Here is a 70,173-nt window from a genome sequence, read left to right as displayed (position 1 = left end):
TCCGCTGCCCCCACCACCACTTACTGGATGGAAGGATGGATGGATGGATGGATGGATGGATGATGGATGGATGGAGATGGATGGTGGATGGTTGGATGGATGATAGATGAATGGATGTTGGATGAATGGATAGAGGATAGATGAATGGATGTTGGATGAATGGATAGAGGATACATGGGTGGAGGGTGGATAAAGGATGGATGGATGATGGATATGTGGATAGATGAGCATGTCAAGGATCACACATCTAACACTCAGAGCTGGTTCAAACCACCCCCCTCAAGATTGCATCAAACTGTCCTTGCCTGACCAGCAGACCTTCACCTCACAGGGGGACAGATCTCACATAGGATGAAGCCCTACTGCTCTGGGGACTTGACCTGCCTTTTTTGTTGCCCCTCACAGCCACTCCCCTGTGAGATGATCTCTTGGTCTCAGTCTACAGTCAGGGATATGGTGGCTCCAAGAGGCTGCGTCACCGCCTAGGGGGTGGCCAAACTACCCAGCCTGCCTGGCCCAGAGCAGTGAATGTGAGGAGGGCGCCCCTGGTGGGGGCTGCGCGCATGGGGCTGTGCTGAGGGTTGAGTGAAAGGTACCGGTCACCTCAGCCAGAATAAGCTCCTGATGCTAACAGGAGACCTTAACACCACTAATCATAACAGCACCATCCGCCGTGCTGGGCCGGGCGCTGACGCTGGGCAGAGCTCCGCGCCAGCCCTCCCCCTCACCCCATCTAACCCCCGCCACAGCTCTGCAGCTGCCACTGCTCGTCCCCACGTTATGGAGGAGGAGACTGAGGCTCACAGGGTGCAGCGAGCTGCCCAAGTTCCCCCCACAGAGCCAGGTGGACCCCCGGGGCTCACTCCAGGGCTCATGGCCTCCTCCGTGTCTCCCGAGCTCGGGTAGCTTCTCTGAGCCTCCCAAGCGTTGGCCGCCCACACCCTCCACTGCACGATATTGATTTTGATTCAATCAGTCCCTTTAAATTGACTTGAAATGGCCTCCCTTTTCCAATTTGCCTCACCCTAAGCAGTAACAGCCATGACATCAAGGGTTTAATGCATTAATTGCTTGTGAGATTTTTTTTTCCTGATACCCGTTAATACAAATATATGACTGGTAAAATATAAAATACTCATGTTTGTCCACGCACACCCGTAGTCACCCCTGAGACCCTCACTCCCCGGGAGACTCCGGGGCTGCTGATGGAGAGGCCATGGGGAGGGGGAGGAGAGGAAGCAGCATCTGGATCCAGGCGGGTGGACCTGGCCTGGCCTCTCCCAGCCCAGCCCGGCCCAGGACAGTGGAGTTTCATTCTTCTGGGGAAGCCCCACCCTCATCTGCCGCCCAGGGCTGGGCCCTGGCAAGGGAACACTGTGGTGGCTGCAGGCCCCACTGACCACAGTCCCACCCACCGTCTGTGGGGAAAGGAGCAAGACTGTGATGGCCCCAACGGGATGCCTGTGGGCATGCTCCCCACATCTGCTCCCCACCAGTCCTGGCTCCTGGAGGAAGTCCCAGGCTTGGGACAGAATTCCTGGCTCTGCGCCATCCACAGGAGAGAGGCTGGGAGGGACTGCTGTCTGTGGGCCGAGGGCTCCTGCCAGGAATGAAAGCAGAAAACTGCAAGGGAAAACCTGATACCTAGAAGAGGGGAAAATCCTCCCCCAGTGGGGCCACATGCCCAAATAGCGGCTGTGCCAACGGTGGGGGGATTTGGAGGGCGGCAGGCAGAGAGGCCTCTGAGTGGGAGTGGGCCCAGAGTCTGTTCCAGCCCGCACTGTAGCAAGTTTGTGGCCAAGCTAGACAGGGTCCAGAGGCCAAACCAGTGGGCTGGGACCCCAACCTGAAACCCCAAAGAGCACCTGGGGCAACAAATGGGTTTCCTCCTGGAGGAAGGAAGATTCAGGAACCATGGGGGTCAGACAGGCTTGAATCAAGTCCCAGAGCCTCTACTTGCTTCTGCAAGTAATTTTCTGCTCTCTGAGCCTCCCTTTACCCAACCTGTACAGTGGGCATAGTCCTACCTCCCAAAGTGGTTGTGGGGAATAAATGAGGTTAGCACTCTGAGGACAAGGCTTAGCTCATAGTAAGCATGGATATATGCTAGCTACTTATAGATTTATATTTATAAATTACTATTTATAGTTATACATAAACTATAATAATATGTATTCACTTATATTTTATACTTATTATTTGTATGGTTATATTATTTATATTATTTATTACCACTGAAAGGCTATGGGAACAAGATACGTTCTGTGTGGCCTGGATGCTTTCATTCTTTCCCACATTCATTAATACTCATGTCTATCAAGGCCCCAGGAAGCCCAGTTGAGCTCATTCTGGAAGTTCATTCATAACTCACACCCCTTCTGGCGGGTACCTTAGAAAGGACGGAGATGACGTCGCTGTTAGGATGCTGGGGTCCCACGTGCAGTCCCCGTGGACAATGTGCCTCTGCGTGCCCAAGGTTCAGGGAGGGAAAGACTTGCCATCACATGGGGCCTGAGTGAGGAGCCTCACACCCAGGTCTGGGCACAGCAAGCGGCCACCCTCTAGACTGTCCCCCTGCAGACCCCACACACCCCGTCACTGAGTAGGGCAGCCGCTCACACCTCACACAGGGTGGGGACAGACAGAAAAGAGCCACTTCAGGCCCTGGAACCTGAGAGGAAGATGGGAGGGGACACATCCTGACCTGTTAGCAGGTTTTCGATGAGGGAGGAAAGGATCGTTCTTGATGTGGAGGAGATGCGGCTCCTGGACCCAAACGCCGATGACGATGCCTCTTGAGCTCTCGAGCAACCTCGCCCTGGGCTCGGCACTTACACCCGGTCTTGTTTCCACCTCCACGCCCCAGCGAGGTAGAAATTGCTCCCCCTGTTTCCTGGGTGAGCAAACTGAGACCCAGAAGAGCAGTCACGTGTCTGAAGTCACACAGCACAAGGACTCACCCCAGCTTTTGGATTGCGGAGGTGACTTAGAGCCCCCGACCCTAGCACCTCTACTTCGGGATCTCTAATACCCACCCCTCAAGCTGCAGTTATTTTGAGATTGAAGACACTTATATCCTGATTTAGGGACAGAAGACTTGACCATTGCCCACAGGAACAAGAGAGGGTGGGAGAACAGGAAGATGCCTCCTGGGGGTGTTCCTACTCAGTCCCAACCCTTCCCTATCATCCAGGTCTGAGCTGCCACCCCTAGTCCAGCAAAGCCCCTGGACTGGCCCTGGGAGACCAGAGGTGGCTCCCGCCCAGGCCCTTTGCCGGGCATCTCGGAGCGAGTGATTCAAGTGGGAGGTAACAACCATCTCAGAGGAGACCCACATCCCCGGTCTCCCCTGGAGAGTGGTCGCTGCCTTTCTTGGGAGCCTCTGTGTGCAGGAGGGAGGGGGTGGTTTACAGGGATTAGGTTAGGTGCTACTGAGTGTGACCAGTGACGGAACTAGCCCAGCTCACAGTAAGGGCTGCTGAACCCCATCCCCCTGAAACCACCAGCCTGGCCACCCCATTCCTGGGCCGATGGTGCCATCCTGTGGCCAGATTCCGCCATAGCAACCCCAGGGGATTTCCACTCTTCCACAATCGTTTACTAACTCCAAGGTCCAAGGCAGTCCTTGAGATTTTCTTGACCAGAGTCAGGGGGAAATGGAAACTGGGTCACCCAGGTGGTAACAAAAGGTGAGTGGGAATATTAGAAAATTAGTTTTCCAACAGGTCTGAGCAAAAACCAGACTGTACAGCACCTAGAATGTTCAACCACTTAGACTTTTATCTTGGAGCTAATAGGGAGCCAGAGAAGGTTCTTGAGTGGGGTTGTTACCTGATCATTGTGCACCATAGGACCATTACTCCAGTGTCAGTGTGCAGTAGACTAAAGAACAAAGCAGGAAAGCCAGTTAACCTGCTATGGTCCCAACCTGTGGAGAAAGGACTAAAACCCCCTTTCATCCTCGTGAGTCTGAACCTCAGAGATGAAGTTTTGGAAAAAGCCCTGACTTTGAAGCCAGAGATTCCAGGGTTCAAATCCCAGCCCTGCCACTTATGGGCTGGGTGACACTTTACATCTGGCAGCTTTGGTTTCTCCGTTTGTGAAGCAAATCTACTAAAAGGATCGCTGAGAAGTTTGAATTAGAAATTAGGTGTAGATGACCAAGCACCTAGTGGATGATCAAAAAAAGGTAACTCAGTCGGTGACCTAAATCTGATTCCGACCCCAAATACACAAAGGTTGCCAAGCCCCCAGTGAGCAGAGCTGTCCCCTCCCTAGGTCAACATACCCGGATTATGGCCAATCCCCCTCCCCCAGCGCAGCAGCTCAGAGGGGAGGGGGTCCACACTCAGGTAGCAGGAAGTCTCTGAGCAGCTCCTGCCTCTTCTTGTATTAACTGCATTTGCATCTGGAACAGATGGGGTGTTGGGACCCCCCCTCCCTGACATTTTTCACAGTGCATTGGTTCTGGAGAAAATCATGTAATTAAAACAGGAGAAATGCAAAACAATCCCCTGAGCCGACTTTGCCATCTTCCGTCCCTTGTAAATCCATTAATGAACTGTAATTACAAAGACAAACCCCTTATTGAAACCTGGTAACCAATTCACCGTGGGGGCCAGGAGACTCCCATTGTCCTCCAAGACCAGAGGAAAGAAAGAGAAAAAAATCCTAATTAGTTTACTCCTGTTTATCTCTACAAAAATCAGAAAAAACAAAAATATCCGTTACAAGGGAACTTGCCTTCTGCCAATAGACTGCAGCTGCCCTGGGGAGATGCTGCTTTTCCTTCTCTCTGGGACTCGTTTATAACCCTCTGTTAATGAAACTGAAAGCAGAGAGAGACGTGGGAATGACGTGGAGAGGGTGGGCCGCGTGAGGACCTGGAGTCGCTGTGGGCAGAACTGAGATGAGTTAGCGGCAGGAGTTGGGGTTTGAAAGACCCTGAGATGCCATCCCTTGCCTCCCTTGGAGCCTGACAGCGTTGTCCTTTAAGAGCGAGTTCCCCACCCCCATGCCAGGAAAAATGATGGTGTCCCGGGGAACTGTCCCAGCAGGGTTTCCACGCCCTCCCTGCCCCTACCTGTGGAGGATAGGGGTCGGTTCTGCCCACCCTGCACCCAGGCCTGGCATCTAACAGCCCTTCCTTCTCCTTGAAGAATCACTGCTCAGTATTCTCAGTCCTGGGTGGTCTCGTGCAGCTGACTCCACCCACCATCCAGGGCAGAGCCCGCAAGCCCGGCCAGTTACAGCCTTGCATCACCGTGGCCACCGTGATCGGTCAAGGGTGAGCACAGGACCCATCAGAGCTCACGGGACTGAATTCAGGGAACGTTCCTACACTTGGAGGTGGCAGGGTATCAGTCTGAAGTGTGGGACCTTCTGGAGGAAAGGGCCTGCCTGGGCCTGAGGGCATGGTGGTGGAGACCAGAGTCAAGAGTAAAGAGAGACGGAGGCCTGAAGGCATCGCTGAGCCCAGCCCCCTCCCCCAGCACCTTCAGTCCCAGGACCCCCTCAACTCCCTTCTTAGGCTTAAGCTGGTTGCTGTGGCGTTTCTGTCACTTGCAACCAGAAGCCTTAACTCCCCTGGTTCTGACCCTCGGTGTCTGTGGGCCAGTCTTCGGGGGACTGACCTCCCTGCTTCTCCCACCAGCTGTCCCACACTCTCTCTCCCGCCATGGAAGTCCTCAGGCAGGAACACTGGGCACAGGAAGCAGCCCTCCCCCTGCAAAACGGCTGCGTCCTGAGCACACACCCCTCCGCGTGTTGCTTTCATGCAAAGTCCTGAGGCCCAGCCCCAGAGGCCTCAGACCCCCAGCCCAGCGGGGCCTCGGGTCCAGCAGTTCTAAGTCTCTGAGCTGGGCCCTGCCGCAGCCTTCGCCCCGCGGGCCCCTCCCTCCCACTGGGCTCTGATCGTTCTCCACGTGCAGCACCTTCTCCAGCCCCAGCCGGCCTGGTGGGACACTTACACCCTGCCTGGCTCCCACCAGCCCCCTCCTTTGGGGTCCAATTTGGCCCCCTCTGCCCACCGAGATCCCGCCCCAGGCTCCTCCAGGGCCAGGTCCACCACCTGCCATACTGTGAGCCTGCTGACTGCCCAGGCAGGTAACAGGGGGGACAGAGACCACTGGGATCTTCTAAGCGCCTACTGTGTGCCCTGGGCTTGACATTAATATCACAGGCAGCAGAGCTAAGTACAGCCTGTTCCTAAGCAAGGCCTCAGCACTGGCTAAACCGAGGAGTCGGTTCCTCCACCGACTCGGACAAGTCCCATCACAGCGAAGACACATGACACTAATGCTGCCTCCTGGGGTCACTGGAAGTATTCGTCGGGACCTTCAGTGCCTCCAATGCTGGTAACTCCTTCTGTGATCAGACTCCTTTCCCAGGTACTAAGGATGTACTGACTCGCTGTGTACATGCTGGTCTGTTTATTTTGAAACCTTGAAGGAATGTACCCTGATTTGTTTAATGTTCTTTGTTCTGGCAAGACATACAGCTATGCCGAAAATCATGCTTCTCCGGAGCAGTTCCTCAGTTAGCTGAGAGACTGTCTCCCGGGCTATAGACCTCAGTTTGGCTCAAAAAAATCTCTTTTCTACTCCTATGACAGATGGTTTATTGATTATTTCGTCAACACCCTAATTCCTCTGTCTGCTGTCACAGCCGGAGTCTCGGTGTACCTCTCTGTCTAATGTCTCTCTGCTCCACCAGACTGTCAGCACCATGACCAGCAGACATTTTCCATTTTGTCCCTAGTGCCTGGTGTATGCTTTGGCCTTTTGCGATGCTTAATAAATGTGGAAAGATGGAGGAAAGGGAGGAAAGAAGATAAGGAGAGAGGAAAGGAGGAGGGAAGGATGGAGGAATAGACCAGAACTGTCCTTACAGCCCTGACTCTCAGCTCCCTTCCCTCCCCCCTAGCCATATGCCCCTTTTCAGCTCTCCCTCCCTTCCCACACACTCCACTTTCCAGATTTTCCCTGCAGGGCTTCCCCCACCACAAGTTTAGCCCTCTTGCTACTTGCAAATCCACCTCTTCCGCCTCCTCCAGGGAGCCCTTTGGGGCTGACCACACCCTTGCCACGCCCCCTGACTGTCCAGGCACCTCAGCATGATCACTGCCAGAAGGGCACTGTTTCCTGCTGAGGAAGCTGAGGTCAGAGGGTGAAAGAGTTTGTTCAAGGCAAGGGGGCCACGGGGAACTCACACCAGGGCTGTGTGACTCCAAAGACAGGGCTGCTCCCCCCCTCTGCTATCACCTCTCCGTGGACCTTTCCTGGAAACTCGAGGTCTGATGCTTGGTCCCTGCCAGGCCAGACAGTTGCTGCTGGGTCAAACAATCCCGTCTGACTTCATCAGAGAAGCGTCAACAGCTTCTGGTCTTTGAGGACACACCGTGTGCTTCTTGGGAGATTTCTCTCCATTGACTTCTTGTTTTTGGCCATCTCTCCAGCTAACAGATGAAGAACTAAGGCCCACAGGGAGGTGGGATGACCTGTCCAGGTTCACACAGAAATAAGTGAAGCTGGAATGTCAGCCCATGAACACACGGACCTCTGTCTATTTTGTTCTCCCCTCTATTGCCCAGAAGGACTGTGTGGTATGAACATTTGCAGCATGACTGAGTGGTGGAGCCGGCTGCTGTCCCTGGAAGCCTGCAGACTCATATACCCTCCTCGCCTTGCCTCCTGAGCCCTGGCGATCAGGCTGGCACCACCCGAAGCAGAGAGAAGGCTGTCTAGTATTGGCCTCCTGGTGGGGCTGGGGGTGGGCACCTATTAACATGTCACAGGAGCAGAAGGCTTGCAGAGAGCCATGGTGCACACTCTGGGGTGGCATCCCAGCAGGTAACAGGTGCCCCAGGTGGCACAGCCACTGGAGGCCAGGTGGCCACAGCATCTCGAAGGACACCAGTACCAGATGGGAGCCAGAGAAGTGTGTAGGAATCTGACAGGTTTGGGTGTACCCCTGCGGCCAGGAAACCACCCTGCAGTGGGCACCAGTGATGCTAGCTCCACTTTGGATGTAAAATGTGGGTGGGTGATGTGCTGAGTGCTTTCCATTCATTACTCACTCACACCCTGCAACCCTCTGTGGGGCGGGGCTGGTAGTTCTCCTCCAAGGATGTAGCCTGGGGGATGCAGGTGGAAAGGCAAGCTCTCAGGCAGCTGAGGAGCTAGAAGTCAGGGTGGTCTGAAAGCTGAGAACCAGGACACAAAGGTCCCCACGTAGGTGGGAGGACACAGACATGAGAGGACAGCCAAGTCAGGGCTTTTGCCTTCCCTGAAATAGAAACTGACTGGACCGTGTTTAACTTTGCTGCAGTTTCCTGGGTGTCTCATGTGTGGCCAGGCAGGGAGTGTGGCCAGGCCCAAGCAGGCAGACCAGTGAATGACCCCATGTGGTAGATTAAAAACGGCCACGAATTCCTTGTCACTCTCCCTCCATGCAGAGGTGAAGTTTATCTCCTCATTGCTTGAATTTGAGCAGGCTGATAACCGCTTTGACAAACAAAATGTGCTGAAAGTCATGCAGTGCCAATTTGGGGTCTCAGACCCAAGAATCTTCTGGAAGCCCTGAGCTGCCATGTAAATAGTCCACTTCCTCCTGCTGGAGAGTGCATGTGGAGAAAGTAAGGCTCTGGTACTCCTTGGGTAAAGAGAGTGAGAGCGAAAAGCAAAGAGAGACAGAGACCCAAATAAATAAAATGCAAAAAAAAATAAAAAGAAAGAAAGAAAAGGAATATATGTACATATATGGAGACTGAAACATTATGCTGTGCACCAGAAATTGCAGCAACAGTGTAAATGGATGTAAATAAATAAAAAGCCAAAGACAGAGACCTCACCTGGCAGCTGTCTTTACCGAGGCTGCAGTCACGTGAGCGAGTGGTGCCAGATGTTTCAGCCTGACTGAGACCCAAACCACGGCAGCCCCAGCCAGTACCACATGGAGCAGAAGAAACACCCAACTGAGCCCAGTAAACCACAGAATCACACAAGAAGAGGTGGCTGTTTTAAGCCACTAAGTTTTGGGGTGATTTGTTACGCAGCAGTAGATAACTGAAACAGACTAGAAAGCCATCAGCAACCTAGCAAATGCTGCTTTTCTCTTTCCTGAGGACAGAAGCCCCCATCTCAGCCTTCCAGCACAGCCGGAATAAGAGAGAGACCACACAACTCTAGCACCTGCAGCCAGGTAACGAAGGTCTCCGTGTCCAAATTCCCAGAAGAGAGAGGCTGATTGGCCCAGCTTGGGTCACATGACCCCACTAACCAATCAGCTGAGTCCAGGAGGCAGGGTGACCCTGCACCAACAGGTATGTACTGCCACGCCGCCCCCGTGTGCTGGGGGAGGGGAGTGGGGATAATCTTAGAAGACAGGAAGTGTGGGCTGAGCCATGGCCACAGGGGCAGTGACAAGGAGCCTCCAGGGACAGCAGAAATAAATCCTTGCCCAGGGCCATAACAGACAAAGGACTCGGCAAAAGGTGTGTGTGGTGATGGCGGGGTCCCAGGTGGTAGTGTGACGTTCACATTACTCTTATGAGGTTGAGCTGTTGTACTGATGTGGCTCCGGTGCTGCTGGTGGTGTTATTTACCTCCTTGAACTGCCTCTAAGGGAGATCTTTCAGGATGATCTGAGCTTCTTATAAAAGCCTTTTACATGCCTTCAAGTGTGAATTGAGTACTAATGCTAAAAATGCCCCATTAAACAAGAATGGGTTCAGAAAATCACCCAAGCTCCCCTTCTGGGAGGTGAGGGATTGAGACTCCAGAGGGGCCCAGAACAGGGTCCGGGGGTCATGGAGGCCAAAGACTTTCCTTGTGCTGTTCCCAAGGCGGGGGCTGCAGCTGTCTGTGTTGGGGGCTGAGGCTCCCTACACAGAAGGAAGCAACAGAGAGGACTCCAAGGGGGTGTGGGGACGGGCAGGGGAAGGAGGGCCAGCCCAGGCTCAGGCCAGGACCCTGAGTCTCACAGGCGCATGCACACACACACACACACTCACCCCAGGGGCTTCTGGTACAAACTAAACTCTTTCTCTCTTCCTCCAGCTGGGATGAGGGTGAAAGAGCGCTCTGCTCAACTGAGGTCCCTTAAAGGACAGGACTGTGTCTGTCCCATTGGCCACCATCTCCCCACTGCCTGACGCAGGGCGCATCCTCTGTTTGTTGTCTGCATGGATGGATGGATGGATGGATGGATGAGGGGATGGTTCTATCTGGTGTCTTCGCCCTTCTTCTCTGAAGCCTTTTTCTTTTGATGTCTTGCCGTCTTAGATTCAAGCCTTGTCTCTCCAACAAGTTCTCTCATCACTCAAATGCTCGGCTTTCCCATCTGTAAAATGGGGATGACTCAAGACTGTTCTGGGTAAGGTCACTGGGAGGATGAAATGAGGCGGCGTCAGTGAATTTGTCATTGAAAAAGCAGGACAAATGGGAGCCGGTTTGGAAGTCGTGGCTGTCACCCCTGTTACCACCACTGTGGCTGTCCTGCAATCGGTCCCTTCACCTGCCACCCCCACCAATCCATCTTCCTGCTCCCTAAATAATCACGCTGCCTCTGGCCTCTTTTAGTGCTTAAGTTAAATCACATTTAATTGTTTTTCAAAAGGGAACAGAGAAACAAGAAAAGTGATTCACAGCACTCGCAGTCAAGAAAGGGTGGACTAAAAAAATAGGAATATATTAAGCTTTTGATTAAAAAAAAAGCAAACGCCATCCCTCTCACTCTCACCCCCGTGTTCTCCCTCATGCACAAGCGTCCCTGCTCCCAGACACACGCCTGCCCTCAGGCACACACACACATGCTCCCAAACACACACACACTCCCAGCACACGCACTCAAACACACACTCCCCCCAGGCTCGCAGGACGGTGGGTGAGGGAGAGGCCTGGTGCCATCCCAGGCCCCCACCTCCCAACCCACCATTGCTGAAATGGCAAAGCTAGACTAAACTCGGGCTCTCGGGGACACAGGCAGGACTCTGTAACCTGCGCTTGGGGCGAGGAGATGGAGAGGCCGTGGGGGACAGGTGGCCTTAGACAATTCTGTTCTCCAGGATGGCCAGCCGCTTACTCACAGCTTCCAGTGGACCAGGAGTTAAGGAGAGGGGCAGGTTGACCAGAGCAGAGCAGTGATGGGGGTGGCACCTGCAGTTGGGACTCCCCCAAGACTTTCTCTCACTCCCCTCTATAGCGTGTGTTCACCCCAACATCAAAATTTATCCATCCACAGCCCTCACAATGGTGACCTCCAAAAATAAGCAGGCAGTCACAGCGAGCCCAGAAAGCCCAGCCCCACCCAGTTGCAGGTTCAAGCCTGCTGGGTCCCCCACCTGGTCCCGCCTGAGCCAGGGTAGCTGTTTGGGACCCAGCCCCATTTGAGTGGAGACTGGTGGGGTTCATGTCACCGAGAGCCTGGGAAATGGGGAACCCATGGGCGCCATGTCCTGAGTACATCCGGGACTCTGTGTGTATCCCGTGTCTAGGTCTTGGCTTCTGCCTCAGTTTCTCTGTTTACGCCCGAGGAGCCTCTTCTTTAGCAGGGGCAGTACCAAAGCTGGTGCCAGCCTGCCGGGCCAGGCTCCAGCCTGTCTTCAGCAGGAGGCAGGCAAAGAGGAACCCACCCCAACCCCACCAGCCAGGGGCGCACGGCTCTGTCCTCTCCCCACAGTGCCCTCCCCCAGCCCATCCTCCTGCCCCTCCCCCCACCCCGCAGCGTCCTCTGGGAAAGGATATGCTTCCTGGTCAGGGCCTGCAGCAGCCCCTCCACTTTGGTCTGGAATTTCACGAGGGACTCGCAGGCACACGGGTCTTCCTCTGGGGTGGACAGAAGTGGGAGAAGAGAAAGGTGATGGTGAGTGGTTGCCTGGGAGGTGGGAGAGGCTGGGTAGTCACTGCCGAGGGCCAGGACTAGGGAGTCTTGGGGAAGGATGGGGCCTGGGAGATGTAAGAAGGCAGAGAGACACATAGAGTTTTTGAGACAGAGCTCCCAGGAGTGATGGAGGGGGCAACCCCTGAACGTCTTCCTGCCTCAAAGCCCTGACAAAGAACACCAACAGCAGCATCCCCACGCTGACCACCTACCACGTGCAGGACACTGTTCCCGGGGGCCTCTGTGTCATCTTGGTGACTCCTCACCCCGACTCTTTGGGTTTTAAGTCATTAACCCCACTTTACAAATGAAGACCTCGAGAAGTAACAGAACCTGCCCATGGTTCACAGCTAGTTAGTGTCAGAGCAAACATGCAAACTCTGGAATTCATGCTCTTTATCACTGGGGACCAGTAATGAGGTCACCAGCGAGGATCAGGGGAGGTAGCAAGTTTCAAATCCTGGCTCCTCCCATTATTAAGTTATTCCATCTCTTTGGTCTTGGTTTTCCTGTCTGTAAAATGGGGATAATAACATTCCTACCAAATAGGACTGAATGATTTAATATTTGGAGAGCTCTGAGAACAGTGCTGCTTGTGTAAGAGCATCCAATATATGCTCGCTGGTCATGAAAGTCGGACCGGCCAGCCCTCCTCCGGGTTCTGCCCACTCTTGGTGCCGCCCCAGCTCCTGTTTTCCCCACCCACATCCAGTTCCAGGATGGCTCCCCACACGCACACACCCAACCCAGAGCCCCACCTGCCCTCCCATCAACACCCTTTCTGGCCTCACTCACCCACACAGATCTTCTTCTGCAACTTCTTGCCAATCTGGTTGATGGTCTTGAAGTCAGCTGTATAGAAATAGTGCTCGGCCACGGGTTCCGAGGCGATTTCCCTCAGCTCGTCCTCCACGGCATTGCCCACACCCACGGCAAACATCTTAAAGCCTGCCAAGAGGAACAAGCTGAGTAACGGTAGCCATGGAGACAGGCTGCCAGGCTGAGCCTCCTGGAGAACACCCAGGCAATCCACACCAGACACCTCCTGGTGGCAGATGCTAGAATTGCAGGCACAATGACTGGGGGGAAAAGACATCAAGGAAATCAACGTTTACTGAGGTTCTACTGTATGTCAGACCTGTCCTAACCCCCTGCACCGGGAACTTTGTGATCTCATGTAACCCACATAACCATCCCTCTGGTGGTTATTATTATCCTCATTTAATAGGTGATAAAACTGAGACTCAGGCTTGTCCCAAAGTGGGGCTGCCTGCCAACAGTTGCTGTGTTCTTGGGAACATTTAACTGGAAAAGTTCCAAGCCTCACCTACCAAAGGGCCATCAGAACAAGCCACTTACTTTTCTGGGGCCTCAGTGTTCTCATCAATACAAGAAAGAGTTGGACAAACCAACCACTCCTCATTCACACTGAACCTGGGCTTAGGGCACTAATCAGGACAGACACTAAGATAAACTATAGTTGAGCTGTTCTACGTGTACCCCTGGCCATCGGTGGTGTTCAGGGTCCAGGCAGTACCTACCGAGATCCTTGGCTTTCTTGGCAGCATCATTAATGTAGTCCTGGCTCCGGCCGTCAGTGAAGACGATGCCCACCTTCTGGGCACCAGGCCTGGCCCCGCTGGACACGGTGAAGGAATTGTCGATGAGGTACTTGAGGGCAGCCCCAGTCATGGTGCCCTTCTCCATGTAGGACATGTTCCGCACCGCTGCCTTGATGTCCTTCTTGGTGTGGAAGCGGCCCAGCGGGAACTCCTGGCGCACGGAGCTCGAGTACTGCACCAGCCCCACCTGGGCCAGCTTGTCCGACACGTCCAGCGTGTCCACGATCTGGTTGATGAACTTCTTCACCAGCTCAAAGTTCTCCGGCCGCACACTCTTGGATCCATCAATGAGGAAGACCAGGTCCGTAGCGGAACTGCCACCGCCACTGCCACCGCTGCAGACTGGGGAGGGCGGGGAGGCGGGGAGACAACGTGGAAGGACGTGATCACCCATCCCAGCCGCTGGCTAGGTACCCACCTCACCCAAGATCTGTACGGAGGATCATCCCCAAAACTCCCTCCATGAAGCCCCGTTTTACAGCATTGAAATCTGAAGCTCTAAAAGCTGCTCAGTCACACAGCTCAGAGGTAGTGGCACCAAGTTTTGAACTCAGGATTACGTCACTCCTTCCACCATACTAAACCCACCACCCTCTGGGACAAAAAGAGGAACAGTAGTCAGGAGAGAACTTTGTGCAGACACCAAACTCTAGAAAGCCTCTATCTATCGCCATTGCAGATTGGTCCAGAGGCAAAGTGCAGGGAGGCTCCCGTGGGCTTCCTGGGTCCTGGCCAAGGCCCTGCCCCCTTCCCCACCCTCCCTGAGCTGGACTGTTTCTAACCCACTGACCATTGCAGGTCTTGCCATCACTGTTCAGGGTGAAGCCCTCGCGGCAGGCGCAGGTGTAGGAGCCTGGGGAGCTGAGACACACCTGCTCGCAGTCGTGGTCCCCCGTGGCACACAGGTCTGACACCACTGTGGGGACAAGGGGAGACTCAGAATCTCACGGTCACAGGATCTCGGGCATCTCAGCCAGGATGGCCCCTCCCATGTTCAGGGCAACTGAGGCCCCCAACAGGGTGGGGTCCAGGCCCCAGACGCTCAGCCTAGGGCCAGAATCACTGCAGCAGGGCTCACACCCCTGGAGAAGTTGCTGATAATAAACTAAAACTTCCTGCTAAAGGGGTCTAGGCCACGGGGGCGGGACCTTTCATCCCCTGTCCTCACTGCTGTATTCCAAGTGTCCAGAGCGGTGCATGAAGCAGTGAACACAGCACAGGGAAGGCGCTCAGCAGGTATTTGTAAAATACCACTGGGCATTATTTCCTTGAATCCTCACAATTAGATTCATGCTCTTCTTAGACCCATTTTATAAATGCGGAAAGGTCCGTACCCTGACCCTGCCCCTGTTCTTCTGGAGACTCTGCAACTTCTGACTAGTCCCGTCCCAAAGACCTCCCACAGGCCCACCTCTTATTTGTAAAAGGCTCTGAACTTTCTCCTGCTCAATGCCCAGGCCTCTCGGACCCTCCCACACCGCTTAAGGCTCTGGCACCCCAGCTCCTCACCCTCCCTCCACATCCAAATAGCATAGGCTTTTTTAGGCCCTCCCCTTACTGGTTTCCTTCCTACCAGGACATTACCACAAAAAGGGCCCTAGGTGTCGCCTCTCCCCGACTCCCTTAACTCCGGGCTGGGACTCGCCCGCAGATCAGGCCGCGCCGAACCCTGGCCCCGCCCCGGGCGCTGGTTCTACCTCAATCTGGCCAAGGCTCCACCTCCAACCTTGCCGCAAACACACTTAGGCCCTGCCACCAGCCGTGGCCCCGCCCCCGGTGTTGGCTCCATCTCAGTCCCCACCCTGTATAGGCCACAGCCCCGCCCAGGCCCTGCCCCGCTGACACTCTAAGCCCCGCCCCCAGCTCTGCCAAGCCCCGTCCCTGCCCTGGCCCCTCCCAGACGCCGGAGGGTACCCACTGTCCTCCACCCGCCTTCCGCCATCGCCACCCCCAGCCTGATCCATCCCCCGCCCCGCGCACAGCAGAAGGCCTCCTGGAACTTCTTGGACAGCTTCTCGATGACGCTGTAGCTCTCCACGTAGTCGATGTGCTCGTCCTGAGGCTCGCTGGCGATCTGCTGCAGCGTGGCCTTGTCCACGCGGCCCACGCCGATGGCGAACAGCTCGATGCCGCTGGCCCGGGCCCGCGCAGACACGTCCCGCACGCTGTCCTGGGGCCTCCCGTCCGTCACGACGATGACCACCTGCGACACGCGGGGCTCATGTGAGGCCGGGGCCTCCCACCCCGCACTGGGTGGTGGGGGGCGCTTGGCCCTCCAGTAAGACCCCGGGACGGTTGGCAGAGGAGGAGTTTGCCCCGGAGAGACGGAGTGGCTTGTCCCAGTCATACGGCTACCTGGTGTCAGGTGTATCTCCCCGCCAGGGTTTCGCCCCAGGGAGTAGAACCTGGGTAGCAGAAGAGGAGACAGAGCTCCTCTGACTGAGAGAGAGACGTGGCTGACTAGGGCCTCTGGATTTCTCCTCCCTCGGGCAGGCTGTTCTGTGACCATCTGAGGACAGGGCCTTGTCTCCCGCATCTGACTGGGACCCTTGACGGCAGGGCGAAACCTGTGCGCCCAGCACCATGCAGTTCTACCCTTTGACCACCGGAGGGAGGCAGAGGCTAAGGAATGGCACTTCCTCCCACGAGGCAGGTGGTTCCCGCACAGCCACCCAAGGAGTGAAGAAAGATGTCACGTTTCCTCCCTCCATTCTTCCCTCCATACTACCTGCCCTTTTCTAAAAGCAAAACACTTCCCTTCCCACAAGGCTCCTGTGCTTTATACCCTGGATGGGGGGACAGGAGGGGATCCTGGCGTTGAGCCTGGCCCTCACCATCCTCTATCTGAGCCTGCCCTGAAGTCAGGTCCTCGCAGCTCTGCTGGAGCCTGGAACTCCATCCAGCCCCCGCTGGCTGCTTTTCTGCTTCTGACCTGGGTCTGCTTCTGATTCCTGCTCCCCACGCCTGGCCTGGGTGCCTGACTCCCTGTCTCGGTTACCTGTAGTATAGTGGTTAAGGCAGGTCTGGGCTGGAAATACGGCTCCAAGAGTCGCAGCTCACCTTCCTGAGCCTCCCTTCCTTCATCTGGAGAAAGGGGTTGTGGCGAGGTCCGCGTGAGATGATGCATGGTAAGAAGCCCGGAAGGGGCAGCTATTATTTTTGTATCATTACTCTTGCCCCCTTAGGAGTGATCTTGCACAATCTCATGCCCTCCAGAGGCCTAGGCCCCTGGCACTGAAAACAGAGCCATGACTATTCACTGCCATGAGCTGCCATATTCCTGTGGTCCCCACTGTTCCTCTTCCATCCCTCCTTGGGACTTTCCATCCACCTTGCAGGAGCCTCCCACAGGTGAATGCCAGGCTGGACACCTAACGTCTGGTGCCAGCTCCCTCAGACCCTCTGTCTCACCAGCTGGAGGAACTCCCCTCATTTGCCCAGCCCAGGCCACTGGCCCGATCAGGAGTGAAATGGTTAACTCTGGAGATACCACAATTACAGATGTCACCACCATCCCTTCACTACCTCTCCATTAGGCTCACTGGGGACCACCACATCCTTTTATCACGACCAACCTCAGATCAGACCTTGTCAATGTTCCCCATCAAATGGGCCCTGCAGGCTGCCTGATACATCATTTCTTTGAGGGCTGTGATGGCTGAGATCATGTGCTATTATTGTCTGTGAGTCCTTCCATCACTTGTTAGTTGGGCAAGTTGCTTCAATACCTTATGCTTCAGTTTTCTCTTCTGTAAAATGGGAATCCCACCTCTGTGCAGGATCATATCATTCAACACTCAAGTGTCAGGCATGCACTGCCTGCCAAAGAGTTGGGTGTGGAGGGGGATAGGAAAGAGTACTGCCCTAGGCTGCGGGCCTGGGCAGGGAAATGGGAACTGCTCAGGCTGTGATGCAGAGGGGCAGGAGCTCGTGTGAGGACTGCTGACCAGGACAGGGAGAGGGCACCTGAGCAGGCTCCAGGCCCTGGGCTGAATCCTGAAAAATTACCATGGGGGTACAAGACCTGTGGAAACGCTCAGCACTCTGCCTGGAGGCCTCCCAGACTGTGCAACTTGGGGAGCATATCTTGGTTCTCCTGAGTCCTCGCCCTCCAAGGGTTATTAAATAAAGACATCACTAATGCCTACGTGGGCATTATGAGGTGCTAGGTGCTGTTCTGAGCCCTCTATGCCCGTGAACTCATTTGATCCTCGTAACAGACCTTGAGAAGGTGTAGTTACTCCCATTTTGTGGGTGGGGAAATTGAGGCACGTGAGATGAAGTTAACTGCCCAGGGTGGTACAGCTGGTGTGGTGAAGCAGGGGCCTTGACCCCAGACAAGCTGGTGGCAGTGTCCACACCCTTAACCATCACATAAGCATCTGGACTGTCTCTGCCTTAGGGGAGCTCAGGATGGCTGGGGAGCCAAGGTCAACTCAACTGAAAGAATCAAGGGCTACCCAGAGACCTTAGGCTCCTGGGTCAGAGGGTGGGGGACCATGAGTTCGAGTCCCAGCTCGGCCAGTCACCTTAGTTAGGTTGCTCCCCAACTATCAAATGGCCGCCTGGGAGGGGTGTCGTAAGAATTAACATGCAAGCAGGCAGAGCTCTTAGCCCACAATGGGAGCCTACAAATAGCGGATCCCAGCAGGGCGGGGCCCTACCTTGCTGATGTCAGGGGACCTGGGGCGACCGCCTTCAGCTTCGCTTAAGGCCTTGGTGATGGCGAACTGGATGGCCAGACCCGTCATGGTGCCAGTGGACAGCGGCTGGATGTGGCGTACGGCCTGCAGCAGCGCGGCCTTGGAGCTGTGGGCCCGCAGAGGGAACTCCTGCTTCACGGAGCTGGCGTAGTTGACCACGCCCACGCGGGTGGCATTGGGCCCCACATCCAGCGACTCGATGACCTGGGACAGGAACACCTTCACCTTCTCAAACTCCACAGGCCGCACGCTGCGTGAGCTGTCGACAACAAGCACCAGATCCGTGGGCCGGGTCCGGCAGAGGTGCCCTGGGAGGGGGCGGTGGGGGGGTGAAGGCAAAGAATAGAGGGCAAAGGTCAGGAGACTGGATGAAGGCAAGGGAGCAAAGCACCCAGGGCCACGCAGGTCTCGCCCCGAGGCCTCAGGCAGGGTAGGCGGGAAGTGAGCCAGGCTGGCTGGTCCTATTGTCAGTGCGGAAGATGCTTGGCCAAGCAACTTGCCAGAGGCCCCCCGGCTCAACCCCATGGGAAAGACAGAGGCTTGAATGGTGCCTTCACCTCTCTGAGCCTCAGTTTCCCATCTGTACAATGAGCAGATGATCACTTTTTTACTGGATCCTTTGAGGACAAGCAAAAGTGCTTTCAGGGTGTTAGCACAGAGCTGGGCACATGGGGTGTCAGGGCAGCAAAGGAGATGACATAGCCTCACTTCTCAGGTTTCAGCCCAGAGGGGCTGCCATAAATGAGGGGCAGCTCCTTCCCCTCGCTGAGCAGGAGGGCACTGAGTGTGGGCCCGAGGGCAGGCACAGCCTTGAAGGTCAATGCCGCACCCATCAACATGGCCTCTTTCATCTGAGCATCAAAGCGAATCACCAGAGTGAACCCAGCTGGCCCGGCAGAGCCTGCCAGCTGGTGTCCAAGAGCAGGAAAAAGGGCGGGGGTTCCTGGTGGCCACCTTGGCAGCCTGATTAAGTGGGCACCCTAGACACACCCGCAAGGAGAGATGTCTTTCCAGACAGCCGGGGAGCCAGCACCAAGTGCTGGGCAGTGCCTGGAGCTGGAGGGAGGCAAAGAGGGGTCTGAATCCCAGCTCAGCCACTCAACGGCCCTGGGCAGGTCATTGAATCTTTGAAGCTTCCCTGTTCTTTCTGGTCGGGAGAATAGGCTTAATGCTTGATGTTATCACTAACCCGGACCTGCAGCTGGGGGGAGGCTCAGTACAGAGGCCCACCCTCTCCGCCCAACACTGAGTCGCTCCCAAGTGGGGATGCAGAAGGAATCAGGAGAGGCAAGGTGTGCGAGACTGCCCCAGCCCCCAGCCACAATGCCCTAGGCCCTGGCATCAGAGTTCCTCAGGGGACCTCAGAAACCAGCCTGCAACTGGTTCCCTGTCCCCACTAGCTGAGGTTACAAATGGGTAAACTGAGGCCCAGAGAGGGCAAGGGAAGTGGCCACACCATAGAGCAGTGGATTAGGAGTCAAGAGGCTCTAAGACTTTCTCATTCTGTGGTCTTAGACAGGTCCTCCCCTCTGCAACCTCAGTTTCCCCATCTGTACAGGAGGACTTGGGCATTCTAGGCTGAAACTCTACGGGTGGTACAGCTTGTAGGGAGCCCAATCCGGGACGTGCTGGGAGGGCTAGCCAAAGAGGGGGATGTCATCTTGTCTCCCCCCTCCCAGATCTGCACTCATCAGAGAGCTGTGAGCTGAGCCCTGGGCCTGGTACTGCTCCAGACATCAGCGGGCTCCCCAGACAGCTTCTGCCCTCAGCCACCCAGAAGGCCATGGTCCCTGAGGGCAGCCCAGGAGCTGTGAAGCCACTCAGGCCCCAGACAGAACAGACTGAGGTTCACCCCTGCCCTGCCCCTTGGGAATGTCACAATCTCTGTCTGCTCCTGGGCCAGCCTGCAGACCACCCCTGCCTCCCAGTGCCTCTCCCCATCCTGGGTTCCATTAAGCCTCTGTCTGTCTCAGTGCCCAGGGTCCCCCAACTCACATGGGCCTCCTCACCTCTGGACAAGGGGGCGAGGCCAAGTACGCGTGGGGCCTGGAACAGCAGCAGCAGGAAGCCGCAGAGCACGAGGCTGGGGCCCCAGGTCACCCTCATGGTTCCAGCAGTGCAGGCGGCAGCAGCACAGTTGTAGGGGGCAGAGGGGTCCAGGTCTTATCAACCTCACTGCCCGCCCAGCCTCCCAGCCAAGCGGCACCCCACGGACATGGGGGCGGACCCCTTGGGGGCGGGGCCAGGCTGAATGGAGGTGTGTGTGCGGGAGAGGGAGGGAGCCGCCTGGCCTGGGCCCCGGAGGCCCCTCCAGCCACAAGGGCTCCTTTGCCTACAGAAGCTGCAGCCCGAATCCAGGAAATCTCAGGTGGGTGGAGGGTGGCTCCAATGGGGCCCCAAGCCTACACTAACCCGAAACCACCACTCCAAGCCCAGGGAAACCTGAGTCCAGCGGCCTGGCGCCCCAGCCCTGCCCCGCACCCTCATCCCACACTCAGACCCTTCTCACACCTCCGGTTCCAACCCCAGGTTCCTCAATGAACTCACTTCCCCGTGTCCAGCCTCGGCTGTCCGCTGCCTCTCCACATATACCCTTCTCCCCAGCCGCACCTGGGCCTCAGAGGCCCCCTCAAGCCCTTGCCCACAAAGAACCATCTGCCCCAAATGCCCGTTCCTCCCGCTTACCCTCCGCCTAACAATCTTTCAAGGTCACATTGGATCGAACATGTACACGAGCCCTCAGCAAGGGCAAGGCAGTGGAGCAGACGGTTGAAAGCGTAGACCCAGGACCCAGTGACGTGGGTTTGCTCTCTACGGCCTGTGTGACTATGGGCAGGTTACTCCACCTCTCTGTGCCTCAGACTGCCCAGGATTGATTGGAGGAGCCAACTTCTATGAACAATCTCGTTTAATTCCCTTGACAACCCTGTGAGGCAATGACTGGTATTACTCTCATCTCCCAGATGAGGAACTGAAAAACAGAATTGTGAAATAACTTGTCTAAAGTCACACAGCTAAGAAGTGTCAAGGCCAGGAGAGGGCCCCAGGCTGGTGCTCTCAGTCACCCTGCTTATGTGGGTGGAGGGGTCTTCTCCATGCTCTTCTCTCCCCCAGCTCCCCTGGGTTAGAACCCTCACCCTGTGCTTCTGAGCATTGTCTGACTCAACCACTAGTGGGTAAGCATCCAATTGATTCGCCTCTGCGACGGGGCCCAGCCCAGGGTCTGCACAGAGGAGGCAAAAACAAAGGCTTGTAAATAAAGAAACAGGAATGGTCCCCACCATTGCATCTGGGTCCAGTGGTTGATGGGATAGAGTGGAAAGTGTGTGGGGTTGGCCACCTGAGAGACCCAGGGGAGCCAGTTTCAAACCCACTTCTGCTGCTCACCAGCTATGTGACCTGGAGCTGGTGACTTAGCCTCCCTGAGCTTCGGCTTGTCACCATGCGAGATGGCAAGGGAACGGTAGCTCTTGGCTTGCCTGCCTCACTGTGAGGAGGCAATGAGAGGCTGGAAGTGAAGATGGAGGTCAGAGAATGATCACCATTCTGGGGGTATAACCATTAATAACTTAAGACCAGTGCACTTCACTCTGTATAAATAATACCTCAATAGAAGGAAATATATAGATATTTTTTAAAAAGTGATTGCCAGGCACAGGAGACCCATTGCTGAAGATTGTCACAATCTTCAGCGATGATGATGGTAACCATCCCTTCCACAAGGGACTCGGCAGTCTCTGGCTCCTTTGTTCCCCCAACTAACCTGTGATGTCAGCAGAGCCAACAATATTAGCCCATTTGTCAGATGAGGAAACTGAGGCCCAGAGAGGTTCATGACCTGCCTGAAGCCACCCAGCCAGCTGAGGGGCAGAGCCAAGCTCGGAACTCAAGTCTCATTCCCCTTTGCCCCTGTTTTAGAGAACAAGGAAGTTAAAAGCATTTCCTTCTGACTTTTCCAATTTTATTTTCATTTATTTATTCACAGCCCTCCCCAATTCCCAAAACCAGCTGAAGCTGCTGATTTATTTTCTCGCTACGACTTGTAAATCGAACTCTCTTCCCCAAGAGATGCCGCAGCGCATGGTCATTGTGGCCCTCCCATATCACTTCCCCAAATTGTGTTATGAATGTGTTACCTGCCCACCCCCACCACCCCCTGCCCCCTGCCCCAGAAGATGTCTGCTCCCTCCAAGCAGGGGTCTTGCCTGTCTCCATCACCAGTGAACCCCTCAGACCTGGTGTGGTGCCTGGCACAGGGTATCGGGGGAGCAAATGAAGAAATGAATGAAAAGAAGGAACTAATGACAAACTGGGTCCATTTCCATGGTAATTAACAAAGGTCAGACTAGGGTGGGCGATGGCGATGGGTGGCGAGAGAGGCACAGGGCTCCCCACCCCCGCCCCCAACCCTGCACTGAAGGTGGATGAGCAGAGCGTCCAGTCTCCTCGCCCACCGCCCCCTCCCCAACAGACAGGGCTGTGCCAGAGCCCAGGGTACAGAGCCCTCTTGGCCGGGGCAGCAGGGGGGCCCGTGAAACAGCTCTTTCAGCTCCATCTCTGAATAGCAGTTCTATGGGCTCCTCAGAACACAAGTGCCTTTTCTGTGTCACTTCGCTCATTAGTGGAGCCACAGAAATATGCTACAGGTAAGTTTGCAGGAACAGAGGTGGGCTCCCCCAGAAAGGGCAGCTTTCACATTCCATAGCGGGGCAAGGGCTTGGGGGAGTGCAGGGGAGGAGACCTGGAAGTTCAGTATATACATTGAGGAAAGAAAATAAATATTTGTGTTTTTAAAATGTGAAACATTTTTTCCCCAGGAATCAAAATCGGGAACAGTGTGGCCCGTATTGGCCAAGGAGAAAAAAATGCATCAATGGGCCTTCATCGAGGCTGCTCCCTAGTTAGACAGGCAGCCGTGAAGGGCTCCCCCTGTTCCCTCTCCTTTTTTCACAAACCTCAGGTTTCCAGGAACTTAAGGCCTTTAGTGTTTTATCCAAGAGAGTTATGATCAAGTGAGAGGCCCCTGGGCAGAGTGCGGGTCGGGGGAAAGCTCACAGGACTTCCCCTCCTGTGCTCCAAGCTCAGTTCTTTTCCTAAAGAGCAAACCTGGGTACCTCTCAGTGCAGCGTGGTCCAGGGCCACCTGGCTCCTCCGTCCTTCCAATCATCATCCCAGTTTGCTGGATCCACATATACTTTTACTATCTTTTGATAAATCTTTCTCATTAATTAACTTTAAACCAACTCACTTTTGGAAAAAAAAATTTTCCCCCTCTTAATAAATAACAGCCATGAAATCACTGGCTTGATGTACAGTTAACCTGTTTATTCCAATATGCTTTCAAATAGATTCAAAACTAGTTAAATTTAACTTTTTCATCCACACACACATCGCCAAAAAATTACCTTGCATTTTGCCGTTGGCGCACATGCCGGACACAGGGTTCCTATGAAGTGAAACAATTTTGGAATCAAACAGAGCTGGGTTTGAGCCCCTGTTCTGTCTCCTGCCAGCTGTGTTGACATCAGGTGACTCCCTTTGTTTTTCTGTTCTTTGATTTCACGTCTGTAATGTTGCGATCTCAGTGCCAATGTCAGTGTTTACTATTTACACAGTGCCTTCTTGTACTAGTCAGTATGGAAAAGGCTACGTTACAGTAACAAGCAAGCCCTCAGATCACAGTGGCTCAACACAAGGGTTTGTTTCTCTCTTGTAACACAGTCCAGGGCTAGACGAGCCCTCCCCAAAGCTGCCTCCAACTTGCTAGCCCATAATTTCCAAGGTCTTTGTCTCCAGCTACGTAGACAAAAGAGAGAAAAGGAGCACCCGTCACCTGACTCTGCCTAGGGATGGAGTGATTCAAGGAGGGGGATGTGGGTATTTAGTGAGCAGGACACACGCTGTCACCCTCCCCAAGCCAAAACAGCTTCTGCTGGCCTTATACTACCTCTACTTGAAAATTCAAAATTAGCTGAGCATATAAGGCCCTTGAGACCCTGTTTCTTGCCACCTTTTCCAGGCCACTGCTGGTCCCCCCTGCACTGTCATCCTCTCTTCTCTGCCGCCAGATGAGTCTCTCCCTCCTCAGCCTCCTTCAAGCACATTTTATCCCAGTCGCAGCAGGTTCCATTTCAGATTTTCCTCACTGGTCTTGGGTAGTCTGGCCCCACGAGACCATGAGAAGGCGGACTCCACCATCCATAGTAGCTCGTTACTGGTTTGTACTCAATAAACGGTGACTCGTTTTATCCAAACCGTGAACCTCAGGCTCTGAAGGAAACTCGAAGGTCTTCTAGATACCTAGATACAAGTGCACCCAGCCTGGCCACCCGTCATACTCACCTGGAGACGTTATTAAAAATGCAGAGGCCACCCATGGGGGATGCCTTCTTGGGGCCAGGGGTTCAGCCCACACCACTGTGGCCGCTGTTAGAGCTTTCCGTGTGGGGTGGCTCCTGCTGTCATTCACTCCGGAAGGAGGAATGAGCATTAGGAGGCAAGGGCTTAGATTAGCACCGGGAACGCTAGCAGACCCAGCTCATGTGCCAGGACCCTTCAGCCCATCGCTAAGTTCACCTACAGCTGCAGTGGCCGCTCTCCTGAACACTGGCAGTGAGGACCCCCCAGGGCAAGCCTCAGCCAGCGAAGGATGGGAACTGTGGATCAATACCCCAGGTTCCCCACTGCCCGCTGGACAGTCCTGACACGTGTGCCTCACAGTTCCTCGGGGGGTCCCCAGGAGGAGGGAGCCCCAGTTGCCCACTGAGGTGACCTGTTTATTGAAGCACTTTTTATTGGCTTTTAGCTCTTCCCCGCCTCATTTCCTCTCTTGCTGTACTTCCTGGGACCACCTTCCAAATAAATAAACTGTTCCCAAGTCCTTGTCTCAGGATCTGCTTTGGGGGGAAACTTAAGCAAAGCAAAGGCAAAGCTTTCTCAAGTGGGGTGTCCAAGATGAGGACGTGTTTGGGGCCCTCCTGGAGATGGGGGAGATCAGGCCCTGACAGGCAGGACAGGTGAGGGCAAGGAAGGGAGGTGTCCACAGGGGACCCCTGGATCAGCTGCGATCTACAGGTCACTGAGCAGAATCCTCACACAGCTGCATTTGCAAGTTACTCTCTGTTTCATACATCCTTCAGTTACCCCCAAACTGTCAATATAGTTTGGTTAAGGTGTTTCAAAAAAAAAAAAAAAATACAAATTCCCAGGCTCCATCCCAGACCCAAGGAATCTGCATTTCTAAGCTTTCCAGGTGGTTCTGATGTAACTAAACCACCCATCTCACCCAGCTTTCTCTATGAAACATAAATTCTCTCTCCGTCTCTGGAAAGCTGTTGTCTGACCTATGCTGAAACACCCCCTGGACCCGGAGCTTGCCCCTCCCCAGAGTATCCCATCCAAGCGCTGAGAGGGAGCCCTTCCCCCAGGGTGACCACGCCCCCGCTGATTTGATGCCTCCTAATGAAAACCTCCTCATTTCCTACAAGCATCCTTTACAGCATGGGGATTTCAGCCCCTCACCAGCCTGCTGCCCGCTCCCAGGGGCATCTCAATGTGTCTCTTCCCCTTTCAAAAATTTGCACTCCGATTTTAGTACCATCCTCCGGCTAGCAGAGCCGAGCAGTTTTCTCCCCCATTTTCCAAGGTACCTAACCTCTCTTCGTGCTGCCTGAAACCCCTGCTGCTTTCCCCTCAGCCTCAAAGCAGAGCCCCTGGATTACCCGGGGCATGTGAGGATGTGCAGACAGCAGGTTTCTCACCTGTTCTTCCTTCAGTCTCAGAACTCTGGATCTGCACTGACCAAGACCTCAGACATGCAGGATCGTGGCTGCGGCGCCACTCAGACATTGAAAGGGGACAAAATGAAACTTCCTCCAAATCAGAGAGGGGTGGTGCGTTTATTTGTTTTGTTTTGTTTTGTTTTGTTTTTTCCATTGCTTTGTGACAAGCTTAGGGGCTTAAAACAGCATAAATACAGTACCCCACAGGTCCTGTAAGTCAGAAATATGGGTTCTCTCCTCAGGGCCGCACAAGGCTGAAATCAAGCTGTCAGCTGGGCCTTGTTCTTTTCTGGAGCTGAGGACCCTCTTTCAAGCTCACACAGTGGTTGGCAGAATTCAGCTCCTGTGGCTGTCAGACTGAACACCCTCTCCGGCCCTCGTTCTCTTGCTGGCTTTTACCAAGAGGCCCTTCAGCTCCCAGGACCACGGTTCCTTGTCATGTGATCTCCCCCAAGGCCTCTCATGCTTCAGATCTCTCCCATACAGAGTCCCCTCATCTGGAAGAGCCCAGTCCCTTTTAAGGGATCACCTGATCAGGTCAGGCTCACCCAGGATAATCTCCCGTTCTTAAAGTCAACTTGCCAGGTAACATAACCCAATCCAAGGAATGACTATCCCATCCAATTCACAGGCTCCACCCATACTCAAGTGGAGAGAATTAGACAAGGTCATAGGTAATTGGTGGCTTCTAAGAATACTACCCACCTCAGGTGGTATATATGGGCACAAAACAGGGTGGGGGGAGGGCAGGGCGTTGACAAGGAAACACAGCACTTTTATAATACAAAGGAATCTATTTATAAAACAGAAACAGACTCACAGACATAGAAAACAGAATTATGGCTGCCAAAAGGGAGAGGGAGGAGGGATAAATTAGGAGTATGGGATTAACAGATACACACTACTATATATCAAATAGATAAGCAACAAGAACTTACTGTATAATATAGGGAACAATATCAATATCTTATAATAACCCATAATGGAAAATAATCTGAAAAAATAATATGTATAACTGAGTCACTGTGCTGTACACCTGAAACTAACACAGTATTGTAAACCAACTATACTTTAAAAAAATCCAATTCAAAAATGGATAGAGGGAGTGAATACACATTTTTTCAAAGAAGACATCCAAATGGCCAACAGGAACATAAAAAGACACTCAGCCTCACTACTTATCAGAGAAAGGCAAATCAAACCATGTGATAGCCTCTCCCACACCTGGTAAAAGACAAGCTAAAACAAGCCCTGGTGAGAATGTGGAGAAAAGGGAATATTTGTTCACTGTTATTTCAGCGACTACGTAAAACAGGATGGCAGCTCCTCAAAAAATTAAAAATAGACTTGGAACCTTGTGTTCCAGCAATGCTCGAACAATACTTCTAGGCATATGTCTAAAAAAATCAAAACTAGGTCTCAAAAAGAATAAAAAAGAAAGAAAGTAAGAAGTACAGCACTTTTCAGTTTGGAGAAAGCTGCTTCAGGGTCAGTTCTGGAAGGACTGGGTCCTAACATGCACACCAAAACCACAGCCCCGTAGTTACTCTCCAGGCCTTTCCCCTGTGGCGCCTTCAGCAATGCAGGGTGATGGGAAAAATGCCCTTTGGAGTTTGACTACCTGAGAGCAAGGTCTGGACCCGTTGTTACTCACGAACTGCCTATGGCCCATCGAGGAAGGTTACATTGTCAAGGCTGTTTCACCTACAGACTTCGTAAGGACAATAAGGACATTCAATGCCAGAAACATTTAAATCTTTCCTTCCCACAGTCTCCCTACGACACCTGACGTTATCTCTCGGGCAGAGAGACGCTGGGAAAGGACACGGTGACATCGCTGGCAGGTTTCTATTCCTTCCATTGTCCCATCTGAAACGCCCTAGAAACCTTAACTTTTCCCAAAATCCTCTGACAGGAATTCAGTTCCATCAACATGTAAAATTTCAGCAACTTGGCCCTGGCAAGGTCAAGGCTGAAAGTACTGTGGTGTCATCAGTTGTAAGTTATCAGAGGGGAGACTCCCAGGCTGGAGTCACCCTCTGACCTGTAGTCATATCCCCAGACCTCTAGATCTGTCTCCCTGCCCGAGCTGTCCGCCCCAGCACGTGGAGCAGAGGCAGCTGTGAGGTCAGTGTCCTGTTCGACCACCTGGGCCAGGGAGGCAGCAGCAAACCTGTTTACCAGATGGACTCTGTTTGTTTAGGGCTGTGGCTCCCTTGTGTTGGCAACTGCCTGCCAAGCCCAATGCCTATTGAAACGCTCTTGGTGGCTAATGAGGCCGGCTTCCTCCTGGAGTCCCAGGAGAGAGGCTGGAATGTGACCGCTGGCATCCAGAGAGCCCAGCCAGGCCAGCAGTGGGCAGGGGGCTGTGGCCACAGAGCCCCAAAGTAGCTGCTTCTCACCCCCAAAGGTGGTGCTCCAACAACCCCCAGGCCCAGCTTCCTTTAACCTGGGAACTGCTTTTCTTGAGACTTGAAACTATTTCTTTACAAACTGGAGATTTCATTGCCTGATTGGACATGAACTGCTGGTCTCTTCAAAAGTTAGCAGAGACCTCTGGAGAACTTGCCCAGAAACACAGGACATGGCTTCTTCATCTGCAAAATGGGTACACTCATCCCCACCGCCCCGGGGTTCTCGCAGTGCAGCTGGGTTGCCCGGCCTGTTTACGGCCCCTTCAGGTTGCAGCCTCTGTGTGTGTGAACCACCCTCTCCCGCGGTTCGTCAGACCTCACACATGCTGTCTTGGTCTCAGGCCCTATAAGCAGTCGGGCCGGCTGGAAGCCAGAGGCTGGAAAGGGCAAGGAGGTGTGTGCTTTCATGTGAGGGTGTGTCCTGGGAGGCCACTAGTCAGCATCGCATCCCGCTAATAGGATAACACTTCCTTGAACCTTGGTGACACCCCACCCCCATGACGTCCCACCCACATGTCCATGGATGGCACTCACCTCCCTCCTTCCTCACTCTCCTGACTCCAGATCTATAGGCACAATTGCCTCCTGAGCACCTCCCATTACGTGGTCCCCAAGGTAGCACAAATACAAAGCTCAGTGCATCTTCTTTTGTCTCCTGTCCTGTATCCTCAGGTCAGAGCTAGGTACCACCACCCTAAATGCTCTCCAAACCTGGACCCTAGTCTGGTGACCCTCTTCCTCTCTCACTTCTATATCCAGGCCCTGCCTCATGAATCTACCCAGCCCCTTGGCCAGTGCCTGAGTTCATGCCCCCAACATACCCCACCTGGACCGTTTCCCACATCACCTTCTGTCGGGGCCCTGCACCCACAGCGGACTCCTGTCCTCTAGCACAAGCGCAGGGCTCTTGCGCCAGGCCTGTCCTCTGTGCCAGGCATACCTCAGTCCCCATCTTCAAGGGGCTTTCCTAGGTTCTGAACTCTGCTTGCCCTGCAAGGTGGCTGAAGGGGGCCAGGAATGACCAGAGGGAGAATCTCAGGTCCCATCAGGCCTGTCAAGTCAAAGCCCAGCTCTGCCCCTCAGCTGACGGTGACTTTGGGCCAGCGGCTTGTCTGCTTTGAGCCTCGGGAAGAATCACCCCACAGCACCACATGTGGGGCAGGTGGGGAGTCGTGGAGATGACACACTGAAGAGCCCACTCAATGATGGGGACTGTCCCTGCTTCTATCACAGCCCTTGAGCATCACTGGGGTGCTCCCTCCTGTTCAGCCACAAGGGCTTGATTCTGTTGACTCTCCTTCCCGCCAAGAGACAATTCGTCTGTCCAGGCAGCCCTCACCTGCCTGGCCTACACACAGCCTCTCTTTCCTGGGGCCAGCTCCTTTCTGGGCATCTGGCTCAAATAGGCCCTCTCAGTGGGTCCAACCGGCCCTGTCAAAGGACCCCTGTATGAGCCTCAAATGGGCCATTGATGGAGCCGCGGTGAGGGCTGCCCAGTGATGGCGGGCTGGCTTGGCTTGGCTGGGCCATGCGACTTCCCCAAACCCAGCTATTTCCTGTTCCTCGGGCCAGTCCCCTCCCGGCCTCCTGGCCACAAGGCACAATTCCACTACACATCTCAGCCTGTTCTTTGGCTTCGGGCCAGGGGTGGGGGTGGGAAGGAGGATGGGGTGTCACCCCAGCTGGTCCTCAGGACCACGGCCACAGCCCCTTGGCATCTTTTGGGTGAGGATGCAAGGCTGGAGGCAAGGCCAGTCCCCTCCTCTTACTACCTCTGCCCCCAACCCCCATTTGATGGGGCTTCTAGGGGACCTCTTCATATGGGTCTTCACAAGAACAAGAGCTCACACAGACTAGGACCCCAGCCCCCTTAGCCTCCACTTGAAGAGTAGGGAAGAAAAAAAAGGCACTTAGTCTAATCCCTGACTGCTGTGTGGCCTCAGGAACGTCACTTGATGTCTCTGGGCCTCAATTTCCTTATGTGTGAATAGGAGGTCGCTGTCCATCTCTATTAGAGCCTCACTGTATCAGTTGTTTGGGGATCTGGTAAAAATGCAGATAAAATCCGTGAAGAATTCTGCTAACCCCAAGAAAAACTGACAGCCCCAGAAGATTGACAGCACCTCTCAAATCCCCTTCTCCCCTTCCCCACAGGATGACTTCACCAGTCTCCTATGGGTCCCTGCATTTGGTCTCTTCCATCCTAAAACCCAAGCCTGACCCAGTACCTCCCCTGCCCAAAAACTCTCCAAAAACCCCCATTCCAGGATGTGCCCACGCCCCTGGGCACAGCATTCAAGGCTCTGTTAGGTCCCCTTTGGTACTGGGGATGGAGCCCAACTCAATCTGCTTTGTGTTTGCTGCTGGCTTCACTCTCAAACAGCTCAGCTGGGGAAGAGAAAAAGAAGGCAAGAGGGAAAAAAATTATTGAAGAATTTGATCCCTGGGTCCAACCATGCCTGAAAGCAGAATTCCCTGGATTTTTCATTTATGTGAGCCAAGACGCACCACGACTACCATTTTGTTGTTACTGTTTTAAATAAACTTGTTTCACTAAGGTTTCTGTTACTCGCAACCATCTTCCTGTAAATGCCCTTCTTGGCCGAGGTTAGCCAGGGTGGGCTTGCAGCCAGAGATCCCTAATGGACACAAAGGTTCTTCGTGATCAAGGCCTGGAGAGCCTGCCAGCCACCTTGCCCCCCTCTCCCCAGTTGCAGCCACATGGGACCACCTCCCCCAGCTCGTTTCCCACTCTGCGAGGTCTTCCACATCCTGCTACTCCTGCCTAGAACATCCTTCCCCACTTTGCTCCCTGCTGCCCATCAGTCCTTCAGACTCAGCCTGGTGACGCCTCCTCCAAGAAGCCTCCTCCGACTGCCTGAGGTCCCTCAGGCTCTCTCCATCATTTCCCTACGTCTTCCCCTTCCCCAGGCTGGGGCTAACTGGAGGCTAGTCTGACCCCTTGTGGTCACCCGAGTCCCCAGCACCAGTCCTGACCCCAGGGGGGTGTTGTCCAGGTGAGTGGAATTCATGCCTTATCTGGGAGACATCAGGGTGCCCATGATTTGTGATCAGAAACAGTGCCAGGTCATGACACTCCCTAGCTGGACATGGCCTCTGGGAGTTTCTGGATGAACAAACAGTTGCGCGTGCGCATGTGTGTGTGTGTGTGTGTGTGTGTGTGTGTGTGTGTGTGTTGGGGTGATGGATGTTGCATTCCCAGCCTTGTCCACACACCGTATTTTAGGAATCATGTCAGCCAGAGAGAAGCGAGGTGCTGCTTTATTGAAACTTCTTCCCCATCACACAAAGCAATGACACAAGGGGTGTTGGTGGGGACCCCCTGGCACAGCCCTCTCCCTCTGTACCCCCTCACAGGCCCCAGAGAACCTGCCTCCATGCCCCTCTCTCCGCCCTTGGGTCAACCCCCTCAGGAACCCCGGCTCCGAGGGAAGCAGGCGAAAGCGTGCGGGGACCAAAACCTTCCCTACGGCCACCACCAGCACGAGTCCCTGAGGCCAGGTCTGTGCCCACAAAGGGTTTGCCTGTTTTGACTGAGCTAACCTGTGGATTTAGTCCAACAAATGGATTTGCCTGGTTTCAGGGCTGAATTTCTGCTTGACCACAAGCAGCTGGGAGAACAGAGTCGCCTACAACTGAATGGGCGATGGACAGGCCTGCCCGTGGGATGGGCTGACCGCTTGGTACTAGTGTTGACCGCGGTGGAGGCGACCCATTTCCAGAACCCATTGCTCTGTGACCACACTGGCCACGTGTGACTGGTTGAGGGTGACAACTCTTCAGCGAAACTATTGTACGTTTGAAAGGGTTGTTGGATGGCTGAGACAACTGTGATTTCCTGGGACAAGCCCTTGAATGACAGTTTGGCAACTGTCTGACTGAATTTTCATTGAATTAACAATTATTCAGGACTCAGAAGTACTGAACTGACCAGAGCGGGCAGCCGGTTATTGGATTAGATTGAACTGAACAGTTTGGGGGCTAATTTGATTTTTTTTATTATTGAATGTTATCACCATTCTAAATTAGCTGACAGCTGGCTGAATTAATAATTGTTTAAACAAGCTGTTGGAAGAAACTGGACCTATGTATTTGGTGAGGAGGACTAATATATTGGTGATTACTTGACTAAATTACTGTGTGAACTGACAACCATTTACAAACCAATGCAACGGACTGTTGTTGTTTGACCAAATGACTGTACAAATTACTTTCACTGGACCGACAAGGGTGTTTTTGATTTGTCAGCCACTTGGTAAAACTGGTTGAGAGTTGTTTAACCAAACTCACTGACTTCAGAATGACCAATCATTTAAACCCATGTCAGAGCTGATCAGAAGAAGCCGAGTGCTATTGGACTGAATTTTTGAGAGACCCAAGGAGTCATTCAGCCTAAAGGGGTTGACCCAATTGTGAGCATCTCCCAGGCCCCACAGGAAAAGCAGGCCAGCAAGGGGGACACAAGCAGATTGTCCTGAAGTCAGCCAGGTGGTTTACCCAGGCCACAGGGGCCACCAAAGCGAGGAAGCAGATCGCGAGGCAGCTCCACCCTTCCCAGCCCCAGGGCTGGGGCCTGGCGAGCGTCACACCTCTGAGTATGGAGGTGGTGCCAGGCCCCCCTCCGGAATCTTGTATGGCAGAGACACGGCTTCCTCGTAGGACGGCAGGACCACCTGGGAGGGATAGAGAGATGAGGGCTGAGAATTGATCAGATGGGACCGCCATCCCAACCTGGGGTCAAGGGGCTCCAGCCCCCACCTCTAGCAAAATGATGACAGTGATGATGACGAGTGTGCCTTGGGTGCTGACTCTGTATTAGGCATTGCAGGCACAGGGCAGGTGCAGTGTCTGCTCCTGTAATGGACAGACTTGCCTTTGCCTGTTCAGCATTAAGCCCCCTTGTTTTGATAACCACACACCATTTTCCTTGGGAGAACAGTTCTCAGTCCACGGGCTTTCAGAACTGGTCCTATCCCTCAGATCCCGGGGAGGATATGAGACTGGGGCATGGTTACTCAGAGTAGAATTTCATCCCCCCGACAATTGTAATTAGTTTGGGGATAGGCTTGTGACCCACATTGGCCCAATCAGACATGCTCCTGGGATGCCTTTCTTTCTGTAGGGGTTGCTGAAAGGGTGGGATATCAGCCTAGGGATTTTGGCAGCTATTTTGCCACCACGAGGAAAGGGCTGTCTGAAAATGGAGCAAACACTGAGAAAAGTCAAGTCAAGAGATGCAGAGGATGAGATCACGTCTGGATGTCAGGCTTTGGCCAGGCCTGAGCCAGACTTACATTGGACTTTCAAGTTCTACAAGCTAATAAATTCCATTTTTTTACATAAGTGAGATTGATTGGGTTTCTGACACTTGCAACCCAAAAAAAGTCTTGACTAATACAAGCCCCATTCTACAGATAAGGAAAGTAAGCCTCCAGGAATTTAAACCAGCTGCACTTTTCCCATCACTTCCCCAGTTAGCTGCTTCTAAGTGCACCTCATCCCTCTGCCTGGAAAGCCCCTTCCCCTTTCCCAGCTAACTTGTACCAACTGACAGTCCAAGACTTGGTCAAGAGTCACCTCCTCCAGGAAGCCTTCCCTGACACCCCAGATGAGGCTAGTGGCTTCTTCTGTGCTCCCATTGCCCTGTGTGCTTCACACCGAGTTGTAATTAAATCTCTGCATCTGGGTTCACCCTTGACTATACTCTCCTCCAGGATGGGGTGGCATCTTAGTTTTCTCTGCACCCCCAGGGTTGGATATGAGGCCAAGAAAGAGTAAGAGGCAGAAAATGTTCAATGCATGCATGAATGAATAGAATCCTAGACAATCAGAGTAGAAATAGATATTCACATTTCTTCTGGTCCAATCCTCAAGTTACAAGTGGAGAAATTGAGGTTGAGCAAGGGAGAGAGAGAGATAGACCTGCCCTAAATGACACAGTGAGTGGCAGAGCTGGGACTTGACCACCCCTCCTCCAAAAGGCTCACCTTCGACAGCATCTTAGAGCCGCTCCTCCCCTCGGCCGAGTTCATGTACCTTATGAATCTGTAGCATTTCCACACACACTTGAACATGTAGACCTGGAAAAAAGGTCCAGGTCAGGCTATGCCCGGTGAGCCTCCTTCTCACTGCCCCAGCACGCCCCAGCAGATGCCGGGCACTTCCTGGGGGGGCCCTCACTCACCCCTGAAGGCAGCATTCTGTCGCTGCTGCTGCTCAGACCCCTCTTCTGGTGGGAGGAGCCTCACCTGCCAGTCCCAGGTATTCCAGGTTTTTCCCATTTCACTGCCCCACAGACTCAGCACAGGAAGAGGCTTTTTGGAGGCTCCGGGCCACCCTCCAGCCTCCCTGGCAATAGCCCTGCAGATCCTACTTCTCCACACCCACCGGGGACCAGAAGCTCACGACCTCCTGTGGGGGCCCCGCCCATCTTGAGACAGACCTGACTGTGGGAAAGATTTTCTTCAAAATTGTTTATGAGGTGTTTTTTCAAAGCCAATTACCAGTGTATGCAGTAGTATCCTGTTTATAAATGGAGAAAAATTATATGCACAGATGTATATATCTGTCACATGACATAAGCAACTGCTTTCTCTTGGCAACTGACGTCAGAATTGGGAGATTTCCAGGGCAGTGAAGTGATGTCCCCAAAGGTGTGTTCAAGGAACAATAGCCAATATTGTTCCTCTGCCCTCAAACTGCCTCCTAAGAAAGGAGAGCGGGTTCTGGCATCTAGAAGGTCTCTCGTTTTATGGAGCATCATGATGGGGATTTAAAGGAAGCAGAAATAAATACAATCCATTTTAGAGAATGAAGTATGAAGGGCCAGGGAAAAGCAAGTAGGTGGAAGGTGGCCAGTGAGGCAGAATGGGGGGCACAGAGACAACCAACCCCCACTCGATGAAGATAAAAAGTAGGAGAGGAACGGGGGGCACGGAGTTGTATGGTGGGTTCTGGGCACTTTTTCTCTAGCAGAGTGAATGATGTAAACCCCCACGTTGGTGCCCCCAAGCCTTCAGGGAAGTTCTCACTGTGCATCCCCAGTGCACTTGTGCTGGGTGAGTCCTTTGAGGGAAGATTACAAGGAGTAAAGCCATTCCCAGGTTGGCATCAGGTGAGGGCAGAGACTGCTCAGGCCCTCAGGTGAAAGGAGGCAGTGACCTCTGGTTACACCACCCGCGTGAAAAGACGGGGCAGAACTGCACCCAGATTTCAGCACTGCTGCTCTCTGAGTGGCGGTGGACGGTGGGCTGATTGTCTTCCTTCTGCTCATCTGTAGTTTCAAAATGTCTACAGTGATCATGTGTTACTTTCACAATCAGAGAAGAACACTTTTAAAAGCCCTTCCTTGTCTCGAGTCGACATCAGCCTCTCTGCGGCTTCCGGCCACAGGGCCCTGTTGTGGCCCCTAGAAGCCCCAGGAGAGAGCCCTTCGGGTTTTTGGAGACGGTGATCGTGTCCTCCTTGAGTCATTTCTTTCCCAGGCTGAATTGCCCTCCTTTCTGTGACTCCTTCAGGTGGCAGAGATTTCCTGCCTACTCACCCCACTATTGTGCAGCTATTAACACTCTTCTGTCTGTCACCATCTCTCCAAGAACTGGGACCTGAAACGGGACTCTATCCTCTGGGCCTGACTACGCCAGAGAAGAATAAAACCAATCCCCTCCCTCCTTCTCATCACCAAACTCTAGTACTATGACTTCAGGACTCATCTACATTTTGGTGCCTGAATCGCATAAAACTTTTGACACAGGCAAAGCAAGACTTACGATGTCTCTTTCACAGATGAGCCCCAAGGCCCAGAGAGAAGTGACCTGGAAACCAATCGCACAGCTACTGAAGGGAGAGCTGGGATTCAAACCCAGATCCTTCTGGATCTAATTCCAGACAGAATAGCTCCTCCTTCCCCCGGATCAGGGTCTCTCTGGGTTACTTATTAAGTCCCAAACACCTGAACGTATGTGGTCTTCGCAGATCTCCTTCCTCTAAATCGGGTGCCCCAAGGACCCCACGTGGGGTCAGAGGAGCTGGTGTGGGGAGGGCTGGAGTACGGAGCCAAAAGCAGGGAGGGCAGCAGTAAAAGACATGCTTCCCTGCCTCCTAACAGTCTGGCCTGGGTGGGCCCAGGACAGCACAGCCTCACCGCCGCTCCCGGAGCCGGGGCCCACTCACCTTTAGGACGAGGACAGTGATGAAGGCGACGGAGAAGATGATCATCATCTTGATGAACTGGTTATGAGCCATGCCCTCCTGGCTGGGGAGGTAATTCTGCAACAGATTTGGAGGCCACGTCAGTGCCTCTGGCCATAAGGGACTCTAACAGTGCTCCTACATTGATGAATAAAAGCCGGCCCTTCACACACAGGAACGCTGTGTGGAACAGCCATTATCTTGGCTGATTCCTGTGAGGGGAGCTACGTGCTGCCTACCTACCATCAGCCCCACCTGACAGGTGAGCAAAACAAGGGAGGCAGATGCAGCTGATACCCGACCAGAGGGCCTTTACCTGGCCGGTGCCCACGTCCCCCCGCTGGCAGTGGGCCACAGCATGCCCTTCTCTGGAGGACAGCCTTGGCTGATGGAACCGCCTCATGCTGAAATACCAGGGAGGTGCACCCCCTCCCCTGGGGGCCGCTTACAAGCAGGACTGGTTGGTGGAAGGTTCCTGCTCCAGTGGGACAAATCTGTGGCATTTGCAAATATGTGTGCACATCCTTTGACACTCCCCCCTTCAAAACACAGAGTTCATGTCCCCTCCCTCAAGCATGGGCCAGACTTAGAGGCTCCCTTCTCACGAACAATAGTGTGACCTCTGAGAGCACGTGGCTGTTTCCTCCATGGTCTGTCTCTGATGCTCACTCGGGGAAAGCCAGCAGCCACGACAGGAGGACACTCAAGCAGCCTTATCAAAGGCGCACGTGGTGGGGCGCTGAGGTGAAGGGCCCACCACCGCGCCAGGGAGTGACTCCTTCAGACCTAACCAAGCCCTCAGCGTCCCAGGCCCTGTCCCCATCTCGATGTGACCTCATGAGAGTCCCTGAGTCTGGCCAACCCAGTTAAGCTGCTTCCCAATTCCCAATCCTCAGAAACTGTGTAAGATAATAATTTTTTCTTGTTTTAAGTGACTGTTTGGGGATCAGCTGTCAGACAGCAATAAAAAATGAATACTATTTCTGCAGAGCAATTCACGCTCACACTGGAATCTGGCAGGGCTACTCCTAAAGTCACATGTCTGCCTGGCTTCTTCCCTTTGTCTGACCTGCTTCCCTCCCTCCTTTCAAGTTTCTTTCTGAGACCTCTTCCTCAGTAAATCTCTCACACAAGAATCCTCCTCCCAGCTCCACTTCTAGGGAACTCAGCCTAAGCACTGAGGCACAGAGAGGGGAAGCAACTTGTTCAAGGCCACACGGCCAGGTGACGGGAGTGGACCCTTGGCCCGGACTTACCATGTGGTTCATGGACTTGAAGTTGAGATAGGTGGGCACTTCCATGTAGGAGCTACAGAGGGTCAGGATGCTCAGGCAGAAGTCCAGCAGCTGCAGGGTCATCAGTGGGAGCTTGGAGGGGCTCTTTGGCAGAAGAAGACAGACCAACAGGTCAGCCCCAACCCAGAGGCCCCTGGTATTGTGGGGCACACAATGGGCCCCCAACCTGAGAGACTGTCAGCCAATCTCTGGTCCATGGTACCCAGAAAGAAATGGATGCCCATTTCTCAGACATTCACACCAGGCTATTACCAGGGTCCCCTGACTCCCAGAACAGGGGCCTCCAGTGATACAGTTCCTTGATCTCTTCAAGGACCACAGTCGGAGAAAGCAGCTCTGGGGGAGCTGTGCCAGTGATGGGCGCCAGCCTCGTGGGCACTCCCACTGCAGATGCAGTCACAGGCTTTAGCCATTTTTACCTTCCTTTCTTCAACTTGGTTATAAAGGAGGGACAAAGCAGGGGCTGGGGATGGAAATGGGACACGAGCCCTTTCCCATGGTGTAAATTCACGCGTGGGAGGCATTTGCTCAGTGCTCACCACGTGCTGAGCACGCTGTGTATACGTTCCTCATTTAATGCTCATAAAGGCATATTGATGAGATGTGATCTCAGACACATTTATAGAAAGAAACGTAGGGTGTACGTGGGGCTCAGGGACTTGTGCAAGCTCGCCAACTAGAAGGGGGCTCTGGGGGCTCCCGCCCTCACCAACCTGAGCCCCACCACCTACCCCGCTGGCCGGTTGTGGGATGTGGGATGGGGCCAGGTACTCACTGCCCGCCTGGTGCTCCGGGAGGCAAACTTGAGGTAGGCAGGCAGCTCGATGTAGGAGCCCAGCAGGGTGAGCAGGCACAGGAGGAAGTCCATGATTTGCAGGGACAGGAAGGGCAGCAGGTACTTTTCTCGGTTCTGAAAAACAAGCCCAGTATGGTCAGGGGTCCCTTGTACAACTGTCCTGTGCAGACTGATGACCTCACGCACCCCTGGCCGGCACCATCCCTCCTAGGGAACCCGGTGCTCTCACAAATCATCTGCCCGGCTTGGCTGAGGTCACCCTGCAGGGATCCACATGCTTTCCTCTGAGTGAGTTCCAGGGTGGGGGAGAAGGTAAGACCCAGGCCCTAAGGGTGAACCGTCCCTGTCTGCAGAGATAAGTGCTCTGGGGGCTCCTGGACCAGGGTCTGATTCAACTCACTCTCAAGAACCCAATGAGGAAGGACTTTGTGTCCATTCTACAGATGAGAAGGGATCAGGGAAGACTTCCTGGAAATGGGGGCACCCGGGCTAGAGCTGGAGAGAAGCAGGAGGGAAAGGGGAGGGTATTGGAAGCAGAAGGGCCAGCATGAGCCAAGGCCCGGAGGTGGGAAACACTTGCGCCGCTTTAAAAATGAGTCCTGCCTCTGTGTAGGCCACACCCAGGGATGTTCAGTCACAGAGAGAGTCCCTAGGAGGCAGAGGCTGAAATCCCTCTCCTTCAACTGAAACCAAGTGACCACTGTGACCAGTATTATTAATGTGTAGGAACCCACAGTTGGGGACAAAATCACAGAAAGGGTGGTTTTGTGGTTTCTCATGTGGTTACCTAAAATCATTCAGGAGGCAGCCAAAATAGCCCAGACTGAATCTCAGAGCTGTCAGGGATGACCTGACCCATCTTCCTAGCTGAACCATTTGCTATTCGGCATGGCACCGGGGAACAGCCAGGAACCACGGTGATCCCACTCTCCCGAGACAGTGGCGTGAGCTAGGAAGTGAATGGCGGCGTTTCGGGCAAGGCGGAGACGTTCCAAACAAGCACCAAATCACCGCCCACCCTGCTGGCCCTGGGAGTGCCAGGCCACCCTCTCTCTGCCCAGGAGGGACTCTATTTCTGGGGCCTGCTTCCGTGGCACTCTGTCGGGTCCGTGCTTCCTGACCCCCTGGGGGCCGAGGGCCAGATGGCTTCCTCTTTGCAGGAAGCTGAACCACAGCCCGTCTCTCTCTGTCTCTCTCTCTCTCATCCGCTACTGGATGGAACTAAGCAGGACGTGTCGGCACCTCCACTCTGCTTCAGCTCCTCTCACTGATGACAAAACCCACTGCTTTCTCCTGTCTCCCCACAACTGCAAATGACCCCTCCTTTTTTCTCTACCGAAATTCCCTCTTGCCATTTGCAGTTCAAAAGGATGTGGGTCACCAGCTAGTTCAGCCCAAGTGTCTGTCATCTGTGGCAGCCACAGCCATCTGTGCCCACCTCGGCCCACGGAGGGTATATTTTATCAGGGAACGGAGGACTCCAGCCCAAGGAATAACTGTAACGATCTCTAGGGTGCAGGTGGTTTCTCCCAAAACACCCACCTCCCACCTCTCAGCATCCAGTGCTGCCCACGTAGTGGGTGTGAACGGGGTGGCGGGGAGAGTGGTGCAAGAGGACAGCTAGAGCTCCCCGCCAGCCCCCAGGTCCTGACTCCCCTTCCCTACCCCAGCCAGGCGCTCACCTTGACCACGCCCATCAGCAGGCTCAAGCTGATGAAGAAGAGCATGACGATGAGCAGGAAACTGGAGATCAGTTCGGCTGAAAGGCAAGGAGAGCAGTGAGCGGCCTGGAAGTGCCTCCCCTGGGAACCCCCACCCAGGGTTCCGAGGACCACACTTTGGAAACTGCCAGTATGGGAGCTACAGCAGGGAACGAGAAAGCCCAGGCCCTGTCCTCCTGCAGTCCTCTGTCTTGAGAGGGGACCAAGGCAGCAAACAACATTTCAGGTAGCCCAGGACGGTGTAACCGCAGGATGGGAGGGCGGCCTGGGGTCTAATGTAGCCAGGGTGAGGTCGGGGAAGGTCTCTGAGGAGGTGGCCCGTGAGCCAAGTGACCAGGAGTCCAGGCAGGGGACCCAGGACAGGGCCGAGCTTGGCGTGGTCTGTGCAGCTGGAGCAGGGGAAAGCGGGGGAGCACGGAGGGAGTTGTGAGGGGTGGCCCGGCAGTAAGCAGGGGCTGGAGCCCACGGTGAGGAGCTTCGATTTTATTCTGACGGCAGCTGTTGACAGGGGTAAGCAGGCCAGCCCTGCTTCACCTTTCTAAGCTGGTTAGGTTTGCCAAGTGCCGTCCTATCTGCTCTCACACCTGGAGACTTTGGTGGCGACCGGGGGAATAGCTCCCTTTGCAGATGAAAGATCTGAAGCTCAAAAAGGACAAGTGACAGGGCGTCAACTCCAGCCTGTCTACCCCTGGCCAGTGCCCCTCCCCTTCCCCCTTCCCCTCCTCCACCTCGGCTTCCCCTGGACCTACCGATCCGGAGGTAGACCGTCTTCGAGAATTTGCAGGAGGCCTTGCCGTGGGCCACTTCCACTGAGTGCTCAATGAACAGCAGTATACTCATGATCTGGGGGCAGAAGAGAGCACTGGTCAGCCAGGGCCTGCCCAGCTCCACCACCAGCCCCTCCCACCCCGACGGCAAGCAGTCCAGGGGCCTGTGAGGACGGGTCCTAGAGGAGATGGAAGCCGGGTCGAGCATCATGGATAAAGTGTGGCCTGTACAAATAGACAGCTGAAGCCCATAGTCCTCCTTCCTCTTTCCTGTTGTGTGAGCTCGGGCAAGTTACTTGACCTCTCTGTGCCTCAGTTTCCCCATCTGTAAAATGAGGCTAACACTGATAGCTACCTAAAGAGATTAATGTGAGGGGTACATGAGAGCGTCCCAGGAGAGCACTTAGAACCACACCCGGTTCTCAGTAAAGCGGTAACTGTGACTTTTGAAGGACAGGTTTGTGGAGTGGAGCGGGGGGGGTGGGGGGACTGAGGGCTGCTGCCAGTGACTGGGCCCCCTCCTCTGTGCCCGCTTTTATAACGACAAGCTCTGTGTATCATGGGATCTTAGTCACAGCATCTGAGCATCTTGGAATCATCAACACAAGTCTGGGAGCATCTGACCCGTGAATCCCAGGGTGCCCTGGTCAACCCCATCCCCGAAGGCCCCTCAATTCCCCCATCTGCAAAATGGAGCTAATGATAGTACCTGCCTCTTAGGGTTGTAGTGTGGCCAGATGGTATAATTCACTTAAAGCACCTGACAAATCATAATCATTCAATCTATGCTGACTATTATTATTTTATTATCCCCTCTGGACTGTAGGTTCCAAGCAGGGAAGGACTGTGTCTCTCTCATCCACTGGTCTAGCTGTTCCATTTGATGAATGAGTAGATGGATGTATGGATGAATGAACAAACCACACCCTCTAAGGGGACCCATGCTAAGAATGAGAGAGAAAAGGCAGATCTAATGGGCTTTGCTGCTTTGGCCCTGGCAATGGCTGGAGTCCAGCCACAAAACTGCAGCTTGAAAGGACCTTAGAGGTCACCTTGCCCATGTCCTCCATCTTCTAATGTAGGAATTCTATGCCTTGCAACCTCTCCTTAAGTGCTTCCAACCACGGGGAACTCACAATCTTCTGTGTGTCCACGTCCCTAGAGCAAGCCTTCTGCCCTTCCCCCACCACACACACTCACTTCTCCAGGCACCACCACACTGAGAACAAGACTATCCCCTCCCTCGTTGTGGCCCTACCTCTACTAATATTGCCTAAGTTTACATTGGCTTTCTAGGCAGCCCTGCACTAGTAACTGATGCTCAGCTGACAAGCAACTAGACATCCACCATCTGTTTCCCCCTTGCTGATTGTGTGGGGTTTTTTAGCTCAGACATAGGTCTCAATTTGTCTTCCTGCCATGTTACATCCTGTTCAGGGGGCAGAAAGGGACAGCAGAGAAGACTGATGAGGAGCTGGGCTCCAGAGTCAGGCAGAGATGGATTTGAATCCAGGTCATTATGCGGCCTTGGGCAAGTCACATTACCTCTCTGAGTTCCCTCATCTGGAAACGTGATCTAAGAGGAATAAATTGCACTCTATTTGCAAAGCACTGGGCTTGGGGCCCAGCGGTGGGTGTTTAGCAAGCATCATCTGCTTTTGGATAATGTGAGCTTACAGCGGGTGGCGGAGCCATCCCAGGAGGAGGGTGCGAGGGTGACTGACAGTGCGCTTGCTCCAGTGGCCCCCTCTACCTGGGGCGGGGTGAACCAAAAAGGGTGGGAGGCAGCTCAGAGCGGAAGGTAGGTGCGGTGGGGGCTGCAGCTGGTACCCACAGGAAACAGCTCTGAGAGAGAAAAGCTGCTTCCTCAACCCCTAAATGCTGGAGCTCCAGCCCCTCTCCTCCCAGTTTCTCCTGTAATGAGGGAAAGAGAAAGGGAGGCAGAGGACAGTTCGGTCGAGGATAGAACAGGGCACCTTGCAAGAAGGTGAGCTCTGGGCTCCCTGGAGTGTGCGAGCGGAATACAGATGAGTCGCATCCAAGCTTAGAAAGGCATGAGTACCTATCAGCCGTAGCACAAGGCTTTTGAAATCCAGAGAGTCCAGGGTTGTCTGAGATCTGGAACGAAGCTCAGAATCAGACAATCCCAACCTCCAGTTGCTGGAAAGCACCTCTGACCACTTATTGCATAAGCTCCTTCTGCTTGTTTTCTAAGCTCAGAGAGGTTAGGTGGCTTTCCCAAAGACACACAGCAAGTTGGGGACAAAGTGGAGACTGGAGTCACAGTGTCTCAGGGTTGTCCTGATGCCTTTCCATGCACCCTACTCCCCAAGACACCTCAGAACCCTGCTAGCCACTCCCCCCAGGGAGCTCAGCTATTTTGATCATGCATCATTGTCAACAGAAACCTCTAAACCCACTCCTCTTTGTTTATTTATTTCTAAGTTACAGACATGTGCTAATGTCCTAGTTTATCATGAACATCATAAAACATACAAAGCAAAAAAATCCAGAGATTAATAAAAACATGATTGAAAATTTTAGAAATTCTAACATTGTCATCCTGAGACCCCAGTGATCACCTTGGGCATCACCCCACTTTGGAGATCAGTGCTAATCCACAGACCACTCGCCAAATCCTCAATTCTGGCCCCAAACACCTCTCACAGCCCTGCCACCATGCCTGCAATCCTGCCATCAGCTTCCCAACTGTCCCCTCCGATCACCCCTCCTGAATATCCCATGACTCTGGAAGGGGAGGGAAGGGGAAGGACATTTGTTCAGCCCAACTCCATGCTAGGTGCATCACCCACACCGTCCCAGTGATCCTCCCGATCCAGTAACTTGTACAAGGCCTCCTAGCTGGTCATCTGCAGGGCCAGGATTCAAACCCAAACCAACAGGCCCTGGATCTGATTCTCTTCCCTGCTCCACTGTCCTCCCAGCATCTCCCAGCCTTCTGGCTCCGCCTGCGCCTACTCCCCTCCCCAGCTTCCAGGAGTGCCCCGCAGAATCAGAGGGGCAAGCACTTCCTCTTCCCTCCCCAGTCTCCTCCACCTCCTGCAGCTTGTGCAAGAAGCAACAGCAGACACTAGAACCATTTCCACTTTTGTAAAAACCACCTGGGTTTAAAACCAGGCTCATCCTTTATCCCACTGCACCTTCTCCATCATCCTGCAGTGGTGAAGGATAATTCTGTCCCCATTCGCCAGATAAGAACCCTGAAGCTCACAGAGGCAGGAACCAGCCCCAGGTCACAGAGCAGGACAACCTTAGAGCCTGACTCAGACCCTCTGCTGGCCCCTAGCCTTCAATGGGAGACATGGAGAAAAATAAGAATCTCACTCCCTAGGAGATGGGATGGAGAGGAATTGACATTTGTTGAGCACCTACTGTGTGCTCAGACCTCTACATACAGACTTGGACCCTGCAAGAGAGGAATCATTTTCCCCATTTTATAGATGAGGAATGGAGGCTCAAAGAGGAGAATTCACATGTCCTGTGTCACATGGCCCAGCTGGGATTTGAACCCTGTTGTCTGTGCTCCCAGGGTCTAGGCTCCACCCAGGGCTGAGTGGTTGCTCAGGCCCAGCGCCTAGTCTCACAGACCATCTGCCCGCCTTCCCTCAGCAGCCAATTCCCTGCCCTGGGTGCCCACGGGTCAGGGGACGGCAGCTGGGGCATAAGAGGCCTCCCCCACTGCCTCACCACTGTGGAAACCTGGCCAGGTCCTGGCTCCTCCCTGGCCTCAGTTTACCCTCCTCCTGTCAATGAAGAGTCACTCCTATTTGCACTGGGATGACTGAACTCCTGCAAACCGTGGCATGACACACTTAGGCTGCCCAGAGTCTCCCACCCCACAGCCACACCCTGCTCCTCAGAAGGCCCTCACTGCTCCACCCAGTCCCCAGTCAAGAGTAGTTCCCAGAAAATACCTGGCTTACCTATAGCGTAATCTGGGAGAGGCCAGGAAATCCCAAGAGTCCAGTTTTTCAGGCCTCCTGGCCCTCACCTTCCCCTCACCCCCCTGGTTTCCACCTGGACACAGTGCCGCCCTCTCCCTGAGCTCTGAGAGCCTGCCTGGGCCGGGACTCATGCCCTCCTGGGACAGGAACAGGGCTCCTCTCCTCCCACAACACCCAGGCAGACGCCATTCACTCACCCACCTGTTCCTCCATCATAGCGTCTTCTCACTGCTTTTTAATTCTGCACGCTGAGACCATGCAGCTAAGAGCTGGGGTGCTGGAGTCACGTGGTCCTGGCTGCAACCCCAACTCTGTGCCCTTGAGCAAGCCACCGACCTCTCTGATCCTCCAGTCTCCACATGTCAGAAATGGGGGTGATAACTGGACCTGCCTGGTGGGGTTGCTATCCGGTCAAATGACATGCTAGCCCAGAGACAGGCGTATGGCAAGCGCTCCGTCCGTGCGCACCATTGGGCAGGTGTTCATTTGCTCCTTCATTTGCTCATCCAGTAAACGCTCTCTGAGCACAGTACGCCTCCTGGCCCTGTTTGGAAAGCCACCGACCCCAGCCTGCAGGTATCGCAGTCCCCCGGGACACGACACGGGACTTGAGAGGGCTCGGGGTCCCTGACTGGGGAGTGATCACTGCTGTCTGGAAGGCTCAGGGAGGGGTCACAAATGGGAAAGCTTAGCCGTGGCTTTGAAAGATAAGTAGGCGTTTTCCAACAGAGAGGAGGGAGAGGCATTCCAGGAAGAGGGAACATCGTGAGTCACGGCCCAGAGGCTGGCAGTACAGACCTAGGGAAACTCTGGGGCAGCAATACCTCTTCCCTGAGACAGCGAATGTCACCGGGTGGGGAAGTGAAACCCAGAGAGAGGCAGTGACTCGCCCAAGGCCACGCAGCAAGCCTGCTTCAGGGCCAGAATCCGACTCGGTCCTCCAGACACCACACCAGGCTCAAGCCGTGTGACCGCATCAGTCCCGGCTGTGCTCAGCCCGCCCCACTGCCACCCCCGCTCTCCACTCCCCTTTCTCACCTCTTCCCTCTGCTTCTCCCTGGTTTCAGTTCCCATTTCCATCCCTGCCAGATCTCTGCTTTCTCAACAACAAATACGACTTCCCTAAGCTGAGTAATGGGGGAAGCGGCCAGGAGGCCAGGAGAGTTCCTTATTTTCCTGGTGGCTCTGAGGAGCAACCAACAGCTCGAGCTGAAATACAGGAGGCAGCAGTTGCAGGAGGAGAGGAAGAATCAAGGATGGTGAGGGGCGGTGGGGGGATGGGAGCACTGTTGAAAAAAGTCGTGGCTGAATAGAACAGAGGAGATGTTGGGCAGGTAGGACTGACCATGGCGACAGTGCTGGGAGCTGGGGACTGGCTATCCTGTTCCTAGGTTTGGCCTGGTGGTAAGTTAGGATCATATGAGCAGTGACAATAGAAGTGACAGTGGCTATGGCAGGGGGTGGTGATGGAGGTAAGGCCAGTGGGCACGCTGGGAAGTGGTGATTAACTGTGACGACCCTACAGCCATGCTGCCACGGCTGATGTCGATGGCAGTGGTGGCAGCACGACATGATGGTGGTGGTGACACCAGATCCCCTGACTCTGGGCTCAAACACCAGTTCCCTGTCCAAGAATGTGGGCCCACCCTCTCAGAGCCCCTGCTGGGCTTAGGACCCACCCTCTCATAAGCAGGCAGGCAGAGACCCACGCTCTGAGCTTTCAGGGGGTAAAATTTACAGAGATCCAATGTTCAGCGAGCACCTACTATGTGCCAGCTGGTGCGTGGACACCTTGCTGTCTGTTAACTCCATGGACTCCTCCTTACAGGTCCCTGAGGCTCACATCTGAGGAGAGAGGAGGGCCGCTGTGTGACGGGGCATGAGGAGTCAGCCCCAGGCTTGCCCTCAACCCTCCCCAACAGTGATAATGTCCTTTACAACAATGGAAATGGGTCCAAAGTGCACACCCTTTCAGGCTGCCTCTTGCCTTCCAGGGCTGCTCCACCCTGACCCTGAATTCTCTGGCTCCCGTGGCCTGCAGACTCAAGGCTCCTGCACACTTAGACATTATTATTATCATCATTGTCATCCATCACCGTTATCACCCCTTCCTTGAAGCTCAGAGCCCTCTACCTCACCAGCCCACCCTGTTTTCCCTGGGGCCCCTTGGGGTTGTCTAGCAGGAGGACCAGAGAAAAGACGTCAGCGGCAGCAGGAAGCTCCCCTCCCCCCACCCCACCCGACACTTCCCGTCACAGCTTATCAGGGGGCAACTGGGTGGGGGCCGCTCCCGGGCCCTGCAGCACTATCTCCCCAGCCACCTCCCCAGACGGCCCCGATACCATCGTGATGTACCTTCCCCTCTCCCAGAGCCACGGTTCAGCTGCTGCCCCAGCCAGGCTGCCCCTCACCGCACCCCTGTGCCCCACCTCTCAGCCAAGGCTGCAGCCCTGCTGGCCTCCCTCCCATCCCGTCCCTCATACTGTCCCCACCATTCTGGCCACTGTATTGCTCTGAGCCTCAGTTTCCTCATCTGTAGAGCAGAGAAGGTCCCAACCACTCGCAGAACGGATGAGGCGACATGTGTCTGCTACCAAAGATGATGCTTCAAAAAGATCGAGGGGCCAGCAGAAGTGCTTGTGTGTGGACACCAACCCATAGTCCCCATTTGTAACAGCCCTGCACTGGAAACAACCCTAATGTCCTTCCCCAGTGGAACAGGCAAAAACATTGTGATATACTCATGCAACAAAACACTACACAGCAAAGGGGAGGTGAGCTGGGTACACACAGCAACACCAAGGAAGCTCACGAACGCAATGCTGAGAGGAAGAGAGAGCACGTCCCTGGGTGGTTCTAGAACCTCATGGGTTGGAAGAAGTCAGTGGAGGGAGCATAATAACGAGGAGAGGGCACCGGGGGCCCCTGGGGTCTGGTCCTGGCCCCTTTCTCCATCTGGGTGGAGGCGACGTGGGTGCTCAGTTTGAAGAAGATCATCAAGATTTACTTACATAAATTATACATCAATAAAAAGTTTACAAAAGTAAAATAAAATTGAGAGTGGCTGCCACCCACTCCGTGTCAGACCCTGGAGATTACGGAGATGAATCAGCCCAGGCCAAACCTGGAGAAGCCTCCAAAATGCACCCCAAGGCCCCAGCAGGTGGGGGTGGGAGCCACCCTGGGATGGGAGGGAAACACTGGGAGCTTGGGCCCCAGAAGGAGGAGCTCCAGGAAGGCTTCTGAGAGGCGGTAATTCTTAAAGAAGACTTCTTCCAAAGGGCAGTGGGAAGGGTGTTCCGGGCAGAGGGAACAGCAGGGGTGAAAGCAAAAGAGGGTGAGATGCATTCAGAAAACTGCAAGAAGCTTCTCTTGGGGAACCGTGGCTTAGGCTCACCGTGGGCCAGGCATACAGGAGGCCACAAGGAAATGGTAGCTGCCAGGTGGCTGGGCCGGTGGAGGGATGCAGATGATGCTGGGGAGACACGTGGTTTTACAGGGATGGGATAAAGAGCACTCCAGGTAGAAGGGACAGCTCATGCAAAGACCAGGAGCTCACAGAGTACACGGTCCAGATGGCATTCGCCAAGGTTCATCACACTGCAGTGTGGAAAGTGCCAGACGGGAGCACTGTGCAGGGAGCAGCTAGCTCTGGCCCAGTGCCCAGGAAAGCCAGTGTATCATCCTCGGAGCCCCTCCCCTGCCTGTGCCTGGTGTGTGACAGCCCAGCAACACCTGCCCTCTGCCCTCTGCCCTTTGACCTTCCAGACCTGCCCCTATTAGAGAAGACAGGATAGCAAGCCTTCCCATGAAGGAACAGGCACTAAGGGTGAAATTTCCGGCCCAGGGAATTCCACTGGCCTCTGCCAGTCTTGGGGGTGGGGGGTGGTCATCTTTTATGGGCACCCATTTGAGGGCTCAGAGTCAGCCTTCAGGCTTGGCCCAAGCCCCCATCATCCTCCATTTCCTGAGTATCTGGAGAAGCACCCTGCATCCTTCAAACTAACCCCATAAAACATCAATTCCCTATTTACCTTCAGGGCAAAGGCTCCCACATGTAACAGGTTCCTATCGCTCAAGCACTTGGGAGAGGCTGGGTCCTCGGAGTTATCAGCCCGCACTGTCATTCTGTCCCCACCTCAGCCTTACAAGGCAGCTTCGGCTATCATTCCCACTTTTCCCCCCATTTCTGCAGGTAAAATCAAGACTGCATCTTCGCATGTGGGTTCTGTTTCCAAGAACAAGGCTCCTCAAATATTACAATTGAACCCCACCCCATCGCTGCCAAGAAGACTGCCTCTCCCCTGACATGGTCTGGAGCAGCGGCAGAGCCCGGGCCACCACGCTAGACACTGGGACTCCTGTTCTTTATTGCACAAGCTTCAAAGTCACTTGGCCTCTCTGAGCCTCAGTTTATTCTCCTGCCAAATGGGGGTTCCAGCAGTAGCTACCATCTGTGTGGAATTCTCCAGGTTCCAGGTGCTTCTCCCACCTGGTTTCCTTTGGGTCGTTGATCCTGCAGGTCGTGGTTATTGGCCCCCAGTTGAAAGGCGGGGACACTGAGGCTGGGGGATGGGGAGGCAAGCAAGCCCTGGGCCTGCAGCAGGGCTGAGGGCCGGAAGGCAGGGAGCCAGTGCCCTGCTCAGCTCTGCACAGCTCCCTGCTCAGCTTCCTGCCTCATCAGGGGTTCTGTGCCCCCCACTTCCCCCAATGAGGTGGGGTCCCCTGAGAGACCAATGCAGGCCTCATAATGAGCTCAGAGCAAAGTCCTGGTTCCAGGCCACTGCCTTGGGCTCAAAATAAAAGCCTCATTTCCTGAGGGGCTCTGGGCCCACCCAGGCTCTGCCCTCCAGGCATGGGGCCCATCTGAGCAGGGGCCCAGCCCCTGCACCAGGGAGGACTCTCCCCTGGGCTGTTGCCTCCCCGAGCTCTGGCCCTCTGACAGCAGGGGCTCCTCCAACCAAGGCAACCCCCAATGGCTAGAACCACCACCAACCTCCCGTTCCCCCAAACCCTCTGCTTCCCTTCCCTTGGGCATGAGAACCGGGAAGTGGGGAGAGGACAAGGCCCAGCCTGGCGTCTGGTCAGTGCTGGCCCACCTAGCACAGGTGACTGGCCACCCTCACCACCAGGCCTACTGCAGCAGGAAGAACCAACTTTACCCCCAGAATGCCCTGCATGCAGACCCCCATTGGCTGAGGGGGTCCAGTGCCCCCTTGAGGGCTCCAACATTTTATAAGATAAAAGGGGGAGCACACTCAAGAGATGAGTACAACTCAGTTCTCACCAGGGCCCCTTGGCTATGGTGCTAGGGAGGGGCTATGATTCCCACCCTCCCCCCACTGGCCTCCCCTCCATCCAGAAAGGGCACAGAACAAGGCCTCTGCCCCAGATGGGGTCATCGGGCGTGAAGGTAGAGGTTCTAACAGAAGACTTAACAGTTGGGGCCTATTTTTAGGCCCCAAACAGATGAGCTCTCGAAAGAGGAGTGGCCCCTGTGTTCCTCTCCCCCAGCCCCACTCCAGGCATTCACTTGCCAACCCTCCTCTCCAGAGGGGCTACATCAGTGCCTCAGAACAACCACCCTTGAGACAGAGACCAGTGGCCCCATTTAACAAATGAAGAAACTGAGGTCCACACAGCAAAGGCACCTGCCTACTCAGAGTTACATCGTGAGTGATGGAGATGGGCCTGGGATCTTTTCAATCCCAAAGAGGAGCAGAGAGAGAGAAGCCACTGGATTGCAGAGGAGGACAGAGCAGGAGGGCTTCCTGGAGGAGGAAGCTTCCTGTGAGCTAAACCATAAAGAAATGAAGACTGGATGAGGGAAGGGGCCTCTCAGACAGACAGGCCACCCCAGGACCATGGCGCCAGGAAAAGAATTCATTCGTTCACTCACTGGCTCATTCCACACACCTGTGTGCCGGTAGCAGAGGCCTAGAGCAAGCCCCTCCCCTGTGTCCTGTGTGACCTGGAGCAAGTCAGGGACCCTCCTGGACCTTTGTTTACTCGTCTGTAAAATGAGAGAATTGGGCCAAGCAGAGATCCATCCTTTTAGCCATGTCACCTGAAAGAAGCCAGGGACTTGGTCCAGTCTTACCCCTGCTGACCTCTCCAGCCTCCCCCATCGCACCTGCTGACCTTCCCTCCCTTGACCCCAGTTCTGTGAACTTCTCAGTGTTTCCAAAGCATCACCTGGCCTCTTCTACCTCCAGGCCTTTGCTGGTGCACAGCCACCACCTAGCATGCCCTTTGTTCCCCAACATTCCCAAGTAAAGTCCTGTTCATCCTCAGTACTCAGGCCTTCCCCCAGAAGCCTTTCCTGAATCCCAGCCTCCACCAAGGACTGGGCTAAGGCTCCTCGTCTGTGCCCTCGCACTGTTATCCATCAACACCATTACCACAGTTTGTCCCTGGCAGGTTGGAACCCCTAGAGGGCAGAGGCCATGAATGAGTCAGGCCCACACGCTGGCCTGGGGCCTTGCGCAGAAAAGAAAGACATGTTTGACAAATGTATGTATATATATGCGTGACTGGGACATTGTGCTGTACACCAGAAATTGACATATTGTAACTGACTGTACTTCAATTTTAAAAATAAATAAATTTTTTGAAAAGACATATTTGAGAACAAATCTGCATCTGAGAGAAACTCCTTTAAATAATAGAAGTCACTTTACTTTTTATTTTCCAATTTAATAAGTAGGACACAAGCACCCAAATAAATAGCATTGGATTATAATGCAAAGGATAAAATAAATTTCCACGAGTCCCTGCAGATACAAATAAATAAACCATTTATTTGTACAAGAAATGAGGAGCGTAGACAAATCTCCCGGGAGGAATTCCAAATATTCCAAACGTTGTGTAGCTACTCTGCCCTTAAGAGGGGGAGCAGAGCTCCTTAGGGGTGGGCTTCGCGTGGTGACTTTCTTCCAAAAAGGACAATATGGACAAGGGGTGAGAAACAGTCACGACAATGGAGAAACCTGACATGCACGACCTCAGCCAGGCGAGCAAGGTCAACAGCAACAGTGACAAGATAAGCCAGAAGCACATACCCTTGGTGGGTTCTGCTGAGAAGGGCATGTTACCTGTGCCACCTTCCTCCCCAGACACATTGCCCAAGTCTAACCATGAGAAAACCACCAGTCAAGTCCCGTTTGATGGATATTTGACAAAATGCATGACCAGGACTCCAACACTGTCAAGATCATCAAGTACAAGGAAAATCTGAAAAACCATCATAGCCAAGAGATAACTCAGGAGGTTTGACGACTGAATGTAATGTGGAATCCTGAATGGGATCCTGGAACAGACGAAGGATGCTTGGAAAAAGCTGAGGAAAGGTGAACAAAGTACAGACTTGAGTTAATAATAGTGTATCATCAATAGTGACAAATGCACTACGTTAATGGAAGATGTTAACAGTCGGGGAACCCAGTTGTGGGGCATACAGGAATTCTGCACTATGTTTACAATTTTTCTGTAAATCCAAAACCGTTCTAAAATGAGAAGTTTATTTTAAAAAGTAGTACATGCTTGGAGGGAGGGCAGAGCTCAGTGGTAGAGTGCGTGCCTAGCCTGCCCGAGGTTCTGGGTCCAATCCCCAGCACCGCCATTAAAATAAATAAATAAGCCTAACTACCTCCTCTGCAAAAAATTAATTAATTAATTAATTTTTAAAAAATAGTACATGCTCATTGTACCAAATATGGAGAATACAGAAAAGTAGAAAAAATTCACCATCCTATAACCCATAACCCAGAAACAAAGTCGCGGCCAGCATGAGCCTCATTTCCTCCTGGCCTTGTTGTGGTATCTCCTGTTGCTACAGCGCTGAAATCACCGTGGATATAAGATTTTTATCGGACAATGCATTTCTAATGGAATTCCAGGCACCTTGGAGAGGAGAGGTCCAGGAGGGAGCTATTTCTGGGCGAAAGGCTCTTCTAGGGTCCCCATCTCCTGCCATTAACTTAGAACAGGCGTGCTCTGTGCTGCCAGGCAAGCCAAGACCAAAGAGCCCGATTTAAGAAAGTCCTCTGACTACCCTAAGTGTGCAAGTTCGGGTCCGCAATCATTCGTGACCCAGGGAATCCACAACACAAACCCAGTGAAATCTTGAGGACGGTCCTCCAGCCATTGGACGTGAAGGTCCTCCAGTAATAACGCCCAGATTACTCAATAGACTGTGGCCCTGTCTCAGGGTGCCCAGGGCTGGATTTAACCCTCCCCACAGGGGCTCAGTCCACAAATAGCTCTCCGTGTGCAGGGCCGTCGCCCATGACTGGCTCCAGATGACGACCAATCTGGGTGATCAACACATCTGGATGGCAACTTCTCTTTTTCCATCCAGATGTTCGAGGCCCTGACCACACACCTGCCACGCGACTGCCAGACCACAGAAAAAGCCCCCAGTCCCTGCCCTTTCTGGGAAGGAGCAGAGGCCTCTCATAGCAGGGGCAGGAGGACGATGGCCCGCTGGAATCAACCAAGGACCCCAGCCCAGGGATGACTGCCCAGGCCAGCAGTACAGCTTCCAAACTTCTCTTCTGTTCTCAATCCTTCTGGTCTAGAACATCCCACGGCTTCCCACGACTCATGCTGAAGATAGTGGTTCTCAACTGGGAGCGATTTTGCTCCCAGGAGACATTTGCAATGTCTGGAGATGTTTTTGGTTATCACAGCTGAAGGGATGCTATTGGCATCTTGTGGATAAAGGCCCAGGATACTGCTAAATGTCCTACAATGTCCTCTACAGTCCCCACAACAAAGAATTCTCCAGCCCCAAATATCACTAGTGCCCTATAGTGAAGGTCCAGACTCTTTAACTTGTCACTCCAAGCCCCTCCCACCCCCTGCTCCCCAACCTAAAGCCTCCACGTTGGTCTGTGTAGGGTACCCTGTACCAGCCACTGTCCTCAGTGTCCACACCTGCTCCTCCCCCAACCTTACTCCCTGCAACCAAACTCTACACCTCTACTAGCAGCACCTCCTCCAAGAAGCCTTCCCTGATCACCTGCCCACACATCCTCCAGCTCTGTGGACAGGAACTAATGGCACTTATCCATGTACAAGTGAGGACCTCAGACAGCACGATCAAGGAGAAACCTCGAGTCACAAAGTCTGGGATTTGCAGAGGAGCCTCCGGGCCAAGCAGCTTGCAAATGGATTTGACTTGGTCTGCCCAGGGATTTCTTTTTTACCTCAAATCAGTCACTAACATGGAAACAGCAGAAACGGTGACATAAAAGCCAGAGTTTCCGGTTTCTCCAAATGTCAGAGGAGCTGCTGCTGCTGGGGCCCACATTCTTCCACCGCAACAATCAGCGGAAACAGAGAGCGGCCACCAGAATAGACCCGGCACGGGCTCCCTGGTCACCACAGGCCCACTTGCCCCACCACACTCAGTAGCACAAGCTGGCTGTCCCCTGGAGGCATGGGAGACCTCAGAGCCAGTCCACAGCCCCTTGCCCGTCACCTTGTAAAGGAAAACATGAGGCCTAAGGGAGCAGCTTGTCAAAGGTCACAGAGCCAGTTAGTGCAGAGCCGGGGTAGGGATCCAAGGGTCTGCTCCCCACCAGAACACCCCTGCTTACACACTGTACTTCCTAGAATGTTGTCCATTCTCTAAGGACTTGGTCTGGGGACAGGCAAGGTGCCATCCACTTCTCTCAGGATCACTCTTGCATGCGCAGAAACTAGGCAGAGCAACCTCTGAGCTCCACCCAAAACCAGGGTCCTGTCAGCTTTACTACAGATGTGTCGGCAGCAGCCTCCGTGCCTGAGGTGTTACTAATAATAAACTCAACGACCTGTCGGGCACTGCTACATGCCTTGTAGATATTTACTCCTTTGAGTCTCACAACAGCTCTATCAGAGAGGTATTATTATTCTCATGCCCATTTTTAGATGAAGAAGTTGACATTCAGAGAGGTTAAGTAAGTGGCCGAAGGCTGCACAGCCAGGAAGTGATGAGGCCAGGATTTGCACACCGGAGTCTGGATCCAGAGGCTGTGCACTGACCATTGAATAGCACTAGCCCTCCAAAGGCTGGGCTCTGGCCGCAGCCCTGCCTGCTCTGCCTGGGACAGGAAACAGATGCAGCCTTGTCTGAGCAGTTTACAGCAGCCCACCACAGCGGACCAGATTTGGGCTAATTTTGAGGAAGCCCTTCCAGGCTTATAGAAGAATTGTTAACCACAGGCCCTGAGTCACCCTGGGAGGAAGGTGTCCGGGTCTGGGGGAGCTGGGTGTGGCTCGGAGCTGTCGGTAGGGGGATGGGTCTGGACAGGGCAGAACAGAGATCCCAATCTTCAGCCACCAAGACAGAGAGAGAGCCTCCAGCCCAGGGGGCTGTAACTCGCCCAGAATCACTCTGAATTAACAGGAGACAAAGGCTCCACAACCAGCTGTGCACACTGGCCTCCAAAGGGGAACCTTTGGGCCCAGCCTGAGCCAGGCAAGTCACCCTGCTCATCCGCACAAGATCGCCTTTTCTCTGGTGGGGAGAAGGACTCAGCCCCCTTCCTCTCCCTGGAAGCACAGAAGGGGGAGTCCCGCTTCTCATCACCTCCAGCGGCCCAGGTCCCGAGGGAGGAGTCGATGCCGTGCCTGCAGCCTGACCCCACATCCTGGCAACATCCCGGCCTGTGTCTCTCCCAAGATTCCTGGCTTCCAAAGCACTTTCACATCGCTGCTCCGCTCGTACACGGATGACCTCATGGTTCCTAACTGTCCCGTTTCACAGAGTCAGAAATTGAGCCTCAGAAAGAATGTGAGCTACATTCACTTAGAACAAGCTCCTCTACTCCCCGCCGATGCTCCACTCCGGCCACTACTGAAGGGTCTCCTTCCTCATTTTTGACAGAAAGGAAAACAGAGGCCCAGAGCAGGGAAGAGACTTTTATCCAGGGTCGCACAAAATGGTGGCGAGCAGCAGTCCTCCCATTGGAGGGGTCTCATTACATCAGGGCCCTCTGTCACACTCAGAAGCGTACACACACACACACGCACACACACAACGTCCCCAGGCCCACCCGCACACTCACCACATGGTAGATGGCCAGGGCGGTGGTGGCGATGCGGACATTGAAGCAGCAGCAGGTCTGGCGGACGGCAGCCGTGCGGGGGGCCATGGTGCTGCCTCCCCTCCTCTGAGGCTCTGACAGGGAAGGAGCCAGGCGCCTGGAGCAGGGCAGAAAAGGGGAAGCTGCTGGCTGCCCTCTTCACTTCCTTCCTGCCCCTCAGACAGACAGGGGCATGGGCGTCACAGCGGGGGTGGGGCAGCTGGGACGGGCCCCAGCCGGCCTGGGAGCACAACAGCGGGTCCCTGCCATGCCCAGGAGAGGCTCCCCTGGAGAGAGCAGACCCTTACACCGTCGGTACCTGCCATCTGCCAGGGCTGGAATTTGAGCGGTTTCACACACATGGCACACTGGATTCTCACCACCATCCTGGGAAGCAGGGACTCTTACCAACCCCATTTCCAGATAGAGATTCAGCGGTCCAGAGAGGTCAAGGCATTCACCCCAAATCACACAGTAGTTAGGGCCTGTGGCAGGATTCAAACCCAGGTCTGTCTGGCTACAAAAACAACTACATCTAGTCTTTCCTACATGTTCTAAGCATGCTCCTGGATTAAGTCCTTGAATCCTCACCTCAACCCTTGGATCCCTCAAAGGGAGGTACTATTATTATCCCTATTTCTCAGGTGAAGAAACTGGGGCACAGAGAGGGGAAGTGATTTGTCCAAGATCACACAGCTAGCCCATGGAGGAACGGGGATTTGAACCGAGGCTTAACGGGTTCTAGAAGCCACTCCCTTAGCACTGGTATTCTCTTCACTCTGCTCCCAGCATCAGAGAGAAGCGTGTTCTTTCTGAACCCTGTCCAAAGCAGGACAAGAATAATTACTAAACAAATCCATCAACCATATGTCAGTCCCTGGGCTTGGTTCCTCGCACAGCTAGGTCATTAATTCCTCACAGCATCTGGGAGACCTGAAGTCAAGCCCTCCTTTGTGAGCCTCAGGGTCCCCTAATGCTGCCGTGCAATCAGAGATTTTTTTCCCCTCACTCTTGGGAAAAGTCAGAGTTAATCTACTGTGACTATTAAGCAAGCTACACTGGGATCTATACTCCCTTCCCAGATGATAAATTATCCATCTGTATTGCAGTAAAGGAAAGAACATGAGGCACTTGCAGAGTTCCAGTAAGAAGTCTGCTCTGTGCAGACACTGAGCTCACTCGCTACATGAAACTTCAGGTAGAAGACATTGTGGGACATGCCGTGAAGTCCCACCCTTATATGAGATCACAGTTAGGATTAGCCACTACAGCTCCCCATCATCTCTACACCAGGAAAGGTTATAAAAGGTCTCTAAGCTCCTCCCCCTTGACAGGGGCCTACAAAACTTGGCTAGTGGACTGGATCAAACCTTTCTCTGTTTGCCAATGAGATCAAGGAGGGCTCTAAGCTTGGGGCTCCTGGGTGACCCAGCCACGCCCTTCCCAACTTCATTTTCAAGCTTGTCTATTTTTTTGTCATAGGCCTTGCTGAGACCAGGCATCATGGAAAGGTGGTATAGTGTAGTGGTTAAGAGCTTGGATCCAAGGCTCACAGCCTGGGCTCAAATCCTGGCACCTCCTGGCTGGGTAGCCAATGCAACAAGAAAAGCCCTTCTTTGCCCAAGAGCAGCAGGGCCAGACTGGCTAGAGATGAGGAAAGCAGAGGCTAGTAGAGCCCCAAGGCCAGGCTGAAGAATCTGGATTTAATTGTGCTGGGAAGCCATTTGAAATTCAATACCATAATAAATGATAGCCATTAATAACATCATGATTTGGTGAAACCAGAGCAGGTGTGGAGCCAAATTTCAAAGACAGGGCCAAACACTCTAATGGAGATGAGAAATCATTTTACATGGTATATAGATGAATAATTTTCATTTTTATGATGATAAATTCATTTTAACCTACATTATAAAAATATACGTAACTAGCCCATGAATTCTGTGATTTTCCATTTATGGGAGTAATATAAAGTCTCAGTTTAAAACAGATGCATTTAAATAAAAAAACAATAAGTCAATTTAAAGGAAAATGTCAGGGCAGACACAGCCCAGAAGGCGGGCAGGTGTGGCAAACAGCCATAGAGGTGGTGGGGGCGTCACGACTTGGGAATCCTGGTGCATGGGAAATCCCACAGTAGCTGTGTGATCTCAGACGAGGTGCTTGATCTCTCTGAGCTGTTGTTTCCACATCTGCAAGACGGAGGCAGAAGCTCCACCTCGGTGAAGATGAAACGAGGTCACGTGGTACAGACCCATCTTGTTTGTTTCTTCCCTTTTCGGCCCATCCTCCTCCCCGAACTTAACCACATCCAGGCTTCTGGGAGGAGGCAGAATGGGGATTTGAACCCTGATCAGTCTGCTGCTGAGTCCGGGGGCAGCCTCCATGAGGGGCCAGCGACCACAAGGGGCAGCTGCTTCGTGGGCAAGTGGCACCTCCCAGGCACTGTCTCCCTCCCAGAAGCACTGAGTTCTGATGCATCTTCTGCTCCTTGCGAGCTGACCAGCCTCCAGTGCACAATGGTCCCTGGGTGGAGACTCGGTCACTCCCCACGGGCTGGAAGCCTCATCCTCTTTATGTTCCTCCCCTCCGATCTCTTGAGGAAGGGAAGGCTGTTATTCCAAACGCTAGGTCCCTTTGGCCAAGACCACCATGGTAGGCAGGATAAGGGCCCTCTGAGAGTACCTACATCCTAACGCCCAGAGACTTTGAATATATGTTACCTTATATGGCAAAGGGGATTTGCAGATATGATTAAGTTAGGGATTTTGAGATTATCTTGGATTGTCCAGGTGGGCCCAATGTGATCCAAAAAATCCTTATAAGTGAAAGAGGGAAAGGGAAATATCAGAGTCAGACAGATATGGGAAGAGGCCAACCTGCTGGCTCTGAAGATGGAGGAAGGGGCCACAAGCCAAAGAATGCAGGCAGCTTCTAGGAGCTGGAAAAGGCCAGGGAACAGATTTCCCCTGTCCAAAAGGAATGCAGCTCTGCTGACACTTTGATTTTAGCCCAGTGAAACCCACTTCGGACTTCGGACCTCCAGAACTCTAAGGTCATAAATGTGTGTTGTTCTAAGCCACTGTGTTTATGGTACTTTCCTGTTACAGCAGAGACAGGAAACTCATACAGCTACTCAGCAGAGTCCACAGTGGAACCTAGGGAACTCTGACACTGGAGCCCAGTACACTCCATGGAAGCCACAGTCCCCATCTTCTCAAGTGCAGCCCTTGACCTCCTCGCTGTGTGACCTCAGACAAATCATGGGCTTCTCTGAGCTTCAGTTTCCTCCTGCATAGGTTGAGGATCATGATAACACCCATCTCATTGTCTGTGAGGATTAAGTAAGAAATTGCACACACAGGTGGCAAAGTCGCATATGCCCCGACTCCTATTCTGCCCTTCTCAGTTACAGATTTTGAGCTCCTCCAGACTACCCTTTAAACTGTCTTTATTAACTGGTGGAACCCTTGAAAACTTCAGACCTTCCAAACTCCTCAAAATAAAGAGGAAGGAAAGTTCCACAGCTCCGCAGAGGTGAATCTGCTGGCGAACTGTCCGCCTAATTTCCACTTCTTTCCAAAGAGTCTTCTAAGACCCCCTGACTACAGGGATGATTCCCGTAACTTAGAAAGTCATCTTTAATCCCAATGAAGTCTATGATTCTGGCTGGTTGTCTTGCTTAATAATTTGCTGCAGTGGGATTTTAATGTTTCAACAGACATGTCTGTTTCCTCAAAGGCAGGGTTAAACGTGAGTTTTCTTTGTTAAGCCAGAAGAACGTAATTGGAACTTCCCTCTTCACCCACGTGCCTAGAGGTAAAAATAAAGCCCACGACTCTCCCAGGTTTCATATTTAAGCACAGAGCTGGGGAGTCTTGTGTTCTTTCAATGAATCAGGTAAAGCACTTCAGAGGGTCTGGCTCACAGCAAGGACCTGACGCAGCTCTTTTGATTATGAACGTTGCTGTGATTATTTCTGTTACTGGCTAAGCCCTGTCCCAGCTCACAGCTCAGCTGAGCCTCCCCCAGCCCCAGCCTGGAGAGGAAGGCAGCAAAAAGGGTTGACGCGGACCCAGCAGGCCCGAGGGGGCAGCGGCCTGCCACAGCACACACGGCCGGTTCGTGCCGGAACCAGAACTCGAGTCCCGCTCAGGGACAGCGGCTCAGGAAGCAAGTGAGTGGTGCCCCCAAGGGTAGCCCAGGGCTCTCTTTCCTCACCGGGCCTAGGGTCAAGCTTCCTGCCAGACCACTGGCCTGCAGTTCCCTCCTGGCGGCCCTCACCACCTCACTCCCACCTTTGAGATTTGGAGCTGGGACCTGCAAGGCCAAGGCCAGCGGCCTGGAAAATACAAGAAACCACATAGCCCTCCTCCTTCCCCTTCTCCTGCCCCCGCAATGCTCACCTGGGGCTGGGGCCTGCAGATGCAATGTGGGGGACCCTCCCCGACTCCCTGTCCTGCCGAAGGGAGCCAGGCCTTGACCTCAGAGGGTCAACCTGGCAAGGACAGCCAAAGGCCTAGGCTTGGGGAGAGCAGACCTCCAATAACCAGGCAGTCCCACAGGCAGGCAGGGGCCTCTGAGGCTGTCTGTCTAACACCATCAAGGAAGCTGCCTCCCAGCCAGAGAGTCCAGAGGTCACTGGCTGCACCCAGGGACACGGTCACACCATATATTGGTCTGTCGATGCTGCCATGGGCTGTGCAGGCAGAAAGCTCCCGCGCAGAAGGCTCTAGGGTGATGGCGCTGCAGTCGGAAAGGGTGCTGGCTAGAAGGAGCATGAGAGCCATGCCAGTGCCCTCTGGCAACATCTCAGCAGGGGGCATTGCCCAAAGTCTAGCATCTCGGACCGTGGACACAGCTGGTGCTGTCTGCAGGGAAAAGAACACTGATCCCGGAGCTGAGAACCCAACTCCCCTCCTGGCTCTGATCTCCACCAAGCCCCTTTCTCACTCTGAGAACAATGGGTGGGAATTATCACACTATGTTCTGGGGCTGCTGCAAGGATGGGAGGGTAATCTTGTGAAGCATCAGTCTCCAGCAGCACCGCCCTTCTCCCAGCTGTGTACCCCACCCTTGGAAAGAACCTCAAAGATCCAAGTCCCTGAAAAGTTGCACACCTGCCATTAACCCCACAATAAGAATGACCTCATTAGGGCATTTCCCCCAGATAGGGGATTTTTACTTAATCAAATAAAAACAACAAAACAACAACAGTGATAGGCCTTGCTGAGAGCCGTTCCCTGGAAAAGATTTCTTTTTTTTTTTTTAAAGATAAACTGAGAACTAATGTTTATGACTCTGGCCAATGCACTATTTAGGAACCTCTAAGAAAGCTATGGTTATCCTGATTAAAAAGGGACAGACTCTATAAGTACCTGCCTTCTACTCTTTGTCCTAATTCTCCTGTTCCTGCCAGGAATGCAGGCACAATGCCCGGAGGAGCAGCAGCTATTTTGGAACTATGAGGACAAAAGCCATACCCTAAGGATGTGGAAGGAAAGAGACAGAAAGAGCCTGGAACCCTGATGGCATCTGTATCAGCTCTGAACCCCCTTTCTCTGGACATTTTGTAATGTGAGAAAAAGAAACCCTACCTAGTTTTTTCAACTTCATTCATCTATTCAACAAGAGGCTTGTGTTAGGTGTTTGAGAGATAGCAGTGGACAAGACAGATAAGGTCCCTGCTCTCATGGGGTGAACATTCTAGCAGGAGAGACAGTAAGTAAACAAGGGCCCTCATGAATAAGATCATTTCAGTAATTGATCATCTGTACCACTCTGCTGCCTCTGCCGGCCTGGCTTTTGGCCTTGACTAGAGAACAGACTTGCTGTGGGACTTTGGGATGATCACTCCCCCATTCTAATCTCTGTCCCTGTCTGTAACATCAGGGAGTGGTCCAAAGCCATCCTCTCTGAGGCTTGGCCCCCTGGACCAGGCCCGGGTTCCTGGCAGGTTACTTACTCCGAGAAGCCGGACACCTTCCAGACTGACTGGGCTGCTGCTGCCCTCAAATTTCCCAGCGTTGGGTAAATAGCAGGGAGGCCCCCAGCCAGCCAGCCAGGGCCTCCTGACTGCAACCCTTTCAGAGCCGCCAATAAATCTCCAGCAACTGCTGAAAGATCTGTCCCCAGCCGGCTGCGGCTGAAGAGCCCAATTGTGGCCAAAGCCTCTCCCTGCCAGCACTGGGCATGGCCCTGGGCAGGTTGGGAAACAGAGCCAGAGGTGGCCAGACTACTCTGCAGCCACCACTGCTGCTTCCCAAGGCCACCATCCCTGCTCTGGGTACCCCAGCTGCTGCTAACCCCCTGCCCAGGTCAGCCTCTGAACCTCAGCCCTGCCTATACACCCCTACATCCACCTTGTCCTTGGCACACCTTGAACCAAGCCCTCCGGGTGTGGACCCTCCAGTCTCCCCATCACCCTCTCTTCTCACCCTCACCTTCACTTCCTCCCAGTCACCAAGCCTGGTGGATTCAGCATTCTTCTCTCCTCCCAAATCTTCTGCCTTTCTCCATCCTTACTTCCAAGGCCCAATCACCACCACCACATCCTGCTGGACTTAGCTGGGGAGAGAGGCTGGGGACAGAAGGAGAAGGGTCCTCCCAGCACAGCAGGCTCTGGGGGCTACTGCCCAGGCCCAGCCCCCATGTTCTCCCAGCAGGAAAGGTGATTCTTCGGCCCGGGGGCTTGAAGGGCTGGATCTGCTATCAGACCGGGGCCTCGGGGCATTTCCGTCCTCCTAAAAGTGTTTGAAGAGGAAGTGGTCTGAGCCACCAATTCAGAATGAAGGAATACATATATTTATGTGTATATATATACACACAATGTATATATATACACATACATATATAGCATCACAGGGACAGGTAACAATACCACCTCTTAGTAAAAGGCATAATTAAGAAGCAATTTAAAACACTGGACAAATGAGGAGCTCACCTGGGACACATACCTAATTCGAAGGCCACACCCTCTCCCACAGAATCTGCCCAGGTGCCTATAGTCCAGCTCTGTGCTTATGAAGATGCCCTGTTCAGACCCTGCGGCCCAGTCCACACTGGCCTTATGGTCCAGGGAACCTGGTTCTGTGCCGATTCCTCCTCCAGGGTGACAATGTGGAGATGCTAATCTGACAGGTGACAGCATCACCCATGTAATCATCTGACAAGCATTTACCGTGAGCCTACTGTGTGCCAGGCACCATGCTAGGCCTTGGGGACAGAGCAGTGAGCAAGACAAAGGCCCCGGCTGCAAGGGGCTGCCAGTTGAACCATTTGAGCAGGACACCTGCTAGTTCCTGGTCCCTACTCGTAAAAGTCAGAGTAGGGGCCTCCTGCCAGTTGGGGCTGCCTCTCGAGCCTGGGGCCACAGGTGGCAGCCCTGCTGACTCCAGCCAAAACCCAACTGGGGAAAGCAGAGGCCAGTAATAGTCACAGCATTATTAATAGCATCACAGGGATGGGTAACAATACCACCTCTTAGTAAAAGGCATAATCGAGATGACACCAGTGGTCTAAAAATAGCTGGACCCTCAGTTCGAGAGGTATCATGTATAGGGGAAACCCACAGACCCTGGAGGGATACAAACCTGGTCACAACCCACCTTTGCCCCAGTAAGCTGTGTGACCTACGGCTAGTCTCACTGCCTCTCTGTTTTCTCATCCGTAAAATGAGTATAAATGTAAAATAGGCCAGCTTTTCTGGCAGAATTACTATGAAGATTAAGATAATGATAAGGATGTCGGACTAGACAAGTGGCCTCTGAGGCATCTGTCCCTCCCCTCAACCTGTCACCTTTCCCCCTGCCAAGCATACTTCCTAAAGGTTTTCCTAAAGGCTGATTCTGAATAAACCCTATCTGGCTCAAGAGTTTTCAGTGGCTCCTATGGCCTGCAAGGTCCATTCTTTCCAGATCCCACAGAGCGGGACAACCACGAGGCCCAGAGCCCCCGCAGAGGCACGCCCCACCTCCCCCCCCCCCAAGGTTATCTTGGCGAGAGGGCTTGGGGCACAAAGCCTGAAGGTGTCATTGGTATCACCAGCCTCAGCCCCACCCCATTCCCCCAAAACCCCCTACAAGGGAGGGAAACGTGGGGGTGTTTGTGGTTGGAGAAGTGTGCTATTTCCCAGCAGGGCTAATCTGATGCTGTCATTTTCCACCCCAGCCCCCAGCCACTTTGCTAAGCAAAGCCGTCCCCTGCCCCTGCCTGGGGAGGGGAGGGGGCCGAGCCCTGCCCCCGAGGGGGTTCCCAGGGACAACAAAGGGCAGAGATGAGGTCCAGGGAGATGGAAGGAGGCATCCCAGGGCACCTGCGGAGGGCTGGCCTGCCACTTGTCTCATTTTAACTCTGGGAAGGTGCTGTGTTTGCCCTCACTTCACAGACTGAGCGACAGAGGACTCCTGAGGCGAGTGGAGCTGCTGGGGGCACGTTTAGGATTGAGGTTCAAGCTTAAAACCTTTTACACTTTCCAGCACTCCACAGGACCTCCTGATGCTCCTCAGGACTAAAACCAAAAGCTGAGAGATGCGCGGGGGGCAGGCCTTCTCCACCTCCTTGCTTCCTGCTTAGTGATGCCTGAGGTCTCCCATCAGCCCTTCTCCATGTGGCTGAAATTATATCTTACCATCCACTTTTTTTTTTTTTTTTACTTTTTTTGTTTGTTTGTTTTGGCTTTTTGGAGGGGGAGAGGGTGGTTAGGTTTGTTTGTTTGTTTGTTTGTTTATTAATGGAGGTTCCAGGACCTTGTGTTTGCTAAGCACGTACTCTACCCCTGAGCTGTACCCGTCCCCCCACCACTTACTTTATAATTTTTTTCTGAACCAATAACATGCACATAGTATAAAATTTTAAATATATAAAAAGATATAAATTGAAAAAAGAAGTCTCCCTCCCACCCCTGTCCAACAGCTCCCACATTACCCTCCCCTGGGACAACACGATTACCTGTTTTCTGGTGTCTCCTCCCAGAGATTTCTACACATGTACTGGCACATCCATATATACCCCTTCAGCAAAAAGGGTGCCTTACATTCTGCACTTCTAGGTCACTGAAGGACAGGTTCAGAGTGTGTTGCACTAAGTGCATAAGGAGTGTTCCTGTTCTTTATTATGGCTGCATAGCATTCCTTTGAGTGGCTATCTCACAATTAAACAAACTTTAACTAATGGGTATTAGATTGTCTCCAATCTCTTGCAATTACAAACACTGCAGCAATAGGTATCATTCTATATCATCAGATTCACACAGAGTGCATGTGTAAGATACATTCTGAAAAGTGGGATTATTGGGTTAGAGGGCACAAAAATGGCCATTTTGATCAATACTGACAAATCGCTCTTCATAAAGGTCATACCAACATATACTACCCCCAGCAATGTGAGAGTGCCTGTTTCCCACATCCTCATCAACAGTGAGTTATCAAACTTTTTGATCTTTACCAATGTGATAGATGAAAAATGGCTTGTGCTGCAGTTCAATTCATTTTATACATAAGGTTAAGAAAATTTTCATATGTTCAGGAGCCATTTGTATTTTTTCTCTACAAACTGTCCAGATCCTTTGCCCATTTTTTCTCTTGGTTGATGATCTATTCCTTATTGATTTGGAGGTGCTCTTTATATGTTAAAGTTCATCTTTTGTCAGTGATGTAAGTTGTAAGCATTTTTACACAGATTATCTTTCATTTGCTTGTAGATTGCTCAAGGAAACTTGAATTTGTTAATATTTTAAGTTGTAGTACTTATTAAAGTGTCTGATTATGAAAATAGCTCTCCATTTTTTCTTCTAATACTTCTATGCTGTTGTTTCTATAGCATCCCCTCTTCCGAGTTACTCATGTATCCTGGTTTGCACCATTTTTCAGGCCCTGATTATACCATCTCTTCATCTGGTTTTTGTGTTAGTCTGGAGTGGAGGCTCAACCAGGCAGGGGTGAGGCTGGCACAGAGCGGGTGTCATAAGTGTTGGCCCACAGGCCACCCTGGATTACTGGAAGGGAAGGGGTGCAGATCACAGGAGGCCAGCATCATGCGGGGAAGGGCATCACACTGGAAGCCATTTCTGTTTTACTTGCTTTGGGTCCAGGCTTACTTTTCTATGCCTCAGTTTACTTGTTTATCAAATAAGAGGAGCTCCTCTCATGGATACGCAGTGGTTATATCACTTGGAAGGACATTAAACGGGAAGAGCAGGGAGATTACAGAAGAAGGAACAGGGGGACTTCTAGATCCAGCTCTGTCCCTCAGTCACTGTGCCACCTTAGCCAAGTCCCTTCTCTTCCCTGAACTTCAGAACAAGGAGATTGTCCTGGGAGCTCACTCAGGCCCCTTCCTGCTCCCAGTCCCTCTCCCACTGCTGAGCTATTTATTCTTTGAGTCTGGAGTTCAGCTTAGGCTGTGGCAATCAGGAAAGGCTTCCAGGAGAAGTGGGCCTCCAGCCAGGCCCTGATGTGCTATGACCTGAGTCTTGGATCCAGGGGATGACGGGAAGAGCATGTACCCAGGCCCCACTTCGTACCACACTCTCTTACCTTATCTGCTTCAGGCCTCACAACCCAGTGACCCAGCGGCGAGACTGGATTCCCTCATTCTTCCCATTTCACAGATGATATAACCAAGGCTTTGAGAAGTTGAGTGACTTGCCCAGGATCCTATAGTCAGTCCACACAGTAGAGCTGGGACTCAGATGCTGGCTGGGTTCAGCAAAAACTGGTTCTCAGCTTCTTGGAGAGTTGAAGGGGGTTGGAGAGGCTGAGTCAGGGTGTGGAGGGTGGTTGGCGGCCTGTGGCTCTCCTTCGTGCTCAGAGGGAGGGTGGGGAAGCAGTTGGAGAAGGGCGATAGAAGGCCCAGGGCCCACAGATAAGGCAGGAGGTGGGCGAGCAGGGTGAGCATCCCGGCCTCTGGAGCTTAGACGAAATCCCCACTAGCCCAACACAAGGGCTAGAATAAGGACCACATCGCTCCCAGGTCCCGGCAAGCCCACTCCCAGCTTCTCGGGGCCACATCCCATGGCTGAGCTTTGCAGCGCCTCCTGGGACGTTTCCCTGGGCCTGGATGCTACAGCCCCAGCCAGGCCTCCCTGTCAACCCAGTCATGTGTGGTGGAACACCAGGGCAACGAGAGGGGGCGGGTAGTTTGTCTTTCTGCCTCATGCCAGCTACACATAAAAACAGTCAGCAGGACTCGCAAACCCTCAGTGCCTCCCGTGACCATCCGGTAGGTTCGTCTTGCTTTACTGTGAGCGCCTTCGTGCAGGGCCAGCCAGCCCTCTCTCCAGCTCTCCCCATCTCTTCACAGCTGTCTGAGTTGGGGCATGTGAATTAGTGGAGCAGAAGCACTGGAGGGCAGAGATGATAGTTTGCAAGGAGAGGGGATCTTTTTTTTTTAATTGAAGTACAGTCGATTTACAATGTTGTGTTCCTTCCCGGTGTACAGCATAGTGATTCAACTATACATAGATATATATTCCTTTTCATCTTCCTTTTCAATATAGGGATCTTTGAGATAAAGGTAGAAGGAGGCCCAGAGGGACACAGTAACTTCCCAGGGTCCCATAGTGGAACCCAGATGTGCCGGAAGTAAAATCCAGGATTCCCAGCTCCCAGTCCAGTGCTCACTGACTTGCCTTCTGCTGCCTCTCAGAAGCCACAGTGGGGAAAGCAGAAACACCCAAAAGAAAAGAATGGAGAACACAAATGAATGCCCCGCTGATGTCTGGTCCTGCCACTCCCACTGCAGCCCAAGGCAAGTCCTTGCCATTTCTGGGCCTCGGTGTCCCCATCCACACAGAAGGAGGACCTGTGACATCTAGGGCTCCCGTGAGCTCCTGAGCCCACCACCCCCCTCCCTCCCCGAGGCCGCAGGCCACACACCACACGCGCGGGCCTCAGGCCTGCTCCACACGAGCTAATATTGACCGAGGGCTGTTTCCTTTGGGCTGTGCGGGGGCTGTGTTTGCTCTGGCGGGACCCCCAGCCTCACCTGTGCCCCTCCTGGGCTCCAGCCGTGCCGGTCAAGACAGTGGGGGCCCAGACGTGCGCCTCAGAGGCTGGGGGCAGAGCAGAAACCACAAGAAGCCCAGAGCACAATCCCATGACCCCCACTCCCCGCCCAGCTTTTAAAGTTTCTAGTGTATTTCTTTTTAAATCAGGCCTGGCCAAGCATGGCTACAAAACGTCTCGGGTTTTTTTCCTCTAATGCAGCATTTTATAAGCATACTCTTTTAACATACATCTAATGCTCCTCCATACACGCACTTAGGGTACAATAACTGTTTTGTTCTACCTCACTTGGGAATCACATGGAAGGCTTAAAATGAGGGCCTTCCTTGGAGAAACAGCTAATTCCAGGGCCGGACCTGGGACAGACTGAGATAAGCCCAGAACATCTTTTTGTGCCAGGAAGTTAAGGAAGTACTGAAAGAGTGATGAGGCCACCGTTGGAGACACAAAAGCCAGCAAAAAGGCTCCAGCCCCTTTTTCAGCACCAAGATACAGGACAGGGGGACAGTACAGCTCAGTGGTAAAGTGCATGCCTAGCAGGCATGAGTCCTGGGTTCAATCCCCAGTATCTTTGTTAAATAAATAAACAAACAAACAAACAAACAAACAAACCTAATTACTTGCCTCCCATAAAAAAATGTTTTTAATTTTTTAAAAAATTTTTAAAAGAAGGATCATCACACGTTATCACCCACTGAATAAAACAGGAAGCTGCAAGGCCACGCTACTTTGAATAAATGAACAAATGAATGAGAAGTGCGATGCGGAACCGGCTATTTACATTGTCTCAAAGTACCTTCCCGAAAACGCTTTTTTGGGATGAAGGGGAAAGTGTAACTGGACTGTGCAGAAGCCCGCAGGCCGAGTCCAGACAAGGGTCCTGGTGGGCTTCATCAGTCATGGGGCGAATCACAAGAGCCGCCACCTGCTGGGACCCAGCGGGAACCCCAGCATCGCTTCAGATGAAGAGGCCCAAACTGAATCTAAACAAGAGGAAACAAACCCCAAACAAGGCACATGCTGCAAAGCACCTGGCCTGTAACCTTCAGCAGAGTCAAAGCCGTGAAAGTTAAGAAGGGAGGAGGAAATGAGGAACTAGCTGTTCAGGGCCAGACGGGACTGGGGAGTCAGGACCACTCAATGCAAGGATGGTCCTGGGACCGCAGGCGACCTCGGATGGAGCTCAAGGATGACGCGTCAACAGCGGTGTCCTGATTTCCAGGTCGCCTTGTGTCTGTGGGGAGACAGTCCCTACTGGTAGGAAACTAACACTAAAATATTCAGAGGGATGGGTCACCACAGCAGCAACTTACTTTTAATGGGGAGGAGCTGGGGGGATGGGTTTCTGCACCAGACTTGCAACTTTTCTATAATGTTTGAGATCATTAGAAAATTCAAGAGAGGAGGGGAGCTTCATGAACTGAAGGTCCAGAGTCATGATCTAAGATGCCCAGGAGAGGCCAGGAGGAGAAAGAGGCCACCTTGAAGGAGGCCGACTCCTCCCTCCTCCTTCATAGCACTCCCAGCAAATGAGATGAATGGATGCCCAGAGAGGGCACAGCCCTACCTGAGGCCACACAGCGAGTTGGGCAGCAGAACCAGCAACTCCCTTCTTCTTGTGTTTCTCTCTCCCCAACCCCATTAGGCTTTCTGAGGCCTCCTGGGATTCTGGGCAGCAACTGGTCCCATGGGGCCAACTCCAGACAGAGACAGGAGCCCTGGTTCTGTCCTATATCTGCCTCGACTTGCCCACCCACTTAGTTAAGTTTCTTCCCCCCTCTAGGCCTTCACCCCTGAGCTGGTCCAAGTGGACAGCAAGCTGGTGGCTTTCTATGCGGCTGGAAGTTGGGGACTTGGGTTCAGTCAGTTCAGTCTCTGACCTACTGGACGACCTCAGCCAGGGGACTGAACCTCTCTGCACTTCTTTCTTTATCAGGCATG

At 53.3% G+C, this 70,173-nt stretch overlaps 2 protein-coding genes across 2 annotated transcripts; both read right to left on the bottom strand.

Annotated features, from left to right (window-relative positions):
* Nucleotides 1–11,044: 11,044 nt before the first annotated feature.
* Nucleotides 11,045–18,749, bottom strand: MATN1 (matrilin 1). Its single transcript, XM_064493321.1, has 7 exons — nt 18,167–18,749; nt 15,483–15,705; nt 14,293–14,418; nt 13,422–13,844; nt 12,676–12,828; nt 11,718–11,825; nt 11,045–11,088 (listed from the first exon to the last, which is right to left on the bottom strand). Exons 1-7 carry the CDS (start codon nt 18,728–18,730, stop codon nt 11,045–11,047), a joined length of 1,641 nt encoding a protein of 546 aa, XP_064349391.1. The 5' UTR covers nt 18,731–18,749.
* Nucleotides 18,750–31,664: 12,915 nt separating this feature from the next.
* On the bottom strand, nt 31,665–56,377 carry LAPTM5 (lysosomal protein transmembrane 5). Its single transcript, XM_010976108.3, has 8 exons — nt 56,210–56,377; nt 41,173–41,266; nt 40,385–40,461; nt 38,682–38,816; nt 37,868–37,990; nt 36,594–36,689; nt 34,409–34,501; nt 31,665–33,094 (listed from the first exon to the last, which is right to left on the bottom strand). The coding sequence occupies exons 1-8, from the start codon at nt 56,294–56,296 to the stop codon at nt 33,005–33,007; spliced, it is 795 nt and encodes a 264-aa protein (XP_010974410.1). The 5' UTR covers nt 56,297–56,377; the 3' UTR covers nt 31,665–33,004.
* Between the last annotated feature and the right edge of the window lie 13,796 nt (nt 56,378–70,173).

Source organism: Camelus dromedarius, chromosome 14 (genome assembly GCF_036321535.1).
Source record: "Camelus dromedarius isolate mCamDro1 chromosome 14, mCamDro1.pat, whole genome shotgun sequence".
NCBI lineage: Eukaryota > Metazoa > Chordata > Mammalia > Artiodactyla > Camelidae > Camelus > Camelus dromedarius.
Note: the sequence above shows the minus strand (reverse complement) of the source record. Positions and strands in the feature narration are given on the sequence as shown.

Bases quoted from the DNA above. Each gene is read 5' to 3' on its own strand.
- MATN1 (XM_064493321.1), bottom strand. From the start codon at position 18,730: ATGGGGTTGAGCCGGGGGGCCTCTGGCAAGTTGCTTGGCCAAGCATCT. The intron at 11,826-12,675 runs GTGAGTGAGGCC...TGTCCACCCCAG, and splicing joins GCAGAAGAAGATCTGTGTGG to AGGAAGACCCGTGTGCCTGC. The intron at 11,089-11,717 runs GTGGGGGGAGGG...GTCCACTGGAAG, and splicing joins TTCCCAGAGGACGCTGCGGG to CTGTGAGTAAGCGGCTGGCC.
- LAPTM5 (XM_010976108.3), bottom strand. From the start codon at position 56,296: ATGGCCCCCCGCACGGCTGCCGTCCGCCAGACCTGCTGCTGCTTCAAT. The intron at 40,462-41,172 runs GTAGGTCCAGGG...CTTGCCTTTCAG, and splicing joins GACGGTCTACCTCCGGATCG to CCGAACTGATCTCCAGTTTC. The intron at 38,817-40,384 runs GTGAGCGCCTGG...CTTGTTTTTCAG, and splicing joins TGCTGATGGGCGTGGTCAAG to AACCGAGAAAAGTACCTGCT.